The sequence below is a fragment of the Felis catus genome, chromosome C1 (genome assembly GCF_018350175.1).
Source record: "Felis catus isolate Fca126 chromosome C1, F.catus_Fca126_mat1.0, whole genome shotgun sequence".
In the NCBI taxonomy this organism is placed as follows: domain Eukaryota; kingdom Metazoa; phylum Chordata; class Mammalia; order Carnivora; family Felidae; genus Felis; species Felis catus.
In genome coordinates, this window is record NC_058375.1 from 190,064,961 (window position 1) to 190,137,049 (window position 72,089).

Consider the following 72,089-nt stretch of genomic DNA (forward strand, 5'->3'; position numbering starts at 1 on the left):
CAAAGAGCAAAGTGGGCTGTGGAGAGCAGAATCAATCCAAAATCGGCTAAGCATTTGGTTCTATCAGCTACAGTGTTAGCTAAACACGGAACATTTGCATGGGTAACAGATGAAGACAGAGCAGTCTTCCGAAACACAATAGAGGATGCTTCTTCAAGAATCACTAACAAAGAAAAATGTGGGGCTAACTGGTCTTAAACTCTGGTATAAAATTGAGTTCAAATTAGAGTAAATTGTGGTATTTCCTCCCACAGAAGTGGGTAGAGAGAGACTGAACACACAATTACCACTGGAGATAAAGTAGCAGCTCTCAAATTAATGGAATAAAACAAGTCCCCCCAGGCTAACAGCATAGTCTTGGGGTTAGTTGCTTAATTAGTGGGCTCTTTGCTCTAATAGATCTTTTAGATAAGATCTTGAAATGGAATCTGAATGGGGGGAGGAGAGTGTTGGAGAGAGCTTGGAGTCTTTGGTGAACCCGGTTACCATATTTTTAAACCAGACTAATGGAAAGATAAGGACCTCGATTCCAAAGAGCCAAATCAACCTTATCTCTTGACTTCATTTTTGTATAATGAGCTATTTATTTTGGCCTGGAAAGTTGCTTCCATGAACCCATTATGATGGCCAAGGACTAACTATGATTAAATTTTCCTCCAAGGACAACCGAAGGATAGTTAATATCCTTATCTTCCTCCAGTTTCCACATCATGAGCAAACATATTTACCAGGCAAAATCTGTATTATTGTGGCTTTAACATGGTATATAGTGCTTACATGCTTCTCTTCAACTCTTCGGTCACATCCGGAAGCAGGAGGAAGTTGTGACCAAGCGGATTTGATTTCCACTGAAACAAAAAGCAACCAGTCTCTGAGCTCCCTGGACTCGGAGCAAAATTCAGACTGACTTGGAGTTGTGTGACCTAGCTTAAACTGTTGTAATGGCCCTGATAGCGATTCATGTCCGCACAAAACAAACAGCTATCTTTCTAACCCTTCACAGCTTAGGAAGGCCCCCACCACAGAGCCGCCTTTAGTCGGCTCTGCTGGCTTTGATGATGAGGCTCTGGCAGCCAGTCTAAGAGAGAAAAGGACATTCGGGGAATTTTAAGTGGTTTGGATCAGCAGTTGTCATGTACAATTGATGTTCATTTATATTTCACTAGCCAAAATCTAATGCTGCCCAAAATTGGGAAAGAAATATTTCAAATACTAATCAGGTCCAATCCTGCTTTCATGTAAAAAATGAGCTGTCCTACCTTTTTTCAATCCTAGTCTCAGGAGGGAGATTTAATGTTTCCTGACAGTGCTTTAAATACTTTGCTGTTCAGACTTCAATGAATCCACAATAATTATATCAGTTAAACCAGCTTGGTTTTTCCAAAGCTGTTTCAAGCTGAGGGTGCTTTTGAACTTCTTATCATGGCATTCATCCTTTGATACCAGGTTTAATAGAGGAAGGGCTAATACTCAGATGGATCACCACTTAACTATTTAACCCATTTATGTATTAGTTGTTTTTGTTTTTGTTATTCTGTTTAATCTAATCTATCAGACTCTGTGATCTACACTTTCCCAGCCTCCTCCTTTCCAGGAAGTTTAATTACACAGAATATAGGAACCATATGCTATTACCAGTGGAGAGTTTCAAGGAAGGCCCAGTGGTTTTTAATTCCCAGAAGATCAAGCAGTAAAGACTTCAGTGGATTATCATTAAGAACTGACTTAACATTTAGCGTCTAACTAAGCCTTTTATAAGAGCTTTTATGTTGTCATTTCTAAGAAGGAGGTTAAAAAACTATCGTTTCAAAGATAAAGTGTGAATTATCAATGTACCATTGTTTTGGGGGGGGGGGAAGTACCAATATATCTAGGTGGAAATTAATTCTACTCATCCCTCATCACTCCCTCAAGACATCCAACAATTTCATCATAATTTTGGCTTCAATCAGTGTTCGTTCTTACTGAACCACACTCTCCCGTAAAACGAGATCTTCTCGATCTGTTGTATTGGCAATCTCCAGTCTTCACTTCTACAACAATTGAGTAAACAAAAGAGCACAGTTGAGAACAGTTTTCCTTCAGAAGAGCAGCCAAAGAACAGTAAACACATTTACATAAAGCCAGAAAGCAAGTGTAGGAATCAGAAGGCTTCTTCTCTGTGTGAGTGGAACAGTGAGCCTAGACTTCTGAAGTAGCCCAGGAATCCTAAGTGTAGATGCTCTTTAGTTCTTCAGATGACCACTGAATTTCCATAGCAGAATCTGTCTTAGCTTCTTTGAAAATATAAGAAAGACCACTACAAACCAGAGATCACACGTGCAAAATCTTTGTTTTTCCATAAATAATTTTCCTGTATAAAAATAGATTCAAAATCGTGAAGTGGATGCTTACTAACAGCAAAAGAAATGATCAAAAAGATGAACATAAAGGCTTATAAAATCAGAGTAAGCCATGCAAAATACAAACATTGCAGGGTCAAAATCGAAGCGAGATTTTAGCAAACGAGGTTTGCTTTGAAGTTCTCATTCAACATTTATCATGTCTTCTCTTAATTTTCTAATAACGAGCTATTTGTTATTTTACATTTGACTCTTCATTATAAATCCAAACTTTCATAATTTTATGCTCTGTTTCGTAATCCTGCCATACCCATTTACATGTTGTTCCAGGATTAATATCAGCAACTAAATTTGTTATTTTCACTTTAAGTGGGGAATCTTTTGATATTAATTGGTTGATTTAGAGATTACCTCTTTTTTAATGTTTATTAATTTTGAGAGAGAGAGAGAGAGAGAGAGAGAGAGAGAGAGAGAGAGAATGAGTGGGGGAGGGGCAAAGAGACAGGGAAAGAGAGAGTCCCAAGCAGGCTCCACACTCAGCGCAGAGCCTGACACAGGGCTTGATCTCAGGACCGTGAGATCATGATCTGAGCTGAAATCAAGAGCCAGACACTTAACTGACTGAGCCACCCAAGTATCCCTGAGGTTACCTCTTAAGGCAACAAGTTTGGACTGTTGGTAGGATTATTGCCATGTTGAGATACTATAGTGATAAAACTTTCAAGTTTGGGGGTCAGAGGACACAAGATCTAGTTCTAATTTTGCTATTTATTAACTATATGGGCTACTTAATAGGGGGTCTATAATTTAAACTCCCTACTATACTTTATAGGAAGTATATGTATATGTCAATTAGATTAAGCTACATTGTAAGGGTGGACATTTGCCCTAACCAAAAATTCACTCCCTAGGAGTCATCAACTAGTCTTCTAATCAACTAGTCTTCTAACTAGCCTCCAGAGGTGTTTTCTAGAAAAAATTTGTCTAGCCATTGACTCAGTCCTCAGTCCACCAGTGGTCTGATATCTACTATAGCAAGCTACCAGCTTATATGTTACATAAGTGTTTTGTGCCTGCTTCTTAATAAATGTTTAAGGGGGCACTTGGGTGGCTCAGTCGGTTAAGCGGCCGACTTCGGCTCAGGTCATGATCTCGCGGTCCGTGAGTTTGAGCCCCGCGTTGGGCTCTGTGTTGACAGCTGAGAGCCTGGAGCCTGTTTCAGATTCTGTGTCTCCCTCTCTCTGACCCTCCCCCATTCATGCTCTGTCTCTCTCTGTCTCAAAAATAAATAAACGTTAAAAAAAAAATTTAATAAATGTTTAATATGCATCTTTATGTGTGGCCAAATTTGGTCAGAGATTACTTTCAACATAAACTGGTGAAGAGGTTGTGTGGAAGGTAGTTACTCCTCATTCATCTCTAATTATCGGTGGTTACCATTATCCACAAAATAACTTTTGCAATATTACCCTTCACCTAACATTGGTTCCTCTTTACCTCCATCCCAGATATTTGTAATGTCACCCAGGAGTCTGTAGGCAATTAGTGGGTAATAAACTCATAGATCTCCAGACTATAGACTCAGATTCAGTGGGATTCAGTGCATGCACAGAGCTTTCCTGGGTTAGCAGTCTCCTCAGGATTCTATAGGTTGATCTGACAATTGTCTGGTCCTTGCCCCAAGTCCCAGAAGCAGTTAGGATTTCTCCAGTTCTGGCAGCCTCTGAGTAGCATTCAGCTGTGGCCCTGGGGCTCCAGGCGGGTAGTGGGAGGTCACGGTGGCCGGTGCGGGGATGTCTAGGAGCCCGAAGGTGGTGCTAGGCCTATCGGTGGTGCTGATGGCGGCCACCATGGCCCGGGTGCATCTGAAGCAGCGTCAGGACCTGCAGAGGCTTCATGGTGGAGTGATCAGAAACATTGAGAGGCAAAATTGGAAAAAAAGAAAACATAAGTCTCTTGAGAAAACAGATTATTTTGACTGAGCAACTTGAAGCAGAAACAGAGAAGATGATAGTGGCAAAAGGATCTCAAAAAACATGACTTGAAATGGATGTCAAATACTGATGGGACATTGTCAAGTGTGAGTGTGTGAGTGTGGATGGAGAATAGCTTTGTGAGGTATTCAACCTTTTCGTGGTTACTGCCCTTTCAAACTTGACCAAAGACAATGACACTGGATCATATATTCTAAACAATTGCTTTAGAAGTCCCTTCTATCTCAGTAAAGAAGTGGTCACTCTTCTGAAGAGTGTCTGTCTGTGTGATCTTGGTAGAAGCCCCTTTAAGCCTGGTATCCAGAGTTTAGGATTGTTCGTGAAAAGCACTTGAGAGCCTAAGAGAGGAAAGTATGGATAGTAATATCCACCTAAGTAGTTTGATAAGCCGTCACGATGATAAAGCCACGAGAACATCTACCTCAGAAGGGCTGGAGGAGGGAGAGGTGGAGGGGGATACTGCCCTGATAGTTGAATCAGAAGACAAGGTATCAGTGGACTTATCTCATGATCAGAGTGGGGATTCCCTCAACAGTGATGAAGGAGATATGTCTTGGATGGAGGAGCAGCTGTCCTACTTCTGTGACAAGTGCCAAAAATGGATACCGGCCAGTAAGGAGCTTCTTAATTCCCTTGATTTGTCAGTTCCTATGCGAAGGTTTGTTCTTCTAACCTGTGAACAAAACATGAATGTAAAATGGACCTAAATAAAAAGATAATTATTATTTTTATGGTTAGGTTAGTTGGTTAATGAGAGATTTATATAAAGCATAGACACATTTGTGCTAATAAAAACTATTGTCAACCTCTCAAAAAAAAAAAAAAAAAGAAAAAAAGAAAAGAAAAGAATTTCTCCAGTTCCCTCCAAGGTCTTCAGTTCCCTGGAGTCTTGATCAATGCTTCCTGTAGACTAAGTTTCTTCCCTAGGACCATCAAACCCTTTGCTCTGCTCGTAAAAATAGAACACAGATTAGATATCCTGGGGTCCTGTCATTGATAGAGATGATGATGATGGTGGTGGTGGTGGTAATGATTATTAATATGATTTCCACATGGCAAAAAGCTATGTCCCCATTTGATTGTTTGACTGCACATAAAATAAAACCCAAGAAATATTGTCTTACACCACAAAGTTTTTTTTTCTCCTTATATAATACACCTGGAGTTGGGCAATCTAAAGCTGGTACAAGGCCTTAATGATGCAATAAATGACCTTAAGTCTATCTTCCTGCTCTGTCATCCATCATTAGTTTGTAGTCCTGGTCCCCCCATTTTCAATACGGCTGCAGCACCTCCAGGCATGCAATCAATAGGGGAGGAGAGAGCTTTTACAAAATAAGGTTTTGCCTTTTTATTCAAGATATAAAGTTCTCTTCAGGGAAATCCATTTATATTACATGGCCAGAACTTTTTCATCCTCTAGCTGCAAGGGAGTTAGGAAAGGGAATAATTTTAATAGGACATATCACCATCTTAAACAAAGTGAAATCCCAACAGGAAGGAAGAAGGGGAATGGGGAATAGATATTGACAGGGAACTAGTAGTAGTTAGCATTCCTACTATTTAGTAGTTTCACAGGTAATTTTCATACTTACCATCTCTAACATTACCCAGCAACCATTTTCCACATGATGAAACTGAGGATCAAAGGTTTTTAGTAACTTGCGCAAGAAAATGGCAGATTCATGACTTGAATCCAGGACAACTTGATTAATAGCAATAGTAATAATAGTTAACATTGGTCAAATACTTGCCATGGGTCAGATAGTCCACTAGGTCTTTTATGTGTATTGACTTGTTTCCTCTTCATAGAATCCCTCTGAAGAAGGCATTTTTATTATTTTTTTAAATGCTTATTTATTTTTGAGAGAGAGACACACAGAACATGAGCAGGGGAGGGGCAGAGATAGAGAGAGGCACAGAATCTAAAGCAGGCTCCAGGCTCTGAGCTGTCAGCACAGAGCCTGACGTGGGGCTTGAACCCATGAACCGTGATATCATGACCCGATCTAAACCCGGACACTTAATGGACTGAATCACCCAGGGCCTCCTGAATAAGGTGTTTTTATTGTCCTCACTTATCAGATGAGGAAACCAAGGCCTTGAGAAGTTAAGGGACTTACATAAAAGTCCACAGATTATAGGAAGTGAAGCTTGAATTTAACTCAGTTCTGTGAGAATCCTTAGCCCTTGACTGCTCTTCTACACAGATTCTGCAAAATTCAGCTGCTCAAACCATGAACTCTGCCACCATCATACTAGGGTGGTATGGTTAAGTACCAATAAGGCAGCTAATAAGTACTCCACTTGGAAGGATTAAATGGAGAATTCCTGGAAATGGAAGCTGAAGATTCAAGAAATAGCAAGAAAATGAGTAAGGTCGAAGCTGGTGTTCAGCTGTGTGCCAGAATGTGCATTTAATGTTTTTCCCTGATTCAAAATACACACCTACATTGGTGCGTATTCTTGATGAAGTCACAAGGAAATATCGATCACAGAAGATGACCATTGGTAGTTGCCTATCCAATAACCATTCTCCATTCATTACTAACAGAACCCCCTTTTACTAAGGGCAACATTAGGCTTGATTAAAATGACTCAGTGCCACAGACTTCTCTGCGTCCATGCGGTGGCCATATGGAAGCAGGCTGGCCAGCATAAGCACACTGTTTCGGTTAGGGCTTCCTGAAAAGTTATGTTTATCGCCGAGAAGAGACAAGCTTGCGCTTGCTTTGGCAGCCCATACTGGAAATAAAATGATACAGAGGAGATTCGCGTGGCCCTTGCACAAGGATGACATGCATATCTCTGAAGCATTCCATATTTTCCACAGTTCCCAGAGGTCATAGGACACTCCATTGGTTAATCCCAAGGAAACCGTATGAGTCAAAGCACAATATGTGGCATCCAATATTGAAATTGTGATTTTTTTCCACAAAAAGAGAGAAAGAGAGAGAGAGAGAGAGAGACCAGCTCAGCCCCCTCATTATTTGCCCTTTATTCATTCCTCTTCCTTTAGCCTGAAATACAGTTGTGATGTCAAGTGGGGCAGTGGCCATCTTATGAGCATGAAGATAATGGTCTCACACTAAGGATGGCACAGTGGAGAGATAAATAACTGCCTAAATGCTCCATTTAAGTATGTTGACTCCATACCAACCTAAGCTTGCCTATTTCTGGGTTTGTAATGATTTATGAAAAATAAACCATTTAGCTAAGCTGCTGTTGTTCTATGGTTGTTGTTGCATGGAGTTGAAAATAATACCTACTGAGAGAGATTGCCATGCTATTCTCCCTTTCCGTTGGGTTTATTTTTGGTTTACTACCAAAGTCATCTCCAGCATAAAGCATATCGTTGTCATTGCCCCAGAGTTGACTGCATGGGGGATGCTAATTAGTCTGGAAGGAGTGGGTTTATGGCTCTGGTACCTTGCACTAAAGAAGGCCTCAGTAATAAGGTGACATTGTACAAAGAACGGAGGCTTTGGCAGAAGTAATCTTCATGACAATGTTTACTCACTCACTGTGAGCTGCAGTTTCCTTAGTTCTACAATGAAGAGTCTACTTTCTACCCTAAATATTTCCTGAGAGGTGCATGGGATTCCTAATTCAAGCAGCATATACGTGGATAGTTATCTTTATTACGAATTCCCCTCTCTCACTAATACGAATGGACCACATCATCTCACCCTCTCCTCCTCCCTTCTCAATGCATCCCTAGTCTTCTTGATAGAATGTTCTTCGGAAAAAAAACTTCTGCCCCTAGAGTTTGGCCTTGGTTTTCATTTTATCTAGATTTCGTATGGTTAAAAGAAGTGGGTGGAAAAGGGAGTGGGGAGAAGGAGAAGGCCCATAGAGTATGACCCAAGGAGGATTCTGCTGGCAGGCAGAGGAAAACCTACAAGAAGAGAGCATGAAAACATCTCCCCCTTCCTCAGAACTTCCTTTCTTCCCCATGTGAAAATGGAGACCCAAGTCTGTGACCATATATCTTTAGGTTCACAAAGTATATCTACATTTTTAATTAGAGTGTTTCTTAAGAGCTAAGTCTTCTGAAATGTGCTCTCGGAATAAAGTCATAATCATCTATAGTACATATTTATAACACACACACATATATGCCACATACATATTTATATATAACGTTAGAGTCTGTTACCATGGCAACTATTGCAGTACTAACAAATTAAGCATTGTGACTCCACTGTAATAAGAAAAGAGAAATTCAAATGAAACACCAAGCATTTGTTTAAGCACAAATATCTTTAGTAATTAAATACACAGAAACAATACGGAAAACCACAAATTAATGCTTAGAAGCCTTTTCCAGTATGAAACCCAGATTTGCTGTTATTTTCCCTTTTCCATTCCATTCCATTATACATCTTTATAAATTAAGTTTGGCACTGAGTTAACGAGAACAGATCTGCTGCATGGGAGCTCTCACACACCGAAAAGCTCAGCTTTCATTCTAAATAGTTACACCTTCCATAATCAGTGAGAAAGATTTTATGGCTCTTTTTATTCATCAAAAAGAGGACTTTTAAAAAGAAAGCTCAAATGTGAAGTTGGTCTTACATCCCCTGTTTCATTCAGACAACATGTAGAACTACCCCTGGGGTTTTGAATACATTAACATCCTTTCACAATTAACCCTAATAGGACAAGTGTAGCATTTTTCCAAGCAGATATATTCAAAGCCGAAAAATACATAGTGTTTAAATAGGTCTCATTATATCAGCTACACCAAATCTCTCCTCTTTATATACAGAGGATTGTACCTCTTTTCACTGTCATGCAACATTAAAATAGGAAGGCATACACAAGGGTGACATGGATTTGACAAAAAATTAATGATTTGTACATCACTTTAATGCTTAAAATCTGCAATTCATGTATGCTAATTAGTTCATAATGGGCTGTTGAAGAACAGAACTGTCATCCTGCTGCTTCCCGGGTTTCTGGAAGCTCTGATTCAGCACAGCCCTGCCCGGTTGCCTGCTGGATTCTGGGCTGGTACCCGGCAGATCTATGAGAGCATTTTCCCCCACCACACACAATTGTTTCTAGGATGTGGTGCTTTAATCTATCAGAGTTACGATGGCGTATCTCAGATGAGTGGTTCCTGGGTGCCGCAATACATACTGGGAGCAATAGCACGGCCTCGCTATATCCAAATGATTGATTTCTGGGTTTTAGGCTGTCAGGCTCTACCTCAGAGGGCAGCTGTCAGCTTCCTAAATGTATGAAGTTGTATTATGCAGCACATTTTGAAAATGTATGTACAACTTTTTTTTTTATTTACAGATAAAGAAGGCTGTAAAACTTGGAGAGAGGAAACAAAGGGGGTACAAAGATCAGATATCTTCTCTTACTGTGAAATCATGTATATCTCCCCAATGCAAGAAAAGCAGCTACCGTATCCCTTTTTCCTTCGGTCTTTGTGCTGCTGGGGTGGAGACAGACTGTCACAACAGCAGGAGAGTGTGAGGCTGAACTGTTTCACAGACCAAAAGGAAACACCAGAGCTTGCTGGAAGCTGCGAGATTTGAAAACGAGTTGCTCTGTTTTTACTGGAGAGAAAACTTCTTTTCCCTGATCTCATGATAGAGGCTTGACCCAATGTGTTCCTCATATCACATCTGCTGATCTGTAAACTCAGCTGCTGCGCATGTCCAGAGCAGAGACCACACAAAGGAAACAAGCACTAAATTTGTTTCTAGGTTTGAAGTATCAGATGCCTGGTGGCTGAAATTTTGTCTTGGAGACTCCAAAATGAAAATGCATGTAATTAAAATTTTTTTTTAATTTACTAGAAATATGAACTGGAGGTCAAAATGGAAGAACTCAGCCAGGCCAGGGGAAAAAAATATGCCCAATATGGCTGAGCCTTAAGGGATTTTAGATGGTCAGGAATAGATACTTGATAAATATGCAAAATAATGGCACATTAAAAGAGAGTTAAAAGTGATCAAGTTAGGGGCGCCTAAGTGGCTCAGTTGGTTGAGCAGCTGACTCTTGATCTTGGCTCAGGTCGCGATCTCATGGTTTTGTGGGTTTGAGTCCTGCACTGGGGTCTGTGCTGACAGTGCAGAGCCTGCTTGGGATTTTCTCTCTCCCCCTCACTCTGCCCCTTCCCAACTCAAGCTGTCTGTCTCTCAAAATAAATAAACAAACGTTAAAAATAATGAATAAATGGGGCGCCTGGGTGGTGCAGTCGGTTAAGCATCTGACTTCAGCCAGGTCACGATCTCGCGGTCCGTGAGTTCGAGCCCCGCATCAGGCTCTGGGCTGATGGCTCAGAGCCTGGAGCCTGTTTCCGATTCTGTGTCTCCCTCTCTCTCTGCCCCTCCCCCGTTCATGCTCTGTCTCTCTCTGTCCCAAAAATAAATAAACGTTGAAAAAAAATGAATAAATAAATAAATACATAAATAAATAGAAGTGATCAAGTTAATGAGAATTACTTTGTTTACAGGTTTATTTAAGGTCTTTACATAGGCAAGGAGGTAAAAAAATGTACTGATAAGAATAAAAGTAGGTGTTTAATAAATGTTGAATGAGTGAAGGATGCTCTTCAAAAAATATTATGACTTCAGAAAGACATGAAATAATATTCCAACCTCGAGACTGCACATGGCTGTCTAGAGAGCAACAGGAAAACTCACATAGAGGTAGATAGTAATGATACCATTTTGTCTTCATTAGACATGTGAATAACACTTTCTTGGGGAGGAAACCAAACCACAAACTTGACATTCCCTCCACTGGTTGGGTTATTCAGATCTACAGATTTTAAGTTGTATTTGGTCAATATTTATGAGTAGGATGGTTGGGTCATTTAGTAGATGTGCGTTTAGATTTTTGAGTAAATCTCAAGCTGTTTTCCAAAGTGGTTGTACCATATTACATCCCTACCAACAGTGTATGACTTGACTACCTGTCCCCCCACACATCCTCACCAATACTTGAAATATTTTTAACTTTGGATAGTCTAAAAGGCATGTAATTTGGGGCACCTGGGTGGCTCAGTCAGTTAAGTGTCCAGCTCTTGATTTCAGCTCAGGTCATGATCTCACGGTTTGTGGGTTTGAGTCCCATATCATGGTCCGTGCTGACAGCACAAAGCCTACTTGGTATTCTCTCTCTCCCCCCCCCACCCCTCTTCCCCCTCTCAAAGTAAATAAACTTAAAAATAGAAATAAATAAGAGGCATATAATTAGGTCTTGCTATGGTTTTGATCTGCATCTTTCTCATGAGTACTAATGTTCAGCATCTTTTCATGTTCTTATTTGCCATCCATATATTTTCTTTGGTAAAGAAACTGTTCAAGTTTTTCCTGTGTTTTACCTTTTTTTAAAAATTATTGTTATCATAGGGGCACCTGGGTGGCTCAGTCGGTTAAGCGGCCTACTTCGGCTCAGGTCATGATCTCGCGGTCCGTGAGTTTGAGCCCTGCATTGGGCTCTGTGCTGACAGCTCAGAGCCTGGAGCCTGTTTCAGATTCTGTGTCTCCCTCTCTCTCTGACCCTCCCCCGTTCATGCTCTGTCTCTCTCTCGGTCTCAAAAAAAGGTAAATAAACGTGAAAAAAAAATTAAAAAAAACATTATTGTTATCATCAAGTTTTGAGATTTCTTTAGACATTCTGGATACAGTCTTTTATCTGATATATAATTTGCAAATATTTTCTCCTAGTCTCCTGAGTCTTCTCTTTTCATTCCCTTTGTCTAGTTTTTGAAGAGTAGACATTCTTCATTTTGATGAAATTATATGTCATATATATGTAATAGTATATATATATATGTATATACATGTATGTATATATATAATAGTGTATATACATATACACATATGTATGTGTGTGTGTATGTATGTGTGTAAATATACATGATCTTTCAGTATCTCCTTTCCCTGATCAGTCTGCCGGAAGTTTATCTATTTGATTATCTTCTCTAATAATGGATTTTGTTTTCATTAATTTTTATCCATTGTTTTTCTGTTTTCTATTTCCTTGATTTCTACCCTGATCTTTAATCTTTATTATTTCTTTCTATTTGCTTATTATCCACTTCATTTGCTCTTCTTTTTCTACATCATAAGGTGGATGCTGAAGTTCTTGATTTTAGACAAAAGAAAAATGAAATCATATATATATGCAAAGATTATTACACAAATATTTATTAAAGTTTAATTTTTTTTTAAGTTTATTTATTTTGAGAGAGACAGAGATAGTGTGAATGGGGGAGAGGCAGAGAAAGAGAGGGAGACAGGTTTCGCACAGCATGGAGCCCAACACAGGGCTCAAACTCATGAAACCGTGAGATCATCACCTGAGCAGAAACCAAGAGTCAGATGCTCAACTCACTGAGCCATCCAGGTGCCCCAAGGCTTTATTTTTAATAGCCAACACCTGGAAACTACTCAAATGCTCATCATCATGTGGATAAATACATAACTTGTGCATACTTATATAATGGACTAGTACTCAGCAATAAAAAGAGAAGTGTTACATAAACTGTGTGGCTATATCTGAAAATAAGTACACTATTGAACGAAGCCAGGGAAAAAAAGGAAATACTATATGATGTCATGTATAAAAAATTATAGAAAATGCAAAGTAATTGATACTGACACAATAATAAGTAGAGAAATAACCCAGTGAAATAATAAGCAAAATATTTTAAGAGATATTATATAAATAAATACATATGTATGGCCAAGAAGCCTATGAAAAGATGGTCAATAATATTAGGCATCAGGAAAATTACAAACTAAAACCACAATGAGATACCACTACAAAGCCAACAATATGGCTAAGATTAAGAAGAGTGCCTTGATTTTAAGGTGCCTGGGTGGTTCAGTCAGTTAAGGATCTGACTCTTGGTTTCGGCTCAGGTCATGATCTCACGGTTCATGGATTTGAGCCCCATGTCAGGCTATGTGTTAACAGCGTAAAGCCTTCTTGGGATTCTCTCTCTACCCCTCCCATGCTCTCTCTCTCTCAAAATAAATAAATAAACTTTAAATAAAAAGAGTGATAACACAAAACATTGGCGAGGATGTGAAGAAGGTAGAATTTTAATACATTGCTGGAATAATTGCTGGAAAGTAAAAAGGGAAAACCATTTGAAAATTTGTTCGACACTTTCTTTAAAAAGTTAAAGATATATGATCCCTAGGACCCAGCAATTTCTCTCCTGAGTCTGTACCCCTAAAAAAGTATATGTCCACATAGTACATGAATATTCATAGCAGCTTTATTCAAAATAGATTAGAATTAGAAATAATCCCTCCCTTGCTCTGGAGACTCCAATTACATGTATATTTGATGTTTAAAGTTGTCTCACTGATGCTCTGCTCATTTTAGTTTTCAAATTTTTGAAAATTCTTTGCAAATTTCACTTTACATGGCTTCTATTCCTATGTCTTCAATTTCATTAATCTTTTTTTCTCCAATGTTTAAGCTGATGTATTTTTTATCTCAAATATTATAGTTTTCATCTTTAGAAGCTCAGTTTGGATCTTTTTTATGTCTTCTATTTCTCTAGTCTTCATGTGCAATCTTTCCTCCAGCTTCTTGAACTTATGGAATACTGTTATAATAACTCTTTTAATGTCTTGTCTACTAATTTTAACATCTGTATAATTCTTACATTGGTTTCAACTGATTGATTTTGCCCTCATTATGGGTCATACTTTCCTGCTTCCAAATGCTAATTGGGAATATTAATTCTGTTCATTTCTGAACGGATGTCTGATGTTGTAAATTTTACCTTTTGGATGCTGGGTATTTTTGTATTCCTGTAAGCATTCTTGAACCTCTGGGATGCAGTTGAATTACTTGCAAAACACTTCATCCCTTTCAGAACTTGCTTTTAAGCTTTGTTATGTACAACTAGAGCAATCTTTATTCAGGGGTTACCTTTGTCTCAATATTAAAGTGACATTTTCTTAGGACTTGAGGACTCTACCCAATGTCCCATGAATTATGAGGTTTTCCACTCTGCTTGGGAGGAACAGGAATTATTCTTGGCTTTGTGTGAATTCTTGGTACCATCTCTCTAATCTTTTCAGAGAGTTCTTTCCATGGACCTAGACAGTGTCCTTACGAACATGGACTGATCAGTACTCAGTTGAAGACTCCAGCAGGACTCTCTATGGATCTCTGATTCTCTGTCCTGCAGACTCTAACCACACAGACTCCTTTTTCTCTCTTATCCCATGGGACCACTGTACTCTGCCTAGGATCCCCCTCTCTGCACATTGACCAGAAACTCTCCCTGCAGCAAACTAGGGCAAGTGTAGGTCTCACTGCATTTGTTTTCTGTCCCTTAGGGCTCAGTGTCTTTCATTGCTTAATGACCAGAGTCTTGATAACCTTTGCACCAAGGTGGTATTTTGTTTAGTTTTTCAGGAAGGAAGGTAAATCTGGTCCCTGCTATTTAGACCTGCCTGGAAGCAGAAATCCCATCTAAGTCTAATTTTGCACCACTACTCAATGAGGTCTTTTGATGGGCAGTTTTTAATTTTGAATAAGTCCATTTTATTGACTTTTTTCTTTCCTTATTAGTTCTTTTTGTGTCATAATACAAAATTTTGCTTCTCTCGAGGCTATGAAAATTTTCTCCTGCATTTTCTCTAAAAATGTTATAGTCTTTAAGTTAATTTTTGTGTATGGTATGAGGTAAAGTTCAAGGATTATATTTTCCTGTGAATATCCAGTTGTTCCACCACACCCGTTGAAAAGCCTGTCCTTTCCCACATTGAATTACCCTGGAACCCAATCTCTCTGCCATGTTCGAAGTGAAATTATGTTTTCAGTCTCACCAGTCTCTCCTCCACACTGAGCTTCAAAATCTAGTTCTCTATAGCAAATATCTTCTCCTTTTAAAAAAAAATTACAAAATGTTCTGAGCACATGTTTTATACAAGACACTGCTAAGGTCTGTGAAGAATACAATAAAGTAAAATACAGTATCTCCTCTTCCAAGAAGTTCTCAATCTTATAAATAAGTAGGAAGTTACAATTGCACTTTGGTGTAAAAAAAAAAAAAAAAAAAGGTCAGGTGGTTGGTTGAGATGAGTCAAGAAAGAATTAAGTATAAAAATGGCCAAAAGCTTCTGGTTGGAAAATGGAAAAGAACATTGTGTTGGACATAATAATGGCTTCTGGAAATGTCCAAGTCTTAATCATTGCAACTGTGAATGTATTACCTTATGTGGCAAAAGGGGACTCTGTAAATTTGACTAAGTTAAGGATCTTGAGAAGGAGTGATGACGCTGGGTTCCCTGGGTGGGTACAGTATAATCACCAGGGTCCTTATAATATAAGAGAAAGCAGAAGACTGGAGACTCAGAGAAGGAAATATGACAATGGAAGCAGTAGTCAGAGTGATGGGATTTCTGGAAGGAGCCATGAGTCAAGGCTTAAAGGCAACTTCTAGAAGTTGAAAAAGGTAAGAGAACAGAAATTCCCTTAGAGTCTCCAGAAAGAATAGAACTCTACCAAAACCTTAATTTTAGTCCAGTGAGACCCAGTTTGGACTTCTGAATTTCAGACTATAAGATGATACATTTGTGTTTTTTTTAAACTACTAAGTTTGTAGTAATTATCACAGCAGTGCTAGGAAAGTAAAACAGGTATAGAATAGAAGGGTTGCTTTTTGTCCTAGTCTCAAGAGTGAGGTTGTTGGGGAGAACTTCCCACATGGAGGCTTCCTCATACAGTGGTGATCATCACCACTGTGCATAAAGGAGGTGCACAAAGGGCTAAATCCAAAGTGCCCATTACTTTGTCAGCCTCCATTGCTACAATAAATATTTTGGCTCAAAATGGTGGGTGGATTTTACGCAAACTTTTTGTATTTGTATTTTGTATCACTAGCTTCCTATGAATCAAAAAAGTTCACCATCCTCCATCCCCACCCACAGAGGGGACCCAAACTACACAAAGACTGAAGACAGGCAATGGCTTTACAAGACCTGGAGTCAGAAATGCTATAATATGTGTAACACCCGTAACGGAAAATCCTCTTTCCCTTTGTAAAATTTGTCTATTCTTCAAACTTCCTACTTATGTTCAGAAACATGAGCCTGAATATGCCCCAATAGAAGACTGGTTGTATAGGCCATATTTCTCTTTTGGCCATATTTCTCTTTTCTCGAAGAGATTTTTTTTCAGTCAAGTTCTTGTCATAATGCCTGGATACTTTTGTGTGTCCACATGAGGTTAAGTCAAAATCCTTCTGTATTAATGAAAATTCCTTAATAACCAGTATAAGTTATCTGTATATAGACCAAGAAAACACAAGTCCTTTGCCATATCACTTCATCACTCTCAGCAGTGGAGAACATAAAATGCAGAGAGCTGAGCAGTGGCCTTCCTATGGCCTTCCCTGGTGGGAACAGAGCCGCAGGACACATGGTTGTCACTCTGGGTTGTAAAAGTCCTCTCTGCATGTGGGGATCTGCACAGACAAGCAATGAGCTGAACGTGCACAAGCATTGTGTTGGATGAGAACCTTGCTCCTGGCTAAATAGCAAATAGCAGTACTCATTGTTGAGGCTAATCCCCACTCACTTGGCCTCTCTGTGAGAAATGAATAATGCTCCATAGCCTCATATGTCCAGGCATCATGCTGTATATCCAGGCAAGCCTAGGTGGAGACAATGGGCTTAACGATTGGATTGCTCCACTGTATTTATGGGGGGAGGGGACTTTCATAAGGTCCCTGTGAAGCAAGCCAAGACAAGAGTTTAAAATACCAGGTGAGACAAGATGTTCATGAGCAGAATTAAGTTTGCAGTGTCCTAAATCTCTTTGCTGAATTATTTTATTTATCAGATGGGTAATGCTTTCACATTCAGACTGTGTCTACATAGGATTAAAACAGTGGTAAAAATTTAAAGATTCAGATAACCAATTTTTCCTTTCTTGACCACATGATATCAAGGAATTGGTTTGGCTGACTTAATTTTCTTTATATTTATTTTAGTAGATTAGAGGAAGTCACTTCTTTCACTTTATCTAAGAAGGTTTCTATTTTGAAATGTTTTAATGTGCATTTATAGTATGTTCCCACTTTAAACACACACACACACACACACACACACACACACACACCCTTGTGCCATCTCTTCTTTTCATCTCCTGAGCTGGGAGATTCTCAAAAAGATAGGGGCTAAAACAATACTAGTATAATTGAGCTGTAATTATTCTACATTTTTTTATGGTATCATTTGGTTCTCGGAATACTGATATCAGATTTTCCACTTGTGAAGTTGCCAGTGAAATGGGGTATGGAGATTGGGAACAGAGTTTGAAGAAATCTGGCTTGGAGAAATACTGCAGGAGCATAAATCTCTTAGAAGCCTGTCGAGCTGGAGGATGCATGCTGATTCATGTGAATTGTGTTCATAAGGTAGGTGAGAACCCTTTTAGAGTAGGAGGAGTTCAAGGGAGTTTGGTCCTGTTAGATGGTTAGGCGAAAAGAATTTAATGCAGGAAAATTCTATGAACAAAAATAGTGAGTAATGGAGTCAAAGTTCAGGTGTTTTATTTTTTTTTTAAGTTTATTTATTTATTTTGAGAGAGAAGGAGAGGGAAGGGCAGAAAGAGAGGGAGATAGAGAATCCCAAGCAGGCTTCATGCTGGCAGCTCAGAGCCCTATGTGGAGTTTGATCTCATTGAACCGTGAGATCATGACCTGCACCGAAATCAAGAATTGGACATTTAACTGGCTGAGCCACCCGGGTGCCCCCCAGGTGGTTTTTTAGAACCATTTTGGCTTGAAATTAGGAAATCCAAGTGCAATGGGGCCTCTTTCCTGAGTGGCTAGAGAGTAACAAAAGATGTTCCAGTCTTAAACTGGGAAATGAAATTGATAAATAAATATTATAAAATCTAAGCCATTTACATTCAAGTGGCTCCAATATGCTTACTCTACACAAAAATGAATTATTTAGCACCTGAAATGTGCGAGACTTCAGGTAGACAATCCGAGTTCAGTAGTGGACAAGAAAGACATGGTTCTTATCATTAGTGAAGCTTAAAATTTAGAGACAAGACAAATGTGATAAGCTGAGGAATACCTTCCCCCACTCCCAAAAATGTCCACATCCTAATCCCTGGAATTTATAAATATGTTACCTTGCACAGTAAAAGGCACTTTGCAGATGTGATTAAGGTAAGGTTTTTTGTGATAGAAAGATTAGTCTGGATAATCTAGATAAGCCCAGTGTAATCTCCAGGGTCCTTATAAGAGGGAAGCAAGAGGACCAGAATCAGAGAGATGTGATAGCCAACCAGAGGCGGAAGCAGAGAGAAGATGCTACACCACTAGCAGATAGAAGGAGGGTCCATAAGCCAAGAAATGTAGTTGACCTTCAGCAGCTGTAAAAGGCAAGAAAACAGATTCTGCCCTGAAGCCTCCAGAGAGGCATGACTCTGCTGACACCTTGATTTGGGGCCAGTGGAACCCAGGTCAGATTTCCAATCTCCAGAACTGTAAGATAAGAAATTTGTTTTGTTTTAAACCATTACACTTGCGGTGATGTGTACACTAGCAATAGGAAAATAATACAAAAGGAAAAAAAAAAGAGCAAATAACCATTCTAAATGCCGCTTCATGATCATTGTTGAGGATGCCATGAAGGGAAAGCACAGAGAGTCAGCAGAAAGCTAACAGAGTCCTAATCTAAAGCAGGCTGAGAGTGGACCTACCTCAATTTCGTGTCTTCTGGAGGAGACAGGAGGAGTACATTGATCAGGAGAAGATGGGGAGTGAGAGGAAGCACCCAGAACCACCTCGGCCAGGCCCCAGTGCCTCAAGGAGTTTGACACACTGGAGGCAAGGCCGGGAGGGAGGGGGGATGGGAAGATGGCTGTAGCACAGTGAATAAGGGGACAGTCCCTGAAGGAGCATCAAGACGGGGGCAGATTCTGAAGGGCTTGGTAGACTACAGTGAGTTTAGATTTTATCCCAAAGGGAGAAGGTGGCCCCTGAAGGGTCATAATAAATGGATGCTAAGATCAGATTCAGGTTTTTGGGAGTTCACTCTGGCTCTGTGGGGGGAATGGTTTTGAGGAAGAAAGAGGGCAAGGGGAGAAGCCAGGTGAAGACTGTTGCAATCGTCAGAGGGAGGAATGATTGTAGCAGCTTAGACCAGCATGGTGATAATGGGAGAAAGGAAGCAGATACATTTTGGAAGTAGAATCTACGGGACTTGGGTATTGATTGATTTAACCAGTAATTTTTTTTAAAGTTGTGATTAGTATTTCTTTACATGATTATATCACAATTCCATTCTCTTATCAATGAACACTTGGGATTTGTCCAGTTTGGGGCTATTCTGAGTAACACTGCTATCAATATTCCTGTATAACTCTTATTATGAACATATCATTTTATTTCTCTAAGAGGGAAACCACTGGATTACAGGGGAAGCATATATTTAACCTTTTAAGAAATTACTACACTGTTTTCCAAAGTGGAAAATCCCTTTGGTGATTTGTTGGACTGTGTCAGGCACATTCCCTCCAAATAAAGAACAATATGCTGAGTTCTTTAAACATGTCCCTATGTTTTGAGTGTTGAGAAATATAAAGAGGTGGAGATAAGCCCATAGTTCTGTTTGCACATCTCCTGAATGATAGAATCCCTTGGTTCCTTGGGTAGAAGAGAGGTGTGTGTGGAGAAAGTTTCTTAAATTGCTACCAAATCATTCTGGGGAGTGTTTTGCTTACAAACTTGTGGAGACCATGTTTCACCAAAGCAAATAACACGATTGGATCAGAGACTGAAACTTCAGAAGCTAATTGCTCTTAGACTATTTCAGATAGGGAAACGGAGGCCCTTAGTCAGTGGAACAGAAGTCTGGTCATAATCTATGCCGTGGCCTCCTGTATGTGCCAGCTCTCTTCTTCAGAACCTCCCCACTCCTGTTTTAGCCTCCAAAGTTGCAGGTTGAGGCAAAGACCTCTCCCTTCTCACCACTCATCACTCACTAAACAGAATCCTTTATGTCAATTGTTTCTCAAGTCCTCCCTCCAAAAAGGAAAGTGTTCCAGCTGGAGGTATGATCAAAACCAGGATCTTGAGCATCAGAGAAGGTACCAACCAGAAAGGACACAGGGATGGATGAGCAGGCTTAATCCTGGACTGTCTCAGGCAAAGAGCATGTACCACCATTGGTTTGGAGATCCAAACCAACCTGCATAGTAAAACAAATAAAAGAAAAACTACAGAAAGAATAAATAGAGCTGAATAGATAGAACCCTAAAGCCAAACAGACTATGAGATTTGAGAAGAAATCTATAAGAGAATGATGATCTTAGACAGTTTGGGCTCATAAGAAAATTGAAGAGGCAAGGAATGCCTTGCTGGTATATAAATGGATTCTTTTTTGATTGATTCATCTCTTACCTAGGGAGTAAGAAATCCTTGGATTTAGGGAAAAGGGTGCAGTGGTGCCTTCTGCACCTACCAAAGGATGTATCCACCCAAAACATCTGGGTGGGACTTTGCTTCAAAAAGGGTCCTTGAAGATGTAATTAAGTCAAGGATCTCAAGATAAGATCATCCTGGATTATCCAGATGGGCCCAAATCCTTTGACAAGCATCCCTGCAAGAGAAAGGCAGAGGGGGAAGAAAAGGCTATGTGAGAACAGAGACAAAGATTGGAGTTCTGCAGCTACAAGTCAGGGAATACCTGGAGACACCAGAAGCCAGAAGAAGCAAGAGAAGATTCTCCCTTAGACTCTTTAGAGGCAGTTTGATCCTGCCGACATACTGATTTCAGACTTCTGGCCCCCAGAATAGCGAGCGAATCCATTTCTGTTGTTTTTAAGCCACCTGGCTTGGGGTTGTTACACAGCCACAGGAAGTTCATATAGGGTGGAAGGGAGATTCTTGTTCAGCAGGCCTGAGGGTGGAGTGGAGGAGACACTGTGTATGTTAGTGTGGAAAGATGGAACTGGGTGTGAATGGCCGTGAATTTCCTGTTAAGTCCAGGCAGAATAGAATCTAAGGGGAAGTGATCTATGTAGCTAGCTCCTCATAGAGGGCCACAGCTGGGGCACCTCCAGGACAGATTTCTCATGCTGCTTTTATATTATCCACCCAGTTTGAAAACATAATCCAGTAAGAGATCGGGAGAAAGTTACTTCCTCCCTCTCTCCTGCAGGTTCCATAAATACATGCAACTTCTTCATTTAGTTCAGCCTCATTACCAGTAGAGCAAGCCACACAATTCCGTTCTTTTAATCATTTTTCTCATTATTTTTTGTTCTCTGTTCTAGTTGTCTCATATTTCTTCACTTCTGTCAACCAGTCCCTTGGTTATACATTTTTCTTGTCATTCGCCTTAGAAAAACAAAACTAAACAGCATAATTAGTAGTGCTTGTATGAAAGATGTGACTTTTTAGGGGGGGAAAAGGTGCTATTAATTGCTGATTCACGTTGTAAACATCTTCAACTCCTTTGAGTGTACTGAATTTCTGGTTCCCACGGGGCCTTTCACGAGGTCCTCAGAGCTCTGGCTGTCAAGAAGCGGTGACTCAGGCATGACTGTACAGAGCGGTCTGGATGCAGGGATGCGTGGCTAAGACTAGGGTCACATCACACGAGACTTTGTGTTGAGGAGAGAAGCCCATGCTCGTCATCTAAAGCTCTACCAAAGTGGGTGCCTTGGTTTAAAATTTTAAACCCAGGATTTTAAAAAGGAGAGTATCTAATCCTGAAAAAAAATAGCAACTCTATTTGAAATATAATTTCTTTAATCAAGCAGCACTTAATGTTTGTGTATGATTTTCCTCCATGAAGCCTAAGGAGGAAAACCTTCCTAAACCTTGTTCTTGAACATCACCCTGCAGCATCAGGAAATTAGACTGTTAAATTTGATGCAACTTTAATTGAATTGGGAGAAGTAGTATGAGGGGGTGGCTAAGAGCCTGAACTTTCGGTTGAGATAGATCTCTGTTTTCAAGTGCAAGCATCAGAGCATCAAATGATTTGAAATTCATGCAGGTACCAGGAACACCATAACTGCTCATAAAATGTATTCATTTTAACCATATTGGGTGGGTTTTTTTCCACCACATGATGCGGAAGTGAGAGCCACCCCTTTTTCCTCCTTTTGGAGTCATTCTCAAATTCTCTGGTTTCGACACTTCAGAAAAATTGGGGTGGGGTCTCAGCAGTGCTTCCCGGGCTCTCCGCCACAGCCCTCACCAATCCACCCAGAGGCACGTGCCCTGCCTCCTCTGTGCCAGCGTTGGGACGTCAGGCTCTTGGCCGAGATTCCCAAGTGTGGCCATGTATCCAGCCTCTCCACAAACACATGCAGCCAACCCTATTCAAGAGCCTCCTACCCTGGTGCAAGCCCCTCACCCCCTTGGGGCCTGGAACAGCCCAGCCTCCTGCCTTTGGATTCAGTCCCCTCAACTTTGGGAAATCCAGCCCTGGGGCATCAGGGGCCTGCACGTGGAGGGATGAAAGCTTCTCAATTCTCTCCCGGATTGAGGGAAGTGTAAGCCACTGGGTACAAATCCCACCCGGGCCACCTTTCTAAGAGGAATAAAGAGAAAAGGTCCTTTACTCTTTCTCAGATGGCCTACAATGAGAAAACATGGCTTGATTAGTGTCTTGTCTTGGCACATTAGCACTCCAGTCTTCATTGGAGAGCCTACTTTGTCAGGTACTTGCCAGCCTGGACTAGCAAGCCACACACCTTCTGGGTTCAAGTCCTAGTCCACTACTTACTACCACTGCTTGCTACTCACTATTCTTGGAGTTCAGATTGCCAGGTAAAATACAGGATGCCAAATCGAATGCGAATGTCTAATAGGTAATTTTTGTAGTGCGAGCATGTCCCATATATCATATGCAAGATTTGGTTTTTTAGCAAAAAATATGAGAGCGTAATATATGGGACAGACTTACACGACAAGATTATCCTTTGTTATTCTGAAGTTCAAAATTAACTGGGTGTCCTGTATCTTTATTTGCTGAGTCTGGCAACTCTATCCTGGATAAGGCCCTTAAACCCTCTGAGCCTCAGTTTCCTCATCTGCAAAATGGAAATAAAAATAGTATTGTATTCTGAGTATCTCTGTCACAGAACTGTTACAAGAATTCAGTGAGTTAATATTTGGAAAGTGCTTAGAACAGGAGTTGGCAGATAACAGGCACTAATAAAGACTTGCTAAGTAAATAAATCTAACCAACCTCTTGTCAAGCTGTCTATACATGCTTTACATAAACAACTATCCCTTGTTCTACAAAAACACAATAATCATAGGTTCTGAGCAAGGCTATAGGGGAAGGGACTGGGTTCTTTCTCAGGGTACAGTAATTTCAATGATCTTCCCAGACTCCTTTTTCCCTCCCTGCAGTAGCCTCCACAGCTGATTTAGACGATTGTTTACATTACCTCACCCCATTCCTCCTGTTACCCCAGCGTCAGTAGAGAATGGGGTTTATTTTATGCCGGCAGGTGGTAGATGAAAGTACCAGGAGGAGGGCAGAGGATTTCTGGCTGCATTCTCCCTCTCCCTTGTCACCAGGACTATTCCTGTCACTCATGCCTCATAACTCTCAGGCCCCTATTCACCCTCACTCATCTCACCCCCTCCCCAAGCAAGCACTAGCACAAGAAGCTCATGCTGGACCAAATGCCCACAGGTCAACGTCTCTGTCTTCTTGTACAAGGCCTTAGAAAGAGGGCAGGGAGAAGGCGTGAGACAGGAAGAATTATGAAACGGGAAGGGTGCCTTCTCCACTCTGAAGGCCCTCCTGAGCCACGTTTCTTCAAGCCCCATGATTACTCTGATTCTCCTTCTTGTGACTACTGCATGTTCCTATTGCAAATCCAGACCACAGACCTTTTGCAAAGCCTCCAAGCTCAGACACAGGAGTCTCACAGAAACAACTCTCTAGGCAGTTGAGGTCACTTGGCTTCAGGGATCAAATCCATTTTATTCTGTATTTCTTGGTTTTGCTCACGATGGAGAACTAAAACCTGAAAGGAAAAAAAAAAAGGCTTGGATCAAGGAGATGAAGTCAACAAAGAAGCCAAAAGGCTATAAAACAAGAAACAAAACCATCTACCCAGAAAGAGAAGGTGACATCAATAGAAAAGGGGAAAAGAAAGCATATATCAGTCACTAAGTCCTCAAAGGAAAAAGACAGAGGACATTGAGACTCAGGTCCTGAGGAGTTCAAACGAACATGAGGTTCCAGCAATCCCTCCTCCAACAATTCACATCCCCAAACTCTGAGGGCTACATCCAGCCTTTATTTTGTAGTCTTTGACCTGAAGGAGACTGCTCCAACCTGCAGGAGACTCACTCAATGGTCTGTAGGTAGAGTCTCAGAGTCTCTGCCTCCTTGACCCAGAATCTATGATCCCACCGACAGTTCTTCAACAGGAAGAAGAGAGAGCATGGTGTCTCTGTGCTGCAGAAATTGACTCTCCTGTATTTCAATTATATATTGATATATAGCAAACCATCTCAAAGCCTAGATGCTCAAAAACAATTCATTCTCCCACAATTCTGCATGTTGTTTGGGCAATTCCTTGTGGTGGCACCAAGTGAACTGTGATGGTTGCTGTCACTTGGAGACTCTATTGAAACTCAACCAAGGCTGTTGGTAAATGACTTAGCCTTCTTCCAGTTAGGCCTCTCCACATGGCTGCCTCACAGATTGGTAGTTGGTTTCCAAAAAGAACATAGCAAGAGGGAGAGCTCTAAGCAGAAGAAAGTAGAAAATTCCAGGCCAAGCAAGAGCTGGTCCCAGAACTGGCACAGTATCACTTCCATAATATTCAGTTGGTTAAGGTAGTTATAGACTCCATCCAGAGTCAACTGAGAGGGGACTACACAGAGGCATGAATCTTGGAAGACACAGTTCATGGGAGTCATCAAAGGAACAGTCTACCACATCTGTTCTGTAAGTTCCATAGTACCTCCAAATAATACTCTGCCTCATGTCTACCATTCAGGTGAACACATATTTATTGAATACTTTCAGTATTCAAGTCACTATATTAAGTTCTTTTTTTTTTAACTGGGTGGCGGTTCTTGTTTCTACCTTTATTTAAGGATCTCACAGTTGAAACGGAACAAACACACAGGTACACAAATTCCAGTGGAAGGTACACTATGAATCCTTGCTACATAAATAAATCTAAAAAGAAGAGGATTTAGTGGAGGAGAAAATTATTCTGAGCTACAGGATTATGAGAAAGTTTCATGGAAAACTGCTGGGAATGTGCTTTAGAAATTGTAAACCACAATTTTAACATTCTAAGATATTACCATTATTGTTACAAAGCTTTTGCCTCATCAAAAACTATAAGATCTTCTGCCTACCCTAAGTCTAGCAGGCCACCTGTTTACATCTTAAGTGTTTGCTGGTGAAGTCAGTGACTTTGGATAGGTTACCTAACCTCTCTGTGCCTCAATGGCATGACCTTAAAGGTTTTGATGATTTAGTATATTTGAGGTTTTTCTTTTTTTAATGTTTATTTATTTATTTTGAGAGAGAGAGTACAAATGGGGGAGGGGCAGAGCGAGAGAGGGAAAGAGAGAATCTCAAGCAGGTTCCACACTGTCAGCACAGAGCCCAACACAGGGCTCGATCTCACAAACTGTGAGATCATTAGCTGAGCCAAAATCAAGAGTCAGACACTTAATCAACCAAGCCACCCTGGCGCCCCTATTTGAGGTTTTTAAAACAGTTCTTGGCATACACAAAAAATGTTCAATAAGTGTTAATCATTGGTAATTATGATGGACTGAATAATGCCTCTTCCTGAAAGATGTCCTCCTTCACAGGAATCTGCAATGATATTACCTTACATGGCAAACAAGACTGTACTGAGATGATTAAGGAACTTGAGATGGGGGAAGGCATCCAGGACTATCCAGGTGAGCCAGTGTAATCACAAGGACCCATATAAAGGGGAGGCAGGAGGATCAGAGTCAGAGAAGGTGATGTGATGATGGAAGTAGAGGTCAAAGACATGCAGGGTCATTGACCAAGGAATGCTAACAGCCTGTAGAAGCTAGAAAAGGCAAGGACAGATTCTTTCCTAGAACCTCCAGGAGAAACACAGCCTTGCTGACTCATTTTGGACTTCTAACCTCCATAACTATAAAATAATTATGCTGTGTTGTTTTTACCCAGTAAGTTTTTGGCAATTTGGTAATTTGGTACAGCAGCAAATAGAAAGTTAATGCCATGATGACGATGATGATGATGACAATAATCTGAAAGCCAGGACCTCCTACACACAGTCAAGAAGCCGAACCTAACCGACAAAAGCAACGTGTGCTGTCCAGTCCTAGAGAAAGATATTGGAGCTTGGTAAAAATGAAGTAATTCTCTGTGCATCTTATTCAATCAAGCTGTCACCGTTTTTTGCTTTCTAGATTTCAAACATCAAAACAATGCTAACTACTTTGCATTTATATTTCATGACTTGTTTTTGAGCATTTTCATTAATATTTTATTATGAAGTCATGAGTTTTACTTTAATTATATATTTTGTGAAGGTTTTCAGCATAAATATGATTTTCTCATGTATTGGGGCTCTTTGGGGGTTCTTCTCCCTTTTGGGCAACACATCCCTAAGCATCTTATAGCAGGCAAAGATGAGAGGTGCTCAACATTCTGAAATTACTAACAACTCACTTCTGCATGGCACTTTATAGTTTACATAGTTCTTGTGTCAGCCTCATCTCATTTTACCCTTGCAACATTCCTGTGAGAGGAAAACTAGCCTTGGGAAGGTTGAGAATGAATTATGGAAGTGGCATAGATAGTAAGTAGTAGAGCCAGGTTTTTATGCAAGCTTCTTGACTCTCTGATCACTACCCTGAGAGATATTTTCAAAGGTTTTTAGGAGAAATTTCAGAGGTTTGTCTATTTTGAAAATGAGGCTTCCTATCTTTCCCTGCTTCTCCCCCACTACGGATTTACATTGCAAGGGTCTAAAATGTTCCAGATGTGAAGATACATTCATGACATGCAATGCAGCTGTCATGGCAAGTCCAAGTTTAAACACTGGCCCTTTAACACATGTGTATTCCCGTGATCAAAAGCGAGGCATTGGAGGTTGAGTGCTAAATATTTTTGAACACTATCAATAGAAGACACATTGCTTCAGAAGTTGGAGATATGAGTGAGGGCTGTGGAGTGAGAGAAGATCTTTTTTGCTGACAGCCATTCTTTCCAAAACTATTGTAAGTTTGGTTTTAATCTAGTAAGCCAAAAACCTAAAATGTTGAATAAGAAACTTGGTTGTGGCCTTTCAATATATTTCCTAGTAAAGGGAATCTGAATTCAGGTATCAGATCCTTGGATTTAGGAATGAAAGGGGATCTCGACTACCATTAAGAATACTGTGAGCAATGCTGGAGATGCTTTCGGATTTTGTGTTGCAGTCCTCACTCAGCCTATCATATCATATCACCTTTGAAGACAATTGTGCAGATAAGGATTAAACAATAAAGAAATATAGAGGAGCCTGCAGGAATCCTAAATAGCCTGTCACAAAATATGAACAGACTTGGAGACATTCCCCCCAGAGGAATTAGACACCTTTAAATAATGGAGAAAATGAAATCTCACTCCTTCCATGAAGGTCTTTCATTGACCTGGACCAGATACAACTTCTTCCAATTAAGAAGTTCCACCTAACACCTAAATTCCAGCACGTTTAGAGCTGAAATGGGATCTAGAAGTTACCTATGGGGAATAATTTACCAGCTGGCTGAATGCAAAATCAAGATTAATTTAAAAACCCAATAACTTTATTATAAATTGGCAAAAACCAATTTGAAAATACAGAGGAGAAAATCCCATTCACAACAGGAACCAAAGGTATAAAACCTAGCAATAAATCGAATGAGAATGTGCAAGACCTATGTAAGTAAAACTAAAGCTCTACTGAAGGATATAAGAAAGAGCCGAATAAATAGAGAATTATGCTTTGTTCCTAGATGGAAATGCTGAAAATTTTAAAGATTTCATTATTCCCAAATGAATCCATAAATTCCATGTGATTTCAATCAAAATTCCACTGAGCTTTCACAAAACTTGATAAGTTTGTTTTATTTTTTCATTATTTAAACTTATTTGAGAAGCTTATTTTAAAATACATGTAAATATGGACAAAATTAACTATGACCTTTTTTAAAAAAACAACAACGAAGAAAAGAGGCATTACTTTAACAGATTGCAAAACATACTATAAGTCTATAACTATTTAGAGTGTGGTTTTTAGCATAGAAATGAATTTTTTAAATCAGTGAGATAGCGTAAGAGTATAGAAAGAGGGGTGCCTGGGTGGCTCAGTCAGTTAGGTGTTGGACTTGGCTGGATTCGTGGGTTTGGCCCTGCATCAGGGTCTGTGCTGACAGCTCAGAGTCCGGAGCTTGCTTCAGATTCCGTGTTTCCCTCTCCCTCTGTGCCCCTCCTGCACTGTGCATGTGTTCTCTCTCTCTCTATCTCTCTCTCTCTCTCTCTCTCTCTCTCTCTCTCTCAAAAATAAGTAAATAAACAAATAAACAAACATTTTTAAAACAGAGTATAGAAAAAGAATCATGTATCTGTAGGAATTTAGTACATGATAAATGTGGTATTTAAAATTAATGGGTATAAGTTATTATTGCATGTTGCAGCAAGTAACAGACACCTGAAAAATAGTGGCTTAATCAGAGATTTATTTCCTCACATAGCAAGTAGAGCCTTGGGAGATCTACGTTCCCTTCAGCTTTCCATTCCAGCCTCCTTATCACGTACTGTTACCACTGTGCTGGTTGCCTCATGGGCAACTGGCTGCCCATCCTCTAATCTCATGTTCCTATTTTCAGCAAGAACAAAAAGAAGAAACAAGGGATAATGGATGTGTCTTGAGATAAGGACTTTTCCATAAGTCGAAGTAGGCTTCTACTTCTGTCTCAGTGTCAGAACTCTGTCACCATCGCTCTAGCTTCAAGGGAGGCCATGATATACAGGTCCTTAGCTGAGCACAATGACACCAAAAGTGAAGCAAAACAAAACAAAACAACAAACCCCCAAACCCAAAAAACCTATTTTTTTTTCCATAAAGAAGAAAGGAAGGCTAGCTAGGTAGGTATTTAGAGGTGTCTCCTCTACAGGGCCAGCCCAGTGGGTATGAGGCTGATGTAGTCACACAGGACCCCATGCTTGGTTTTATGTTCTGTTATAGCCATCTTGAAATCCTTAATAACTTTATCCTCAAATTTGTGCTTTGTAAGTGAAGTCCAATGGGACAATGGGGCATGTGATGAGTCCAGGAGGTATGTGCAATATGCATGTTCATAGTCTTATTGTCCCTTTTTGCACACAACATTCATGGCACCCCACAAGGAAAGAATTTTGGTGGATTCATGATGCATGGAAGCTCAGTGAGACTCAAAGCATATACAAAGTAAGTATGTTACATCCCTGAGTAAATGGGGGCACTGACTGCCCTGAGAGGCTGTGCTGCTTTCCATTTAAGTCAGAACTTGCTTCAAATACAGAAAGAAAGTAATGGCATTCTAAGAAAAATCAGTAACTTAGGAGCTCTATCATGCCCTTTCTTAGGTTACTGCCCTGCCTTAACCAACCACCTAAGCTGAAAATGATGATGTACAGCAAAGGAAAACAGGGCAACCTGTAATTCCTTTTCCTTACAGTCATTCCTTACTCATCAGTAAATTAAAGGTAGAGAGTACTTATAGAATGTGTGTGTATCAAAAACTGACATAAAAACAGCTGAATTAGTTTTGTACAATGTTCTCACTTTTCTAGTAAGAATAAAATAGATATGCATATATAAACCACAATATACAAATTGTTTAATTTCAGTGATTATGTATACAAGTTATGCACAGGACTATCAGTATGTCAGAACTATTCACATGATCAGAAAAGACCTGAAGCCCTAAACTCTCACTTTTGGATAATGAAATCTCTGTTTAATTACTTGTGACTACAAAGCTATCCAAGCAGAGACTTCAGTGACCACACATGACAAAGAATACAGACCCTACATAATTAGTTCATAAATGTCACTAAACAAACAACAAATACAACAGCAAAGAATAATAATAACAAATCTGGGGAGTGAGGTAAGAGAATCAGATTTTCAGAATTGGCATATTATATTATGTAAGCTGTCTAGTTTTCAACAAAAAATATGAAACATACAAAGAAACAAAAAAATTGTAACCCATACATGGAAAGGGAAAAACAATAGAATCTGTCCTTCAGTAAGCATAGACTTTAGAATTACCAAAGACTTTGCATCATCTCTTTTAAATATATCCAAAAAACCTAAACGAAGCCATGTTTAAAGACCTAAAGGGAATTGTGAGAATGATATCTCACCAAATAGAAAATATAAGTATAGAAATAAAAAAATATATGAAAAAGGAACCAAAAAGGAATTCTGGAATTGAAAACGACAATAACTGAAATAAAAGATTCATGAGAGGGGTTCAACAGCAGACCTGGGTAGGCAGAAAAAAAATCAGTGACCTTGATAATACATTAATTGAGATTATCTAGTCCAAGGAAAAAAGCAGTAGAAAGATGAAATAATTTTTTAAAGAACAGAGTCTCAGACACATGTGGGAAATCACCAAACATACTACCACATGCATGATAGGAGTCCCAAAGGGAGAATAGAGAAAGTAGCAGAAAGATATTTGAATAATAATGCCTGAAAACTGCTTACATTTAATAAGAAACATTAACTACATATTTAAGAATTTATGATAAACTCCAAGTTGTATAAACTCAAAGAGATTCACATCATACTCAAACTCTCTAATGCCAAAGGCAAAGAAAAAATCATGAGAGCAACAAGAGAGTAGGAATTCATCACATACAAGAAATCCTCCATAAGATCAATAGCCAATTTTCATCCGATACCGTGGAAGCTAGAAAGTAATGCGATGATATATTTGAAGTTCCAAAAGAAAAATGGTGTCAATCAAGAAATCTACATCCTGCAAAACTATCCTTTGAAGAAGTAATTAAAACATTCCCAAATAAACAAAAACTGAGACAGTATTAATGTATTTTCTAATTTGTAACACTTTTTTTCCCTCCTGCCTAATTTAATTGACAACTGCATAAAGCAATACTTATAAATCTGTGCTGATAGATACACAGTGTATAAAGATGTCATTTTTATAACAATAACAGCACAAAGTAGTTATATAACAACAATGTTTTTGTACACTACTAAAATTAAGTTGGTATTAATCTGAACTAGATTTTTAAAAATTAAGATATTAATTACAATCCCCAGGGCAACCATCAAGAAAACAATCCAAAAATATATACTAAAAGAAATGACAGGAGAATTAAAATAATACACTTAAAAATATCATTTAATACAAAAGAAGTCAGAAATGTAGTAAGAGAGGAACAAAAAAATATACATATAGATATACAGAAAACAAATAGCAAAATGGTAGGTATAAATCCTACCTATATTAATTTTCTCAGGTCACCATAAGAAAATACTATTGTATACATGGTTTAAACAACAGACATTTATTTTCTCTGAGTTCTGGAAACTAAAAGTTCAAGATCAGATTGCCAGCAGAGTTGGATTCTGGTGAGGCCTTTTTTCCCGGCTTGTAGATGGCCACCTTCTTGCTGTGTCTTCACATGGCCCTTTCTCTGTGAAAGACTGAGAGATCTCTGATGTCTTTTTCTCTTCTTATAAGGACACCAGTACTACTGGATAAGGGCCCCACCCTTATGACATCATTTAACCTTAATTATCTCCTTTAAGGTTCTTTATCCAAGCATAGTCATATGGGGGATCTAGGCTTCAACATATGAATTTTGGAGGGACATGATTCAGTCAATAAAACCATCTTAGTAATTACAGTAAATGTAAATGGAATAAGTATTCCAATCAAAAGGAAATTATTGGCAGAATACATTAAAGAAAACATGTTTCAACTATATACTATCTACAAAAGACATACTTTAGATTCAAAGACACAAATAGATTGAAAGTAAAATAATGGAAAAAGATATTTATTCCACATCAAAATGGAGCTGGAATGGCTGTACCAACATCAGATAAAATATACTTGAAGACAAAAGTTATTGCTAAAGAAAAAGAAAGGTATTTTATAATGATAAAAGTGTAAACCCATCAAGAAAAAGAGCATTTATGTAATAATATATATATATGATAAAAAAATATATATATGATAGATATGTGAATAAATATATAATACCATATATATGTGCACCTTGTATAAGTATTACATATTATAAACATTATACATATATTGTATAATATATAAATATTACCTATATTATACACATATATAATATAAAAAATATATACATGGTGAAAAACAGAGCGCCCAAAATACATGAAGAAAAGACTGGCAAAATTAAAGGGAGAAATAGACAATTCGATAATAATAATAATGGGAAACTTCAATATATCACTTCCAATAATAAATAGAACAACTAGCCAAAGGTTAATAAGGAAATAGACTTGAATAGCTCTATAAAAAAAATAGCTCTAGATTTAACAGACACTTATAGGAAATTCCACTCAACAATGGCAGAATACATATTCTTTTCAAGTGTAGATGGAACATTCTCTTGGACAAGCTGTATGTTAGGTCATAGGAGTGTCAATAAATTTAAAAGTATTGAAATATTTCAAAGTATGTATTTCCCAATCACAACAGAAGGAGATTAAAACTCAATAACAGAAAAAACTTTGGGAATTCACAAATATGTGGAAATGAAACAAAACATTCCCAGTAACAAATGTGTCAAAGAAAAAAACACACACACAAGTGAGATCATAAAATACTTTGAGATGAATAACAATGAAAACAAACATAACAAAATTTATGGGATGCAGATACAGCAGTGGAGAACTGTTGCTCTATCTGCATTGTTTGAAATTTGTAAGAATGCTTTCAAGTGCAATAATATAATTTTTTAAAATCTCTAATTGTGAAAACCTTGATGAATCTTTATTTAACAGTTAGAGACACAGTTGCCCAGAAATGTTGAACAACTTTTCCAGTCACATTGTTAGTCAGTGGAAACTCAATAAAACCAGGGACTCCAAGTTCCTGCAATATTTGTGGACCCGTCCTTCATCCCTTCTCCATCCCTTCTCCATCACAGTTCTAATATTCAAATAATTTTTTTCATAACTGCCATAGTTGATGATGCATTGACTTTATCTAATCCACTAGAGTATTAGTTCGTAAAATGTGAAGACCTCTTTATTTCTCTGGATGCATTAACATGGCATTTTAAATAGTAATTGGGTACTCATTATATTGCAGGCACAAGGCTAGTCAGTAGAGATAAAGGTGAACAAGGCACAGTCCCCTCCATGGAGGGGGTCAGTCATAATCTAGTAGCTGCTAAATAAATTCCTAGTTGATTAAGTAAATGGATGGTGAAAACTACAAGTGGATAGTCCTGCCTGCCTACTTAAGAGCACTTGCTAGATTTACTGGAATACTTTTATTTATTTTTTAATGTTTTTTATTTTTACTTTTGAGAGAGAGAGAGAGAGAAAGAGCATGAGTGGGGGAGGGGCAGGGAGAGCGAGGGACAGAGGATCTGAAGCAGGCTCCATGCTAACAGCACAGAGCCTGATGCGGGGCTGGAACCCACAAACCACAAGATCGTGACCTTCACCAAAGTAGGATGTTCAACTGTCTGAGCCATCCAGGCACCCCCTGAAATACTGGATTGCAAGTAACTTGTTCTGCGAGTGTTCCACAAGACGAGTAAACATTTCTAATAAATTTTAACTTGATAAATGAGAATCGTCTTGTGATATGAGTAGTTCGCGATGCCAGGTGTCACATGATCACAACTGAGCCAATGGTTCTTAAATTTGCTTTGATATACAAGTGCTTTGGATTACAAGCATGCTTCTGGAACAAATCATGCTCACAAACCAAGGTTTTACTGTACTTTCAAATGTATGAGAAAGTTCAGAATAAAGAATTAATTAGACACTAATTTTTCCAACAATATATTGAAACCACTAGCGACCATTCCAAACATGCCTTGTTTTAGACCAAAAAAAAAAAAAAAAAAACTCTAAAATAGGATTGATGAAAACCTTTACTATCCAGATAGGTAATTTCTACTGACAAATGAAATCATATGCTTCCAAGTGGGTAGATACTATGGGATATTTCCTGTGTTTTGAAAAATAAACCTAAAAGAGACTGATTTTTTAAATGCTGACAGTAGCAACAGAAAATGCATCCCTAGTTTAGAAGATAAATTCAATTACAGATGCAATGTTAAACACACACACACACACACACACACACACACAGAAAGAACCCCATAAGAAATGGATTATACTTCAGACTGGAGTGGTCAGGTTCAAGTCTCTCTAAAGAGCAGTTGGATCTGGACCTTTCCTAGCTCGGCCACCACCAGACACACACGTCCTGATGGTAGGGATTGTGCCAAGGTTCTGTGGTGCTGTGAGACCATGATTATTATCCTCTGTGGGCCGTGAATGTCAGCCTTCTGCAAAATGTAGCTCTGGAAAGATTCTGCACAGTTGCTTTCAGAGGTCCCTCTGTCTCTTGATGCTTGGTGGAAATCTTTCCCTAAGCAAGAAGAAGAAACACTCTGTTACTGACAAGCTCAGTGACAAAAGATAAGGCTAAGGAGGTGGGAGAAGTGTTCATGGGTGACAAGAGGCTTCAGAAAAGGGATCTAGAGTCAGTGAGTCTGGAGACAAATGGTCTAAAGAAGCATTTCCAGGGCTTCAGAATTGATGCTCCAAGTCACCGAATTCACACTTTTAGAACTTGCTAATAAACATTTAGTGACAGGACAGGATACGTTATGCTGCAGTAGAAAGCAACCCCAAAAGTCTAACTGGGTTATAATAACAAAGTTCTATTTCTTGTTCATGCAACATGTTTATCACAGCTTGGCAGAAACCTCCACCGGCTGTAGAGTCCCAGGCTAATGGAGCTGCCACCATCTCAAGCACTGGTCACCGTGTCAGAGGAAAGATTGCTCTAGAGGATCTTGTTCTGATAATTACATGATCTGGCCCAGAGCAACACATATCACCTCCACTCACAACTCATTCCACAGAACTAGTCACATGATCCCACCCAATGTCAAGTGGGCAGGCAGTGCAATCCTACCATGTGCCCAAAGTAAGAGAGCCAGAAATATTTGGTGAACGGCATCTGTGACATTCACAGAAGTAACAGAAATGATCATCGAGACAGAACAGGAATTCCAGCCACTTTAGTAAACCTCTGCCTATATACCATCAAACCTTCATCAATAAGTTTCTAAATACCTACGATGTACCAGGGTCTGCATTACTAAACCCCCGACATTTATCCCGATATTTTGTGATTTTTTTTTTTCCTGTCCTGGCATTTTCAGCTCATCATTTACCTACCAGCAGGCAATTTAGAACATAACTTCTATGTCTCCGTTGATTGCAGAACCCACCATGTACATAAGCTGTGACTAAATAATCAGTTCGACTGAAAATTGAAGGTAAAGTAATTTCAGAACAGGTTCTGCTACAATGGAATATAGGACTTAACATGATTTGGAGTTTAATATCTGTAAAGACAGAGTTATGAACTCAAATGCCCGCAGGGACAGACAGGTAACATAAATGCATGAAGAGGTTAAACATAGGAGGACAGGAGTGACGGGGGCTAAGCTGAACTGGAGAGAATACGGCCTATCTAAAAGAAGCAGAGGCTCTCATCTGGATTCTTACATGAAATCTTGGTTTTGGATTTTGGCTAAAAAAAAATCTACAGCATACCTTTTAAATTACACTCTATGAACCAAAGAAAGCATGTCATAAGCAAGATTTCACCTGCGGGCTACCAATTTGCACTCTCTGCTGAAAAGGTATGGGTTATTAACATACGTCCCACAAGGCTGATTATTTCCTGTTTAGGTGCCACTTCCTATTAGGAGCTGGGGCTCCAGTTGTAGATGCCTGCCGTTGGGTTAATGATGGAAGGGACATCTGCAGTCACAGGTATGCAGTGTTTGGTTTGGATTATTGAATGAAAGTGTTGAGAGTACATGAGACTTAACCTTGATGAACTAATAGTCCTTCTATAGAAATACCACTCTGACAAATTTGAAGGATGTGTGTTAGCAATCCCTACTATTTCCTTTTAAACACAGGGAGTATTGACATATATTTTATTTGTTTTTTTTAATGTTTTTTTAATTTATTTTTGAGACAGAGAGAGACAGAGCATGAACGGGGGAGGGTCAGAGAGAGAGGGAGACACAGAATCCAAAGCAGGCTCCAGGCTCCGAGCTGTCAGCACAGAGCCCGACGTGGGGCTTGAACTCACGGACTGCGAGATCATGACCTGAGCCAAAGTCGGACGCTCAACCGACTGAGCCACCCAGGCGCCCTTTGAAATATATTTTAAAATAGATGACCGCATCCCATTCCAGGTAGTACGTAGCCTATCACTAAATTGTATTCTGATGAATTTATATCCCATCGAATGAACTTCCTTAAATATCAGCCACAGCACCAAGTTCCTCAGTATGTATGTGGAGTATTGTTCAGTGGTTTCAGGACATAGAATATGGAGCCAAATCCACTTTCGTTGGTGGTGGGATCTTAGGCAAGTGGCTCAGCTTCTCTGTGCCTCAATTTCCTTACCAGAAAAACAAGGATAATAATGGCACCTTCTTACCAGAGTTGCTATGAAGATTACATTAAGTCAATTATACGTGTAAATTGCTTAGAATCCAGACAGGCACAAAGTAAGCATTCAGGGAAAGTATTTTAGCCTAGTGTCTTAACTCTTCCTCATTAACTCACACACTCCTATGTTGTCATTCTTTGCTAGAGACAAAACACTTGATTTTCTTCCCCCAACAGACTCTGTCCTGGACAGCTATTCTTTGAGTGCTACGTGCAGTCTTCCCCAAACAGAGGACTATCTGTACGGCTACCATAAAATCTCACCACGATGCTCTCTCTGGTTGAGGTTGTCATTACCATCTCACAACATGGTCCTTGTCAGTACTTCTGAGAGAACCCAAAGCTTGCTCGCTTTTCTCAGCAGGAGACCCCCACACCCTGCTCCTCTGTAGACGCTTTAAAATGCACTCGAACACCGTAGACCAATCAGTTAGCAGAGTAAACAATAATTTCTTCACAGGGGACTCCTAAGGGATCTGTGGTGTTTTGATGATCTGCAGCCATGGAAACAGCAGATGAAGTGTTTGGGTCATTGGAATGCTTTTAACTCGTGCTTCCTGTGGCAGAGACTACTAATTGCTTCTCAGTATCCTTTATCCCCCCCTTTTTAGACATTTTTAGCTAAGCACATTGTTGCCCTACTAAAACATTTTCTCTTGAACTTAATGTTGCTATGTGAAAGTTTTGGCCAAAGAGCTATGGGCAGGAATGCTGTGAGCCTTCCAGGGATTCCTCTTAAAGGGAGAGTACTAATCCTTCCTTCAACCTTTTCTCTATCATGATATCTTGAATGTGGATATGATGGCTGGAACTTCAGCAGTTATTTTTAGGCTATGAGGTTTAAGGCAGCAGTTCTTAAAATGTGGAATGAGGACACACAGCATCCCCCAAACCCTTATTCAAGAAATTCCCAGGTTTCAGTTTCCTTTGCCAATCACATATTTATGTAAAACCTAGAATGTTCTCCTGAAACTTCAACCAAAACAATACATTGCAATAGATTCCATACAGTAGCAGATATTTGCTTCAAGGGAGCCAGATAGGGATTTTGTGTGTGTGTGTTTTATAAAGTTATTTTATTTTATTTTTTTATTTTTATTTTTATTTTTTTTCAATATATGAAATTTATTGACAAATTGGTTTCCATACAACACCCAGTGCTCATCCCAAAAGGTGCCCTTCTCAATACCCATCACCCACGCCCCCTCCCTCCCACCCCCCATCAGCCCTCAGTTTGTTCTCAGTTTCTAAGAGTCTCTTATGCTTTGGCTCTCTTCCACTCTAACCTCTTTCAGATAGGGATTTATAAATATGTAAACATGTTACTCTTCTCGCCAAATTTGTTTTAGAAAATATAATTATTTTTCATAAATCTGTGTTATTAGTGTTTACATGCAATGGGTTTATTGTCATTTAAAATGGATTAAATAAGTGTGCACAATAATTCTGTTTTAATTTATTGTTTTTTAATTTTTTCAATTTTATTTATTTTATTTTGAGAGAGAGACAGAGTGAGCAGGGGAGAGGCAGAGAGGGAGGGAGAGAGAGGGAGAAACCCAAGCAGGCTCCTTGTGGTCAGCACAGAGCCTGATGTGGGCTCAAAGTCACAACCATGAGATCACAACCTGAGCTGAAACCAAGAGTCGGATGTTCAACCGAATGAGCCACCAGGCACCCCTCAGTTTTAATTTCTAATAAACTAACCCACATAAGGAAAAGTTCCTTGGGGGCCTTAATAATTTTTAAGGGTATAAGGTGCCTGGGTGGCTCAGTCAGTTAAGTGTCTGACTTTGGGTCAGGTCACGATCTTGTGGTTTGTGGGTTTGAGCGCCGCGTCAGGCTCTGTGCTGACAGCTCAGAGCCTGGAGCTTGCTTCGGATTCTGTGTTTCCCTCTCTTTCTGCCCCTGTCCACTCGTGCTCTCTCTCTCTCACAAAAATAAATAAACATCAAAAAAAATTTTTAAGTAATAATTTATAAGGGCATAAAGGGGTCCTGAAAATAAAAAGCTTAAAAACTGGTCTAGTCGCACATTCTAGGCAGAAAGATGAGCTACAAAAAAGCCTGACTTAAAGTCAACTTCTTTTTATTTGAGCAAAGATTAAACTTTTATTATGCGTAAGTCATTATCATTAGAAGAATTTGTTACATCCAGCCAAACGGATATTTAACAGATACATTTACACTTTGTTATTTCATTTGAGACCCTGGCTAGGAATACAACAGAGCAATTAAAAGCTGAAGATGTTTTGAAAAACTCCCTTGGTTGAGAACACTAGTTTAAACAAGCCGGTGTGAAGCAGGCAGTCCTGGCCTATTTTGTACCTGAGATGTCACAAGTGTCTATTTGCAGATGCCACAGAAGCTCTGTATCCAGCTAGCCCTTCCTGACTGCTCAGCTCGTTTTCAGGGGACAGAGCTGGCTCCAGCGCCGGGTTCTGGTGTAGGCAGGTGGGGGCAGGCAGATGCTTCTGTCTGGAGGACGGGTTTGGTCACGTGGCTGCCCCAGTGCCCTTGGCCTAGGGCCAGGTGGGGTGGAGCAGAGGCTGTGCCCTGGGAAAGCTGCCCTCCGTCTCCAAGGCTTCTCGGCCGTGTTTCCTGCCTTCACAAAAGGCTCTCGGGAAACCCAGCAGCCGGTTGCTGCCAGGAAGTAAAGGACACACAGATTCTAGGGCCGTGGGAAAGGGGGTGAGCGAGGACAGGGAGGCCCTTCCATCTGAGCACACGCCTAAGGAGATCTGGGGAAAAAGAATAGCAGAAGCTTCCTGTGAAGTGAAACCCGCTTCCTGCACCGAAAGGAAGAGATTCTGGGCTGCCATATAAAGTATATATGTATATATCTTTTATAACAGAAGACCCCGCAAATGGGCTGGACTGGTTACAATCCACAGGGCTGAAACCCATCATTTCTAAAATTCAATTTGCCGCTAGAATTTTAACTTGAGTTTGTTGAACACTTAATAGAGGCCAAGCAGAATTTCTTCCATATATTTGCAAGCCTGTTTTAAGTAGTACATTTTAAATCATAACTCTCTTGAGAATAATATGGCGAATTTGCTTTCTTTTTTTTTTTTTTCAACGTTTTTTTATTTATTTTTGGGACAGAGAGAGACAGAACATGAACGGGGGAGGGGCAGAGAGACACAGACACAGTGTCTCCCTAGACACAGAATCGGAAACAGGCTCCAGGCTCTGAGCCATCAGCCCAGAGCCTGACGCGGGGCTCGAACTCACGGACCGCGAGATCGTGACCTGGCTGAAGTCGGACACAACCGACTGCGCCACCCAGGCACCCCTGAATTTGCTTTCTTATAGAGCCCATCTGAGAATACATCAGATTGCTGCATTTTTGTCCAGTCTAGACTTTCTTTCCTTTTGTTACTTTGCTGTGAATCCCTATAATAACATTGTGCTGGGACAGGGCTAGAAATGTTGTCCTATGGCCAGTTTGCTATTTTCAAAAGGAGTCCTCATGCTTCTGCAAGAGCTGTTTTGTGAGGTCCTTCAGAAAGTCTAATGGCAGGGTGCCTGGGTGGCTCAGGAGGTTAAGGGTCTGACTTCGGCTCAGGTCACGATCTCATGGTTTGTGAGTTCGAGCCCCACATCAGGCTCTGTGTTGACAGCTCGGAGCCTGGAACGTGCTTCAGATTCTGTGTCTTCCTCTCTCTCTACCCCTCCCCAGCTCTTTCTCCCTCTCTTTCAAAAATAAACATTAAAATCTTTTTTAAAATAAAAGAAGAAATTCTAATGGCTATAAGCAAATTATTTGAAAGAGATTATTTAAATTTTACATGGACAGGAATTAAATATCCAAGCATAATAAATGTCACTGATTAAGATTTTTATTCATATGGTGTAGTAGTGAAAAAAAGCATATAATGAGAATGCACTTTTAAAAATATTTTTTGTTTAATGTTTATCTATTTTTTTTTTTAATTTTTTTTTTCAACGTTTATTTATTTTTGGGACAGAGAGAGACAGAGCATGAACAGGCGAGGGGCAGAGAGAGAGGGAGACACAGAATCGGAAACAGGCTCCAGGCTCTGAGCCATCAGCCCAGAGCCTGACGCGGGGCTCGAACTCACGGACCGTGAGATCGTGACCTGGCTGAAGTCGGACGCTCAACCGACTGCGCCACCCAGGCGCCCCATTGTTTATCTATTTTTGAGAAAGAGAGAGAGACACACAGAGTGCGAGTGGGGAAGGGCAGAGAGAGACGGAGACACAGAATCTGAAGCAGGCTCTAGGATCTGAGGTATCAGCACAGAGCCTGACGTGGGGGCTCAATCTCACAAGCTATGAGATCATGACCTGAGCCAAAGCCGGACACTCATATGACTGAGCCACCCAGGCGCCCCTAAAAATATATTTAAATCATCAGTTCCCTCTATGGCTCCCCCAGAAAGGAGCTGCTTTGTTCCCATTGAAATGCAGCCATCACTCAATGGTAATGGAATGCATCACGGAGGGGTCAGTAAAGAACTCAGCCAGAGGGACACGTCCTTGTCTGAGTTAGATGCATCCCTCCAGGGTGTGCAGAGACCCCAAACTGGAGGGTCCCTCACTTGTCTCCAGCGTCTGAGCCAACTGTCAGATGATGATGTCTGCTCTGTTGGGTTGTATTGGTCACTAACCACGCATTCCCCCAACAGGCCCCAGGCCCCTGGACCCTGGAGTGCCTAAGACTTACAATGACACAGCAGTGACAGTGTGTGTGTGTGTGTGTGTGTGTGTGTGGTCCTGTGTCGTGCAGTAGATTGCAGAAACGCGGCTCCTAGGTTAAATGGGGGTGAGTCATGCCTCAGTCATGCCCTTTGGAAAGAACTTAAAGTTCCGGTGGCCTCTCACAATTGTTAAAGGAGGGATTGGAAAGGTCGTGGTAAGAACGTTTGTGATTAGAAAGAAACCTCCCGTATTACCTCTTACAAATGAGGGACGGAGGCCTGGAGAGGTGTGATGACCCACCTGTGTCCCACAATCAGTGGGAACAGAGCCAGCCTAGGGCCTGGTTCTCATGACTCTTACTGCTGTTCATTCCCTGTGCCCCACCACCAAAGTTAACCAGTAAACAATGAAGCACATTGGGATACATTGTGGATACTTTCTGTGTCCTTACAGCATTCGTTATCATTTATTAAAATCATCTAGTGCTCTATTTCCTCCACTAAACTGTGAGCTCCTTAATATAGGAATTTGGTTGTTTGTGTGTTTGTTTCCCCTGTGCCTAGCCCCACTTCCTTAACACACGGTGGGCACTTAATAACTTGGAGAAAAAAAAATCGTATTTATTTTGAATTTGTCCTGACCATTTTTACTTCAGCTCTTAAGGGGCTATACTGGGAAGATATACAGCTGACCCTTGAACAATGTGGGGATTAGGGGTGCCAGCCCCGTGAAGTCAACAATCTGTGTATAACTCTTGACTCCTCAAAAACGTAACTAATAACAGCCCACTGTTGTCAGGAAGACTTGCCAATAATATAATTAGTCGATTGACAAACATTTTATATGTTACATGTATTATTTACTTATTCTTACAATAAAGGAAGCTAGGGAAAAAATGTTATTAAGAAAATCAGAGGCACCTGAGTGGCTCAGTCAGTTACGTGTCTGACTTCGGCTCATTCGTGATCTCGCAGTTTGTGGGTTCAAGCCCTGCGTCAGGCTCTGTGCTGACAGCTCGGAGCCTGGAGCCTGCTCCAGATTCCGGGTCTCCCTCTCTCTCTGCCCCTTCCCTACTTGCGCTCTGTCTCTCTCCCTCTCTCTCTCTCAGATACACACTAAAAAATTTAAAAAATTAAAAGAATAAGAAAAAGAAAAGAAAATCATAGGGCAGAGAAAATACACTCACAGTACTGTATTTATCCAAAAAGATCCATATGTCAGTGTGCCCATGCCATTCAAACCCATGTTGTTCAAGAGTCTGCTCTTTTGGTTAATGTCCAGAGAAGGAAGCAGAAATTACTCTGTATCTTTACACAGATGTATAAAATAAGAAATAGCTACATTATGTGGAAGACAAACAGAGGGTGAGGAGGTTATTAGTGGCAGAAAGTTGGAGGGAAATTGGGAGGAGATTTTGTTAACAGGACTGTTTAAAGGGAACAGGCACCGCTGGTACCATGGAGGGAACGGCCTTCCAGGAGGCGGGGTCTTTGTCAGATAGACCCAAAGCTGGAGGCCCCACAGGAAGCAGAAAGAGGGGGAGAAATACCCTGGCTTTTCTCTCCTGCTGCTGCCCTTGACAGCAAAGGGAGAAGGGAAAAGGAAATGACCTGTGGGAAACTTACCTACCCTCCTGGTGTGATCAGCTCATCATGGCCTCCAACATAATGGAGGTTCTTCAAGCTCATCCACTACCCTTTGTACTCATTCAATATTCAGCAAGTAACCCTCCTACCTCAAACCTCATTCTGTTGCCATATTGTTATTTCAACCCAAGGGCAAAGAACTTTTTCTCCTTTCTTTCTTTTCTTTTTCTTCTTTTTTTTAAATAGCTGATCAACAGGTAAAGGAAAAAAAATCAAAACAACTGAATTTTGTTAGTTCAGGGGTTTCACTTGCTTCTTTTTGTAAATTAAGAATGAGGGACCTAAAACTTTTTGACTGCTGCAACAAATAAAGCACATATTTCAGCACGACCATGAAGGATGCAGGTGTCAACGAGTGAGGGTCAGCCTCCCAGCAAAGGTCCTAGAGTTGCTTGGATTATTTTACAAGTTCCACGTGAGGGTCATCTTTCACAACTAGATGCTTCTTTCCCCTTTCTTTTAGAAAAAGATAGAAGTAAATTCTAGCCCAAAGAAAGAAAGATATCCCTGGCTTAGAGTTAGGGGAAAAAAAATGAAATGAAAGAAGAGACATCTAAAGCGTCTTCTTGCTGAGAACCTACCTCCTGCTGTCTCTGGCAGTCCTGACCTCATCCCTGAGAATAAGCTTCCGGAGAAGCCCAGAAAGAACTCTCTTCACTGCTCCACTTTCAGATATGCGCACAGTTCAATTTGTTGATCTCAACGGCTGCAGCAGAAGCTGACAGATATCGACATTTATAAAAATGCTGCAAGCCAGATAAGACTGAGATTAAACCAGAGCAGCTCCCAGAGCCGAAGTTTCCCTTGCCCCCCGAGTACGGCTGGCAAGCACACTGCACGGATGCATATTAGATGCTATCAGGGTGTTATTGCTAGTGTGGTACTGGGAGTGCGGTTAGGAGATTAGGCACAGTTTTCGAAGACGCATGCAGAAGTATGTAGGGGTGAAGTGTGAGTGACGTTTGTAACTTATTTTCAACGTTTATTTATTTTGGGGACAGAGAGAGACAGAGCATGAACGGGGGAGGGGCAGAGAGAGAGGGAGACACAGAATCGGAAACAGGCTCCAGGCTCTGAGCCATCCGCCCAGAGCCTGACGCGGGGCTCGAACTCACGGACCGCGAGATCGTGACCTGGTTGAAGTTGGACGCTTAACCGACTGCGCCACCCAGGCGCCCCTGTAACTTATTTTCAAATGATTCAGCAAAGATGATTAAACATACAAATATGAAAAAAGTTAATAATTATTAAATTTAGGTGGTGAGTATCCGGATGTTCTGTTTTTTCAAAGATTTTATGTTTGAAATTTTTCATAAGAAAACGGAGGGAAAATTAACTGCTCTCCTTTTGTCAATTAGAGTTTTTATCATCAACTACTAGTATGGAATTGGTTTAGTATAAAACGTCATATCCCTCCAGTTGGCAAATCTGAACCAATTAACCAGAATCTAAGTGAGATAACAAATTGACTTTCTTTTTTCTGAATGTTTATTTATTTTGGGGAGAGAGAGAGAGAGAGAGAGAGAGAGAGAGAATGCAGTTGGGGGAGGGGCAGAGGATCCAAAGCAGGTTCCACACTACAGCAGAGAATCCAATTCATGGCTCAAACTCGCAAACCATGAGATCACGACCTGAGCCGAAGTCGAATGTTTAACCAACTGAGCCACCTAGGCACCCCAAGAATTGATTTTCTAAACCTGGCAAACATGAGTCATCAAATCCTTGACTAGAGGTCACATGATGAGCAAAATACTGTGACATTCTAAGGACTCTAATAGGAATGTCTGTTACACTGACTTAGGTTGAGGGCAGTATTCTCAGCTGTTCATTCAGCCTGTAAGCACCTGCTATGGGCCCTACCATTGGGGAACAGGCACAGTCTACTCTCCAGAAGTTTCCAGACCACCGGGGAGATGAACTTGGAAACAAATGTGGGCAGTGAAGTGTGACTGGTGCAGTGATTGAGCAGAACAGGCCACAAGTATAAGAAAGAAACAAAGGCATTCCTTCCTTAATGAAGGAATAATTTACAACAGTGTGGAAGGGTTATGGAAAACCAACAAGGTTGGTGAGGCTACCAATAGTGGGGACCCATTAACACCGTCAGTCTAAACGGGACAAGAGGAGGGAGCACTACCAGAACTTAGAGAAGGCCATTGTAGCTTTTGGTTAAAGGATTCAGTCAACCTGCAGGGACCCAACTGAGAGGGAACCAGGGGAGGGAATATTCTGACCCTGTCTTTGCACCCACCTCTCATCTCCTATAGAGGCTCCCACCTCCTGAAACCAGCTGGAAGCCAGGAGATCAGAAAGCTTGGTTGGTGCAGTCCCTAAAGTTCAGTCTCAACGAGTTGGCTCCATAGCTCAGTGGTTAGAGCACTGGTCTTGTAAAGTTCAGTCTCCAGAGAGAGAGGACAAGGTAGAACAGGCCAGGGCCAATGACACTGTTTTGCAAAAATGCATGATGCCGGAGAAGACCTTGAAATAGAAGCAGGAGAAAAAGAGGCAGAGAGGTGTCCACTAGAGGAGAGTAAAGGACATGCTATGTGGCAGAAAACAGCCTTGCCTGCTCAGGAATGGAGGGCTTCTCAAAATAAGCTTTGAATAAGCTTTGAATTGTTTTACCAGTGGAAGAAAGGACTTAGTCATAAACATCTCCCTCTCTCATGTATTGTCCCTTAGGATCAGACTTTTACCATTTTGGCATTCTTAAATATGCAAAAGAAATGAGTTTTAAATTCATCAAGAAACGTGGCTGGAAACATTCCCTTCAAAGTTATTTTGACGCGGTATTATTGGTCTGCTTATCATGTGTATATGCCTTGTCCTCCCCCTGGATTTTAAGCTTTTGGTTTTTTTTAAAGTGTATTTGAGAGACAGAGAGAGAAAGAGAGCAAGATGTGCAGGGACAGAGAGAGAGAGAGGGAGGGAGAATCCCAAGCAGGCCCCGTGCTGTCAGCATAAAGCCCAACTCAGGCCCCCACGCGGGGCCCGATCCCACGCACTGTGAGATCATGACCTGAGCTGAAGCCAAGAGTCAGACACTTAACTGACTGAGCCACCCAGGTACCTCAGACTTGAAGCTTCTTGGGGCAGTGATGAGACTGGACTCACCTTAGCACCTCATATTTAAATAATGATACACGTTTACTGATTGATTTATAGACAATGTATGGCCTGCATCCGTGTTCTGAGAGCAGAGAAACTTGGGCAACACTTACAAGAACTAGCTGCGAGTAACTATAATACTAACAGATCACAAGTGAATTCAAAATAAAGGCATCTTATATCAATGATTCCCAATAAGTTTAAATATGAAGATCTTCTCTGAGGGTAGAATATGTTTACAGAGTCTACATATACTAATAAGATCAGTGTATACTAATTAACTAATGACAGAAAGTTGTTCTGGGTTCATATATTTATAATTTATTGACCAAAGCATCCATAATCATTCAAAAATAGTTGTATGTATTATTCAGTACACATTTAATGCTTGGGGTCTGTACGGGTCTTAGAAATCTTTGTAATAATTCTATAGTTAAGAGTCTTCCTATTATAAGGGACAGAAACTCAGCTTAAGTTAGCATAAGCTAAAAGGGAATTAATTAATAACTGAGATGTTCCTGAGGTGGCACTAGTTTTAAATAAGGCCCTATCTAGGCATCGAAATGATGTCACCATGCCTTTCTCTCCCTCTTTCATCTGTTAACTTTGTTTTCGCTCTGTTGGCCTCTCCAGCTGATTTTCTCTAGTTGGGAGCAAAGATGGCCACAGGAAATTGTAAGGATGTGCTGTCCTTATAGCTGGTGAGCCAGTAAAAAGAGAACAGCCTCATTCAACATTCCTTTCCATCCCTTGTTGTGGATCTGTATCAGCCCTGATTGCATTAAATGCCCATCTCATCCCAACACAGCCTCTAAGAAGAAAAACACTCAGTTTGTCAACAGAGATCATGTGGCCCTCATGTGAGGGAGAATAGGAGAGGGAGGTAAAATTGGACCTAGGTGATTTATAAACGGCAAAAATGCTGAATAGACTAGAAAGTACAGATGGGTATTACTGTAATCCACAGGCTGTGAATAATACCCTTTCCATTCCTCTTTCTTTTTCTCACTTATTCATAAAAACACTCTTAATTTTTACTTTAGGTCAGGTACTGTAACAGTAACGCATCAGTGAACGTTAAAACTCAGTAGTATCTTATAATCCCTTATCTTGTTTTTTTTTTATTTTTTTTTTCAACGTTTATTTATTTTGGGGGCAGAGAGAGACAGAGCATGAACGGGGGAGGGGCAGAGAGAGAGGGAGACACAGAATCGGAAACAGGCTCCAGGCTCTGAGCCATCATCAGCCCAGAGCCCGACGCGGGGCTCGAACTCACAGACCGCGAGATCGTGACCTGGCTGAAGTCGGACGCTTAACCGACTGCGCCACCCAGGCGCCCCTCCTTATCTTGTTTTTATTTTGTTGTTTGCAGTGATTCGTGTAACCCTTCAAAAATAATATGAACTCTATTTTAATTCTATAGTTTGTTTTAGCTTTCCTGCATGTATGTTCAGTCAGCAAATATTTATTGGACAAGTACAATGTGCTATTTAAAATAGTGAATAGAGGGGCGCCTAGGTGGCTCAGTCGGTTGGGTGGCCAACGTCAGCTCAGGTCATGATCTCATGGTCTGTGAGTTCGAGCCTCGCATTGGGCTCTTTGCTGACAGCTTGGAGCCTGGAGCCTGCTTCTGATTCTGTGTCCCCCCCCCCCCCCACTCACACTCTGTCTCTCTCAAAAATAAAAAGACATTAAAAAAATTTTTTTTAATAGTGAATAGAAATCTACAATCTAAAATGTTTTTTGGCTTTTATTTGCCAAAATCCAAATCAAGAATTCTTTAAACAGTGAATAACATTACAACCACTCCAAATAAATTTCCAGGTCTGCAGTTATCTGTTGATATTAGTGCTATTGCTGAAGAAATAATACAACTTTGTACCATAAGGAAAGTGAAGAAAGTGTTCTTTATGTCCATTTTCAGTAACTTTGTGATTCTTAACCAATATTCCTTATTTATTATAATATAAAATACTTGGGAGATTATTTTTAGTCTTCAGACGTTATGTTGTACTTTTATCACGGTAATGAGAATGTTTTAAAACAGGGTTGTTTTTCACAAATATGAATTACATATTGTGTTCATAAGTATGAGTGATAGTATTTGAGTTGTAATGTCCTAATAAATTTTTTTGAATTTACAGAAAAGACTATACTCTGTTGACCTTTTTAATATTCTGCTCTCTCATTGGCTACCTATCTTAAACCTTTCTTCCATATTAGTAGGAATTGTTACAAGAAGAGGAGGAGTGGAAATGCCAGCCAGTCAGAAACCAGAATATTAAAAAGGTCAACGTTGTACAGTTTTCTGCTGTAATTCATAACAAAAATATTAAACATCCAATATTTCACCTCAGGACCAAGATTGTAATGAGAACAGAAAATGGCACAACACTAATTCATCTTCATGACAAATATTGTAATGAGAAAAGCAGGATATCAGCTATAAATATTTGGTCACCGTTTTAAAAATATCTTATATCCTTTATAACATAATGAGAGTAAATTTATACTTCCAAAAGTTGAGTCCTCTCACTAAATACTTACTGCCTTTTAAATTAATAGGACTCCTTTGGGACTACACTGAAATTAGGCTTTACCCCAAAGAAAGCTGCTACTACCTGAGGTTGCAATAAAGAGATATAAAAGACGTTCGTTATAATGAAACGAACGGCTAGACATTTTATTTTGGCTAATTTCTACTTTCGCTATTATGAAAGCCTTTAAGTGTGACTAATTATAATTTTCTCACTACTTTACATGGTTACTTCATTACCACCTTCGTATCGATATATCTCCAAATAAGTAGTATTCCTTCATGATTAATTCTACCATATGATAGAAGTTGCATTATATGGCTAATAGTAACAGAAAGGGGGGTTGTATATTCAGAGTCTGAGGGGACTCAGGCAGTAAATCAGTCCAAACCAAGTAGTAAGGCCCATATGCATTCAACAGAGTTTTGTATCTTTCTCTTTCCTTGTGTCTGTACGTGAGGTGGGAGGGAGGACAACCAGAGTCCTACACGAGCTCGAGATCTAGTTTCAATCAGCCGTATTTCAGAGTTGTGAACAGGAGTGAGACAGCTATCAAGGTGGAGGCAGCCAGAGACCAGAAACAGCAGAAATTTATTATTGCCTTTAGGCAGAGGGCAAAGAGAGGAAATACTGTCACCAGAGTCCTGGATGACAGGACTCAGGCAACAGGAGCTGTAGTCACAGAGGGATGAAGCCGCTGCCAAACCAGTGATGCCAAGTAGGGAGAGAGGAGAGGAGAAATACTGCCACCTCTCTCTTCTCATGTCCCATTGGCCAAACCCTCCTTAACACCAGCTATCAAGGAAGCCTGGGCAAGGGTTGCATCAGGGGTAGGCTCTGTGGATCAGAGCAGGGAAAATGATGGGGAGGGGCACCACCTATGGACAATAAGCAACAGACATGTTAAAGGGGATTCTGAGCAAGCTTTGCTGAAGGCAGGTTTTGGGGTCTCTTGGAGCACAGTGGAAAGAGATGAGAATGGATGGAAGAGAGAATGGAGAGGGGAAAAGAGGGAATGAAGGAAAAGGGAATCGAGTATAGCTCTCTGAGTCTGACTAGAATCTAGTGAAGCTATTTTAGGATATTACTTGGAAAGCTGCCTTAAATGAATTTAAGTACAAATAAAACTGCCAAACAACTGTATAGAATATCTCCTGGCACATCCGTTTTGAAATGGGAAATGATGCTGAGAGATTGTGAACTTCCATACTTGGTATTTATTTTTTTCTTTTGGGAGATCTTCGGACATTAACAAAAAAATCCCCTATGAAATCCGCCAGTTCAAGTTCTTTGATATTCAACCAGTTCTTGGTATAGTGAATGCAACTAGAGTGTTGAGTGAGTCATTAACAAGAGCATAATCGCCGCCTGCCTTTTTACCATAGCTTATTTACTACTAACAAATATCATCTTGCAGTGCTAAAGAGTGTCTTTCGCCCACTGGATCCTGGAGTGCTTTATGAACTAGGAACGCCAGAGTAGCTGAAATAGAGCTCTCTCTGGGGTGGAATAAGACAGCTGTTAGCCTTGCAGAAATGTTGCACAACAGCCCGAGTGGAAACCAGGGAGGGTTCTCAATCTAATTGAAACTGCACAAAGAATTTCAGTTGATGGACTAATTGCTGAGACTGGCATTTACTCAAAAACCCAGGACTTTTCTTCTCTGATAGTGAGAGGCACAGCAACGTAGTTCCATTTAATAGCCCCTGTTGTTTCCATTTAAGAGATGAGGAAACTGAAGTTCATGGCACAAACTCCGCTTGAGAGAATTGGATTGTAACCCATGCCCTTTGAGTTTCTCAGTGTTATTTATCTTTTGAATCACATGGCCGACTTCAGAGCATCCGCTGCGAAGTAATGACTTAGCACCAACATGAGAGAAAGGGTACACCCATAGTGTGCACATTTTTGCAGAAACTGGGCTACTCTGGGAGGGTCGCCATGTGATCCTGACTCAACTTGACCCTACATAGTTTCTGAATTCAGTCAAGTTCCAAGAGCCAGAGGTGGTATGAATGCAAAACACTTGTACGCCTTCAAGAAACAGCAGATTGTGAGTCAATGAAATTCAAACTGATTAGTTTGCAGTGGGTTCCTCTTGCCTAACACTTCTTTCATGCTGGAATGTCACATTAATTGGTTCTTAATTGAACAATGTGCTTCCAATTTTCAAAACCCAGCAGAGTATAAAACAGAAGAAGTCAGACTCTTGCTCTCTGGAATCCAAAGTCATATGGGTAAAGCTACATTCATAAGGATTAAACTCTCATGAAGGTTGAAAGCTGTCACACAAACACTTCTGAGCACTGTAAGGCAAAGCTCTTTAGGTTGTCAGTTGTAACATAGAAAGCAGTTTAATGCTACTTGTTTGGACGAGAGATGATCCTGAGGTCTAAGATGATGACTAAAACTTCCTCAGCTACTTGCTTTCTGGAAAACCAAGATCTCTAAATGGAGCCGTGTATCGTATGTGGTTAATTATCAATTTCCTCTATGAATAAATGTCTTGTTTTGAATTTGTGTTTTTAAAATAAGCCATCGTTTGGTGGTAGCTAGTTGAGCCCTTGACATGACAGTTTCTTATCTGCAAATAAATTTGGGCCAAAAAGGTCTACTTCCCACCTGAAATTAAAAACCTGTTTGTTCATGTTCTCTCTTTGAAAGTGTTCCATGTAGAGGCAAGTTTGTTTTTTCTGTTTTGAAGAAATATTATTTTTAAACAGGGGCTGTGTTCTGAATTCCTATGGTGTGAAAAGAGATAGAGGGAAGGTTGATTTCTTGCAACAAATAAACCTTTTAAAAAACTTGTCAAGTTTCTGAGTTATTTTTTCCGAATACTGCTGTGGTTGAAGGGGGGGGAAATCAAGCAGAGTTCTTTAGATCATGATACTTAAGAGTTAGGTATTCATTTTCTTTCTGTCATATCTGTATCACACTTGCTTATCTTACAAGTGAGAGAAGGTTTTCTAATTGCATGCTCACACATGGATCATTCATCAAAGTTGGGCTATTTCTGCCTTTTGCATCAGAAGCAGAAATGACATTCTTTCTCCCCCTTGCATCATGACATATGGTCTCATATAGCACTTATCAGTTGATAATGCAATTGGTAGAGACTTTGCTTCTTTTCAGGGATGCGCTGGCCCCACAGTTACTGTGAAAGTAGGTAGGAAAAGGAGGAAACAGTCCATGAGATGAGGCCATTTTGACCACAGTCTCTCTGATTATATTGGGTGCGTTACGATGATACTATATTTCGAATTGGGAAGCAGCGACACTGTGATTTAAAAACAAAACAAAACTGTATATCACCAATAAATCAAATGCACCCATTGCTTCTCATTAACAAAGAATCTTTGTGGGATGGCCTCATTTAAAAACAGAGTCTGGAATAAAGGTCAACCAAAGGTGTGTCTAAGAAATGCATAGTGATCTCAAGTGAGTTTCTCTGAGCATCTCCAGCTGTGGAAGGCCTCCGACTCTCAATCCTTGTGGCAATTTACTATGCTGACACCAGGATCACACATCTTCAAGTTAATTACTCTCATTCCCTCAACACCATCCTTTCTGCTCTAACAAGACCTCCTTCAACTTCACTAGGACCAAATCTGGCATCAGAAAAGCAAGCATGGCAGCAACACTGCCACAGGAGATAAATGTTTCCCTGGGTACAAACTCAATAATAAGTGCAACATTTGACAAAGAAGAATGCCTCTGGCGGCCCGGCTCAATCTCTCTAAGAAATTGACACTGCGGAGTACCGGAGCAAAGCCCAGATAATGACAGCTACAAAAAGCTTTTGTAAGCAAAGTAATCAGGCTCTTGTCAGCCGGTCTCTCCTTTCATGATCTCTTGCCTGAACAGTTGGTAAAATCTGATCAATGGGATATTTTTCAGTATCTATGACAAATCATCAATCAGTACAAGGTGACGCTCAACAGCAATGACCTGAACAACAACAACAACGAGTGAGAAAATGGATCCTGGTTTGAGGAGACAGTTGCATTTGGTGGATTACAACTTTCAGGACCCTTTTTCCACCAACCGCAGAATCCAGGCACTATTTTATGCAAGCAGCTAAGCTCAGCTACTTTCTGTGCTACGTGGGTGCTTATGGCATCTGAATTTCTAGGCTGCTTCTTGGCACAAAGACCCACAGAGTCTTCTTTGGGCGACTTCTTCCTTCTCCGGTTTCTTCACCTGTGAAACAGAGGTAAATGGTTGCAGGTAGAACTTACTGCTACCCAATCCAATGATCCACTCAGTCCATGCATCAATTTAGAAATCTTGTGTTTTTCAATTCATACAACGACCAGGCTCCATGCTGGCCATTGTGATGGACTGACACTGTGAGGGTCCCTGGAGAACACGAGGAGTTTGCTGCTGGGGGCTGGAGGGACAAGTCACACACATGTCACTGCTACGGAGTGTGATGAGGTCCGTAACATTAGGATAAAGTACGAAGGCGTTCCAAGGAGGGATAAAGCACTCGTGACAGAAATTAATGGGAATTAAGAGGGAGGGCTCCTCGGTGGTGGTGGCATTTGAGCTAGGCCTCAAAGGAGGTGTAGACTTTAAACCTGTACAGATGGAAAGTGAATAACGCAAATGGAAAAAATCACAACAGAGAGGCTCCCTGCTGAGATGCTTATGATGTTTCAGCCGGCGGGAGAGAAGTCTGGGCGTGCGCGGGGATTTCTTGCTCTAACGTTTACAAAGTCCTCCTATATGCTCAATCTTAGAGAAACTGTGGTATGTGGGGAGAGAGGGAGATTCAAAAGCCACAGTGCCTGGATTCATACTCTAACTCTGCCACTTTCCAGTTTATGACCGTGGGCAAGTGACATCAGTTCCCTCTGCTGCAAAAGGCGGATAAATTACAACAGTGACCCCACAGGTTGTTAGGGAGATTCATACATAATAATGTGTATAATGGACACTTGCTGCACGACAGAGGAGGAATTAGTATTGCTCGGAAAATGCACAAGGGCCCAGTAGAGGTAGCAGTCACAGAAAGTCCCCTGTCTCTCAAACATGTGCTCACTACCCCCCAGGGAGCCCGAAGTGAGAGATCCTTGGACACACCTTGTGGCCACTCCAGTGCAGTGCAGTGATTCTCAACCAGGAGTGGTTTTGCACGCACACATGCACACATGCACACGCATACACACACACACACGGGACTCTTGGCAATGTCTGGAAACACTTTTGGTTGTTATAACTGGGGGATCGCTGCTAGCATCTAGTGGGGAGAAGCCAGTAATGCTGCCGAACATCTTACAATGCACAGGGTGGCACCCACAGCAAAGAATGATCTAGTCTCAAATTTCAGTCGTGCTGAAGTTGAGAAATCCTGAATAGAGCTAACCCTTGAGGAGATATTTCAATATTTCAGCAGGACTCCCCTTTGCACAAAATACTTGGCTGAAAACTATCAAAGCAAAAGTCAAGTCGTGGCACCAGTGAAAAAAATCTAAGTGTTGATGGAATTGTTGGGGGGGGGGGTGCTGTTCCTCTTGAAAAGAAAATGCCTATGTTCATGAAAAATAAAAGGAGAGAGTCACCCGAAACCCTGATCTACTAAAAAGAATCCTAAAAAGCAATCTAATTGCTAGAAGAGGCAAAAAGTGCAGGTCTGCTGCTGCAGTATGTAAAGCACCTAGCTTTACACACACACATACACACACACGCACACACACGCACACGCACACAGGTATTTATTGCCAACTGCAGCTCAAGGCTACTTCCATGGTCAAAAGTGCTGGTGAAAAGTCTGTCTCCTCCGTCCTAAAGTTAATTATCATTCAACGTGTAAATATTGCTCATTCCATTGATTGTGCTGTGATTATACTTTTTCTCTTTAAAAGGCCATTAAATCAGGTATAAAAGATCTATTAATTTTCTACTATAAATAGTCTCAGAGACATTAACTACTTCATTGTTTGACTCAGGTGCTGTAGTTTACGTACAGGAAAGTGTCCACAAAGCTGTGGTTTTATGCCTTCTGCCGGCCACTCTCATCTTCCCCCAGTCCTGGGAACAATAATTCAGATTCCAGATACATTAAATGTGTTGTAAATAGTACATGCCTCCATAGCGCCACCTCGATGGACTGATCGACCTTGTTGTGGTGTCATAAATTTGAAGGCATCCAATAAAGCTGCCACCTGCAGCCAGACATTGTTGTTCTGAGACTTACCAGGCAGTTCAGCAAAGTACCTCACCTTGCTCATTCCTCCCCTACCATCCCTCCCATCTTTGCTCCCGGAGACCCATCATTACTGGATCGTAACAACAAGAAGAGTTATAAAAACAGCATTTGTATACACTTTCCAACATACAAAGCCCATTTATGAACATTATGTTATTTGATCCTCATAATAATGTCTTGAGCTTGCTGTGGAAGTTCTTATGAAATGATCCCAATTTTGTAGATAAGAGAACGCAGTACTACCTTCTCAAGTTCTATAGAAACTTTTTTCAAGACCTGAGGTCAGCTAAGACAAGGAAGATTTACAGATGTTCTCATGATAGTGTAGTCTTAGCTTGAGTTCCTGTAGAAGCAGAACCTGAGACATGGATTCCATTTGTAAGAGGTGCGGGAGATGGTCCTAGAAAGTACCAGGAAGGGAGTGTGGAAACAAGACGTGAAAGGAGACAGCGAAGGCTGTTTCACGGAGCAGGTGCCACTGTGGAGGCTCAGGACTTAATCCTGCAGGGGAGCACTGTAGACAGTGTGGAGTGATCCTCCCTGGAAGTGGGAAAGCTGGAGTATGAATGTTCCAACTCCCATCCATTATTGCCTGAAGCCTGTTCTTTGCGGGGGCAGAGGGGATTATCTCTCTGGAACTCTGTCCAGGCTGAGAGAAATCCCCCGAGTTTCAGACGCTGGCTATAGGGCATCAAGACAACCCAGTCAAAGAGAGCAGGCGTGCACATAGGGTGGTGCTTCTGTCCTCAAAATCATCGGTGTCAGTTGTGGTGTTACAGTGCCAACCTATGCAATGAGAACATAAAGATGGATCTCAGCTGCCTTTTCTGTGCAGCTGCGTCCCCGACCTCCCTATGGTTTGCATCTTTTAATGTAATAGACGCTCTCATCTGACCTTTGAATCTAAACACCTTCTGACACACTCCTCCCCCATTTACTGGTGCAACATCTCCCAGCCTCCTCCAAGTTTCTTCTCAGATTACGGATTTACTCCAAGGCATGTGTGACTGATAACTTTAAACAGCTCCTTTCTCAGGAGGCAAAACAAAGTCTTAATCAACATGGTGAGCAAAGCTGGCTCTGGGTCTATATATTGCTTGGTTCGGCTTTTAAAATCTTAATTAGCTGTCGCAATTTTAAAATATTAAAAGAGTTCACCTAAAAATTGGAATTCCCTTCTTCTCCCGAAGCATCAGATGATCTGGCAACCCCGACCCACATGAAGACCACACAAGGATCTGCTTGAGTGGGGTGAAGACTATCTCTCTGGACAGGGCACCTATTCTCCAGTTAAGTGCATCCCCATCACCCATAGGCTCATTCCAGCCACCTGCCTGCTTCTCCAGGCATTGGAGATGAGAGACATCAGAGAGCCTGACATTAGAGATGAGAGAGAAGATTCTTAGAAGTTGTTGTTTTGATTAGTTATCCTCTGCCAGTGTCCTTGAAATCACACTGTCTCGCGCATAATTATTCTTAGCACTTACCTAACCTTCTAGCTCTGTAAGCTACTAAGATCTTCGTAGAGGGGATGATACAGACCATTATATAAACCGACATTTAATTTTCATTAGAATCGTCCTAGGTAGTGCTTGAACTTTAAATCCTATAAAGTAGAAGCAAATCTGGGTTTGAAATAGAAATTGCCAGAAGAAGGGATGAGGAAGGCATTTAGCCACAGCGAGATTCATCCTTCCATTAGCTGTATGCTGGAGCCACCTGTTCTTCATGACTTGGAAAAAGAAGCTCTGAGTTATTAAGTTGTACGTGTGGGAGGCATACGCTCTACAGCAGCAGCTAGATTATTAATGGACTCCTATATTGAAGTGTTCACATCTTTGAAAGGCTAATTACAATATAATTTTAGTTTTAAAATATTGCTTTGCCAAGGGTGGGAGTTGTATCATGTATTAGTAAGTGTTAAGTGGTACCTTTTTTTTTTGCAATCTTGGGGCAACTATCGGTTTGGTTGTGATAATCTTTTAATATTCGGTTATTTTTCATGCTTTCTTCCTCAATGCATCTCACTCTTGAAACAGAAAAAGATGCTGCGTGTCTGTCAAATGCCAACAGCTACACTGGAGTTTTCTTGTGAAGAAAGCCGAACTGTTCATAGACTGACTAAGCTAAATTTCCTGTTTTTCTTTGCTGCCTGAGACCCATGATCTTATCAGCTGTACAATTTTAACATTTCGGGAGGGCAGATTGAAGTAGCTGCCTAATGAGCTAATTCTGGAATCCATACTACCATTCCCTGGTTATAGATGCACAAGTAGGGCTCCAGTTGATTGTAATGGGAATCACATGATTTTCAGATTCAAAGACCTAATTTAGAGTCCTTGTGTTGAAAGTTCTGCTCACTGCATATTCCAAACCCAAATGAACACACACACCTTCTACCCGCATATCCTCCCAATGAAAATCACGGTCACTTCCATGACATTTTACTTTTACCAAATCGGAAAGAAGGAACCTGTAGAAAAGAACATGAATAGTGAGTAATTAGTGTTTTTATATGCACTGGGAAGAGCCTCAGGGAGAAAAGGTGTTTTTCAAGCGGCACCTATTCAAAGCAGAACTCTGCTGGACTAGGTCAGTCTGGTAGCTGTGGTCAGCAAGGGCTGTCCCTGGCATTGACATTGCCCATGACCCAGCATCAATCTGTGACTGTCCAGACAAGCATTGTAGTGGCTAAGTACCTTGAATGATAAAAGGCTCAATTTTCTCCCATTACATTTTGCTGTATTTGATTTTTTAAAAGTCATTTTGCCTGAAGCGCTGGAATGAAGGAGAGAGGCAAGATGACCAATCTTAGACCATTCCCTTAGGCCAATCATGTCATTCTCTTGCCTAGAGTCATACATTCTTCTGCACCATGGATGGGAAAATTGACATGACTAAGCCCTAGCAATGAGCTGGGACTCCGCCACCCAATCCTCTGTGTAGGCAGTTGTTCCAAGTCCGATTATTGTGGGAACGGAAAGGTGCCCATAGAAACCAAAACAACATGACGTATCCTGTTGTCTAAGTATCCCAAGGCCAAGGATGTTCCCATATCTTTTTGAGCCTATGGCAGAAGTCCAATTCTGCGCTCTTTCCTCACCCCAGCATGTTCTGACTGATACAGCTACCAAAGCTTAGTGCTACACCATCGGTGGCAAATCTACCCTACCACCTTACCCTAGCCAAGCTCCCCCTCAATAATTGCTTACATATTTTCAGCTCCAACTTGTCACTCTGAGTCAGTATCTCACCCCAATTTGCTGTTATGTTTTATATTTAATCAAGAGTAAATCCAATTCTCTGCTACCCCAGCTTTAGCTGTTTAATTGCTGGGAGAGAAAAGAAAAAAAAAAAACTTTCCCCACTTGTGTAAATTGTATTAGTAATATTGAAAGGGTCAGAAAGGATGGGGGGTGGTGAGGGAAATGCCAAGACTATGGGCTTATAAGAATTCCCAAGACTGTAAGGTTATGATCATGAAGGAAGGAAAACAGTCCTTGCTGAGAATTGACTATGAACTACACTCTCCAATCTGGTTCTGCTTGGGCTTAAAGCTGTCTAGCATTAGCCACAGTTAAAGATGAGTCTGTAACCTTGAAAGAGAAGAATGTCAGATGGTCCAGGAAGAGATTGAACTCTGAACCTTATATACTAGAGGATATAGCTTGCACCTCAGAGGGAAAGTGAATAAGGTCACTTACACAAGTTGAAGACATAGGCAAGTCAGTGAAGTGACCAATAAAGCAAGCAATGTCTTTGTATTAAGGTCTCTTTGGGATCTTATCATAGTTGCAGAGTTTGGGGGTACAAGAAGAAGGAGAGGTAAATTTTTAAATAGCGTCCCAGTTTCTATTCTGTCTCAGTCAGAAATTATTAGCTGTAAGGGCTGCCCAATTTGTGGGTAACTGAGCCCTCAAGCTCTCCAAAATACAAGTCTCCCAAGGCAAGGACTCTGATGCTTGAGGCTCCTTAAATAACCTTCTTCAGTGCCTCAGGCTCTTAGGATATGTGTACAAAAGACCCAGAACATTCCACACTGATCTCCACAGGCCCCTGAAGCTTTTCCAATGTATGGACGGATTCACTACTACAGTAAACGAGCGATGGGGCTCTTTCTGGTTTCTTCCTCTTTCTGGTTTTAAAATTGGGAAAGAATTGTCTGAGATAATTTCTTCGTCCCTTTCATCATTCCTACTTCCACTTGCACCCCATTTGCCATCTATATCACCAATGGCAACTCAACCCAGGGAACTAAGGTGCATTAATTATCGCTGTGCAAGGACCGAGGCCTAAATTCCTGTTGTGCAAAGGCCGGGATGGTTATGAGGGGCTTTGTGTAACTGTTGGCATGTGGGAGCAATGATGTGTTCAACTTGTGCTACAATTTGTTAGTATAATCCCTGCCTTATGTGGCTAGCATGGAATCTCTTTTCCCTCGGGCTTCACTACGTTAACGCCTAGAAAAAAAGTGGAGTTGCGAGGTAATGTCCTCCAACCCACAGAAACCAAGAGGGATCCATGGCTGGCCTCCACTTGGCACCCTTCTGAAATTGTAGTGAGCCAGAGAATCCAGGTCAAAAGATAAGAGACTTAGCTCCAGGTGCAAAGGTGTGGATGTTTAGCCAGGCGAGGAAGAAATGAGGTCAAAGAAGGTAAGAGATATAGATCAGTTACATATCACTGTGCCCTCTGGAACACCTGCCTGCTCAGGAAACACCTTGGTATTCTCAAACTAGTCTCTCAGTGCTTCTGTGACCACTTTGTCCCCCAAAGACAGTGTGGCCCCTGCAGTCCCCTCAGGGAGAGGCTCACATGCCACTCAGTGGGTCTTTCCTCCCTCCCCCAACCCCAGCACTGTGGCTTTTAACCACTTCTCTTCCCTCCTTTAAAAACTGCAGTACAGGGCCGCCTGGGTGGCTCAGTCGGTTAAGGGTCCAACTTCAGCTCAGGTCATGCTCTCACGGTTTGTGGGTTCAAGCCCCGTGTTGGGGTCTGTGCTGACAGCTCAGAGTCTGGAGCCTGCTTCAGATTCTGTTGTTTCTCTCTCCCTCTCCCTCTCTCTCAAAAATAAATTAATAAATAAATAAAATAAAAAACCACGTATTTTTAGTTATCCATATTCCCCTATCCTGGTCTTCACTCTCCAGTTTATCCAGGTAAATCCCAAGGTCCCCTGTTGAATCATTCTCTTGCAAACAGCAACTTCTGCCTTGGGTGGCCTTGGCCTTACTAGAATGATATCACCTCAACCACCTCTCTCCCTAGCACATACACCTGGCCAGCTCTGTGTGACTGGAAAATATTAAATGCACAGCCTCACATTTAGAGACACTAGGCGTCTTTTAATTTGTGGCCCCCCAATTTTACCCAGAAATTACATTGTTGCCCCTAGGGAGTACAGATCAACCCTTGAGACCAGTAACTTTCCCCCACCTCCTTCATTTCTCCGTACAGTTAGCTGATTCCCTTTTTCCATTTGCAAAATAAATACCATCTGAGCCAAAAACCTTCATCCTCTCGCTATCAAACATACAGACCTGAATGTTTCCTTCCGTTGTAAAGGAAACAGTGTCTTTGCTTACAGCCAAGTGACATTCCTTCACTGGGACTCTGCTACCCATCTCCTCTTGCTTCTGCCAGATGTCACTCCTTAGTTATTATTTCTCTTTCCTGCACCATCAATTTCTCTTTCTCTGCTTGATCACTCAAACGTGCGTTAGCGGAGGATCGTTATCTAATTTTTGGAAAGGTGAAGCAATATTGTGATTTGTAAGAAATACATATTTGGTCTTCAGATAACCAAAATATATTTCTCATATGTGTTTGGTCTCCCTCCACCATTCCTGGTTCGCAGTTCCTAAAACCATTGGAGTTTCTTCTGATAAGGACAATAAAGATGTCTCTTGTTATGTTAATGAGGCAACATTTTGGACCCTACTCAAGGGCAGGAACTGGTTGCCAGGAGGACCAACCACTTGATTAGAAGGTTGGAGCTTTCAATCCTACCCCCTCCCCCCCAACTCCCCACCCATCTCCTCTGGAAGAAGGAAGATGGGCTACAGGCTGAATCAGCCAATGGCCAATGGTTAGGCCAATCATGACTACACAATGAAGCCTCCATCAAAACCCAGAAAGGTCGGGTTCCGAGAACTTCTGAGTTGGTGGACATGGGCAGAGCCAGGAGAGTGAGTGGCATGTCTGGAGAGGACACGGAAGCTCCATGCTTTTCTGCATATCTCCCTCTCTGCATCTCTTTTATCTGGCTGTGAATCTGTACCCCTTTTCCTATCTTTTGATAAACTGGTCAACATACGTTAAGTGTTTAGCTGAGTTTTGTGAGCCACTCTATCAAGTTTAGAGAACGTAAGGAGGCTGTGGGGGCCTCTGTAGCTGGTGTATCAGCAGACAGCCTGGAGCTAAGATTTGTGTCTGAAGGGGGAAGTTGCAGTAGTACCCTTAACCTGTGGAATCTGATGCCATACTGTTATCTCCAGGTAAATAGTGTCAGAATATGGTTGAGTTCTTAGACACCAGCAGAGAACTGCTTGATGTTGGGACAGGAGAGTGGGGGGGAGACCCAATGTTGGAGTTGGGTCTGGGAACCCTAAAAGAGTTGGTGTCAGTGAAGTGATGCATTTACATCATTTAAATTTTGGAAGATATAAAATGGCGTACAGAGTAGAGTCTCCCTTTCTCAGTGCACTCGAATATCTTCCTTCTCCTCCCTATTAACAGCATTTGCACCTGCTGTATATCCTACTTGAAATATTTCATGCACATGTCTAGCTACATACAAATATGTATATTCTTTGCCCCCTTTTAAAAACAAAGCATATTTTTCTGCATTTACCTTTTTCACCTCGCAGTACATGTTGGAGATCATTCTACCTTTGTTCATATAGGGCTTCCTCATTCTGTTTTACAGCTGTATCATTCCATTGTATGGATGTGTCATAACTTATTTAACCCGTTCAGTATTGAATCTCTTCTTAAAAATAAAGAAAAACTACAGCCTTCTGTAATCTCATTCCCCTTTCCCACATTCCCTTTTCCTTTTTGCATTCAGACTCCTCAAATATGCTGCTACACATGCTACACTGTCTCTTGATCTCTCCTGCATTCTTCACCTAACTTCATTCTCTACTGAAATTGTTCTTCTTCAGGTTACTGGATTCAGTGACTATTTCTTTGACTTCATCTAACTTGAATTCTCAGGAGCAATGTTGATCACTTGTTTCCCACTCCTGTTTCCAAACACCATATACACCTCTGTTTTTTTTCTATCTTCCCGGTTATACCCTTTCTGGAGCTTTCTCTACCTACCTTTATTTTTTGGAGTACTTTAGGTCTTCTTATCCATCTACCTACCATCCCTAGGTGAACTCATCCTGAATTTTGGCTTTAAAATCACATACTGATGGCCTCCATATCTATATTTCAAACATAGACTTCTCTGAACTCCATATACACTTGCCTATTTAGCCTTTTTACTTAGATATTACATAGGAGTCTTAAGCTAGTCTCAGAAACATAGTTCTTAATCCCCTTCTCTCTCTTCCTCCTCCTACCTAAGCCTATTCCTGAATCAAACTTTCTACCCAAGTAGACAACCCCACTATCCATCATCACTAAAGCCAAAAACCTATAAGCCCTCCATAATTCTCTGCTAGCTGTTCGGTCTATATCCTAGTCCCATTCATTTTACCTGGAAACCTACCCTAGCATTTCTACTTCTGTTCCTATTACCTACCACATCAAGTCACTATCCTCTCTCCCGTGGACTGCCCCAATAACCCCCTGGGGTCTCTCTGTTGCAGCTTCTGCCGGCTCCAATCCGTTTTGCTCAAGGAGCCAAAGTAATTCTCAAAAATGGTCATGGGATCAAGTAGATCAAATCATATCCCTTTCTTGTTCAAAACCTTACAATGACTTTCTTTTGTATTTAGAATAAAATTGAAATTACTTATGATGGCGAAAAAGATCCCACAAGAACAGTCCAGGGTCTCCCTAACCTCCCTTATTCTCCTAATTCCAGCCCCACAACATTGGCTTCTTTTATTCCCCCAGCTTCTTTGCCTGGAATGCTCTCCCTTTCCTCTGAGTGTTACCAGCTCGTTTGCATCCTTCAAACCACAGCCCCAATGCCACCACCTCAGAGAGGTCCTCCCTGATTTCTTCTTCTTCCTCCCCTGAGTGCCCTGGTGACACCCTGATTATCACCTCCACATGGAGTATCACATGCTAGCATTACCTCAGGTATTTGGTCACTATTTATTTCCGTCTCCCCACTAGGACAAAAGCTCTGAGGGGGCAGGGCCTAGTTGTCTTTCGCGTCTAGCCCCTGGCACAGTGCCTGGAATTTCCTGGAATCTCAATAATTCTTTGAAGACAGAATTGTTTCCTATACTATGAAATTGCTAAAAGAATTTGGTCAAGTATTCTGATTTTACCAAAAAATCTCATAAATATTATAGATTTTCAACCTCTGTGAAATTTTTGTTTTTTGTTTTTTTAACGGCCCCAAAATAAGCTTAGGACAATAAAATACATTCAGAAGTTGTTAACAAGGGATGGATTTTGCTTTATTTAAAGGCTTCGTTTTTGGAAAATCCTTAATTTTACCTGTCCTACCACTTCATACAGCCATTTTAACTTTTAAAGCTCTTGGCTTTTTATTTTTCTACTTCAAGTATCTTTGTACGCTTTGATGAGAGAAAACATTAAATAAATTTTGTTAGGTGAGAGGCATATTACTTCTCTGAAAAAGCTCAGAATTTACAGAGAAAAAAATCATTTCGAGGAGTTGGACAGCCAGCAGGGTCAAAGGCAAAATTACTAGAAGTGTCACATGGGAGGCTGTATCTTGTCGTCAGATGTGCGTCTACTCTGGGCATGCGCTAAGATTTTAACTTATTTTAAGGGAACTCTTGGTCTTCCGGGATTATCAATGTCCAAATCACAACTTCCCACCACTTTTCCGCCCCTCCTTGTCTGTTCCCACAAAACGTGGTGCTCCCCAGAGCTTTCTTAATGCAAAGTCATGCGTGCATAGTGGACTTCAAATAAATAAATCCCGGCCCGTTCACTGTTGTTTGTATCACAAAGCTCCCGCTGACCAGCTGGCACAGACGTAGCCTCTAAGGCTTCTGTGGCTTGATTTATTTTGCAGTCTGTTAATTCATACGTATGATGCCACTGCTTTATATTACAGGGGCAGGGCCATCTCTTCTATAAATTATGAAATCAGTTGGAAAGCCCGATTGCCTGTTAGTGAATGTGCGCTCCGTGAACATTAATCTCACACTGGGCTGCAGTCAACAAAGTCCTGGCATCGGGCCAACCCACCAGCACCGGAGCACTTTTGACTGCAAGTCAGGTTCACTGAGCTGAGCAAGTGTGGAAGATGGATCGCAGAGCAGCCCACAAGGCTGTGGTAGGATGCAAAGGACAGTAATGACTTCAGACTGAAGAAACTTGAGAAGGACTTGGCAGAATGTGTGCATGTAGACCATGGCAATGGAGAAGCAGCAGCAAAGGCCAGATCTTTCTGACGTAGAGGAATCCGAGAGAGTGGCGGAGACATCACAAAAGGGGGGCCAAGTGGCAAACCAGAGCCAGCCTCCAAAGAATATGGATCTGGGAGACAGAAACTAGCTGCCTAAGGACATCCAGGCTGCACACATCAGACCCAGAGAGGGGTGTGCGCGTCTGTGTGTGCACGCGCACACAGGTACACCTACTAGAAATGAGGCCAGCTTCCTTCCACAGTCACCCCACTTGTCAGTGCAGTCATTATTTTTAAAGTCCTCTATAAATCTGAGGATTGCATTTTAAATTTGTCTATAAAAATAATACGTAAGGGCACCTGGGTGGCTCAGTTGGTTAAGAGTCCGACTCTTGATTTCTGCTCAGGTCGTGATCTCACAGTCCCGGGATGGAGACCCACATCGGGCTCTGAGCTGGGCTTCGAGCCTGCTTGGGATTCCTTCTCTCCTTCTCTCTCCTCTCTCTCTTCCCCACCCCCACTTGCATGCATGTATGCATGCTCTCTCTCAAAAGAAATAAACATTAAAAATAAAACATACGATAAATAAATAAATAAATAAATAAAACATACATAGCCTTTGCCCCTCCCCCAAATCACACATGCGAGCTCACAGGCACACATCGTCCTCAAGTGTATAGAGTAAAACATGGAATGTCACGTCCCCCATTTATACCTACCGACCTTATTCCCTACATACAACCAACATGAACTAAAGGTTTCATCAAGATTTCCTCAGACTTTGGCTTTGTTCTCTTTCTCCAAGAAGGGCGTGCTTGGAACTCAGTGAGTGAGGGAGGGGAGTAGCTCTCCAGCCTCCGTCTCTGCACTCGCTCACCCCCCAGCCAACATTGGACTCTTCTTGCTGGAGCCTTGTTTGCTGCTAGGAAAACCCCAGTGGCTCTCCCCGGTGCCTACCACATGGCATCCACACCAGTCATCCGTCCTCAGCCCACCTTATCCAACCACATCCCCTCTCCGAGTCTTCCGTCCAGCTACACCTGTCCACCTCATTCACCTTATCTGGTCTTCCCTGGGTTTCTGCCCATGCTGTCCTCTGCCTGGTGCACTGTCACTGTCTCCTCCCACCCACCAATCTCTCCTCCCTTCTTTGATCATTCTTTTGTTCCTTATTCTTCAATGTCCACCTCATGCTCTCCATCCTCGGCAAAGCACACCTGTTCCTCCAGCCCAACAGCTCTCTCTTTTCCCTAAATACCTATTGAGTCACATGGCATTTATTGTTTTCTAATTATTTGTGGAGTGTTAATTCTCTCTGTTCCAATTAAAAAGAAATCTCTTGAGGTTAAGAAACTCGCCTTAACAATTCTGTTGGCCCCACAGAACCTTGGTATTCACGTTGAACGATTGGGAAAAGTCAGTGTCCAGGAAATGCACAGGAGACCAAGAAAAGTTTGCTTTCCACTCAGATACTTGTCTCCCCACTATTTTGTACACAGGGCTGGCTTTCACATTTCTGCTTTTGGTTTATGACCCTATAATCATTCCTTTTTATGTGGTCATTAAAATGCAGGTGAAATTACCTTCAGGGCAAGGCCACTAATAGGCTTGGTGGATTCACTGAGCCTCTCCTTTAGGGGATAAGAACATGTGTGTGTGTGTGTGTGTGTGTGTGTGTGTGCGTGTGTCCTAGAAATTTGGAAAGATACTTTCACTCTCAAAAATAAAACCAGCCCTTGGAAGTACAGCAGGTAGTTAAGGCTTACCTAAGGATTGAGACCCACTTGCTTTTAACTTTAAACAATTTCTTCCTTATGCCATTTTAACCACCTACGAAATGCTTTCTTTCTTCTCATTTTAGCGTAGAAGAAAACTTAAAAGGGTAAATCTACTGGTGTATGACATATGGAGGTCAAGATCTTACATAGATTTTTCAGCATTAAGGCAGAACGAATGGACTGCAAGATTACAAAGAAAACAAATTCAGAGCAGTAACCTTTCGAGAACTGCCAAATTGCTGGCAAGATGAAAATGGGGTTGCATTTGAGAAATTATGCCATGTTGTGCTTCTTGGAGAAATATACAGCACAGAGGACTATATGTGTTTTTGTTTGAAACTATTTTTAATATTCATCATGATACCAACTGAAGCAAATGTGACTATATGTAGAACATCCAGTAAACGGTAAGTAGTCGTCATGAGGAAGGGGGAAGCTATGTGGAAACAGAGGCTCTGGTGAAATGAGTATATTTTTGAAATATCAGACACATTCAGCCTGGGTGCTGAAGATCACTGTGCAGGGTGAGAAAGAAGTCAAAAATTTGCCCAGAAAAACTCAGAAATCACAGCAAACAGAGGGCTTGATTCTCAGAAGTATGAAGGAAGGGAATATATAGAAGAAAATGTCTCTCTGCATATCATAAAAATAGCAAAATTTCCAGCATATGCTGCTATTTAACTTTTTTATTCTGGCAGACCGTTTGTGACTAGTGATGGGTGGGGCTGTTCTTGCATGTATGTTTCAGCCAAGTATGATGAATGCTCAGAATATTTTTCCTGACCTTACATGAATTTACTTTTGGTTTTTTTCTCTCTCATGCGCCTTCTCCTGGTGTTTTCTATCAGATGGGGTTCCCAGGCAGCTCCATACAGGATCATATCAGAGATATATGGAGTAATTCCATTTAGATATAAAATTGACCCATTTCTGAAACTTGCTCCCTTATTTCCTTCATTTATTTTGGCACACGCGAGACAGCAAGCAAATAAGAACGTAAGTAACGTAAGATTAATAAAGAAGCAAACACATACTAACAAAGATTTAACTCCTACATTCATTACTTTTTTCCAGGCTTTAAACAAATGTTACGTATAGGCTTTTTCATAGTTCAATCAGTGTATCATATCTTTGGGTCTATTTTATTTTCAGATTTATTTGCCCACTCGCATATTTCTACATAGTGATAAAGCTCACACATTTCCAATTTATAACACCCATTTGATATTCTGGTTCTTAACATACCACAGCGTGTTTAGCTGTTTTCTTTTGGTAGTGCATCTGAGTTATGGTCAAATTTTTACTATTATATACACCAGTGTTTCAGATGTCTGGGTAAGATATCACATATTAATTTCTTCTTTAGATTATTTTTTAAGGAATTTTCAAAACTGGAGTTCCTGCAAAAAGGAAATGAACTATGCTTCAAAAACTCCCATGACCTACATCCAAACTGTCTTCCAGAAAGTTTACAACGTGTTGTGCCAATAGCCATTGTAAGTGTGTTTGTTTTCCCGTATCCCTTATAAAATTGAACTTTCTCATATTTACTTATCTTTGCTAACTTGAGGAATTCATTGAATGACTTTTTATTCATATTTCTGTAATTTCAAAAAAGGCTGTGATTTTTAATGTAACTATTTATAGAATTTATTGCTTTGTATACTGTTCATCTCCTTTGAACGTTTACTAACTTCTATGTTTATATGACTTTTTATGTTTTTGTAATAGAGACAGTAGAAAACAGGGGTTGCGAGCATGGCTCTGAGGCCAAACTCCTGGATTTGAATTCAATCTCTATCACTTATTAGGAAGTAAACTTCAGCAAGTTAATCAATCATTCTGTGTCTCAGTTTTCTCCTTTGTAGAATGGTGATGATAATAGCATCTACTCACAAAGTTGCTTTGAAGATTAAATAGGTCATTACATGTAAAGTGGTTAGAACAGTGGCAAGCAGATAGTAAGTCTATGTAAATGTTTGTTTACTATTATAAATAAGCCTTTGAGTTAAAGTTATTTTTCCATTTTGTTTCTTTCTGGTGTTTATTCTATGACACTTAATTGAATATAAAAGAGATATCCAAGTATGCCCTTTTATTGCCAGGAAAAGTATTTTATCACCACTCTTTGATGATTTGCACTTGGTGGACTACTTGGATTAGAATCCAAACGAAGGTAATATTCAGAATACTTGTAATTAAAGAATAACTGTTTTAGAAAACAATCAAGATATTTAACAACTGACAACATTTAACAATGATTAACGATTGTTTCAAGAGTCAATCAAACTATTTAGCAATGATAGAAATTAATCAACCAGAACAAGGCACCCTCCAATCAGAACAGTCAGAAGCTGGCATCAGCCTGTAAAAATATACTTGATAAATACTATCCCTGCATTCCAGGTAACCCTTTTTTTAACTTTTTAAGTGAAGCTTCTTTCTATTTACTTATGTTTTGAGAGAGAGGGAGAAGGAGAGAGCACGTGCATGCGTGAGAGTGGGGGGAGGAGCAGAGAGAGAGAGAGAGGGAGAGAGAGAGAGAGAGAGAGAGAGAGAGAGAATCCAAAGCAGGCTCCGTACTGTCAGCGCAGAGCCTGATGCAGGGCTCGATCTCACAAACCATGAGATCACAACCTGAGCTGAGTTCAAGAGTTGGACACTTGACCGAGTGAGCCACCCAGACATCCCTCCAGGTTAACTCTTCAGTAGTGTTAGGCAATTATTCGATTAACATGTATTTAATAGCAAATTCTTTCCAAAGCATGGTATTACTTCTGATTTGCAATGCAGTCACTTCTCCTTTTAAGAGGGATATTTAGGTGATTTAACTGTGTTCAAAATACCTGTCCTTTACTTTTTACTTCTAGTTAAGACATCTAGCTATAGCTACTCTCATTAGTACCATACTAATTGGAAATAATGCCAGGGATAAGCAACGTACAGCTTGCTATGGAGTCTTCAAATGGAATATTTAATGTATAAAAACCATTTACCCCACACAATATTGATTAAGAGATTGTCACAAGGCTAACACTTTCTGATAAAACATGAAGAAGACATTAAGAAATCATATTTTTCACAAATTATAATAAATATTGAGATGTTTGGAAGCCATCGGCTGTTTGGAATGAGCTTTTTACTTGTCATTGTATAGACAGCTATGGCCTCTGGTTATCAAAAAGGACATTGAAAGCAAATGGAATACTGTCTGCCAATTGGTGTTACAGAGTTCTATCATCGCAAGCGCCTACTCCATTGATATTTGCCATTTTTTTTCTCAGAGAAGTGAAAAAATAATTACAAGCTGTCTCTTTGGCTTATATATGGTTTGTACCCCCATTTCTTTTTCCATCTCTTAGTTCTGAAATTTCAATAACTGCTTCTTACTAGTTGTATGCTGCTGGGCATGGTGCTCTGAAAAAGTTAAATAAAAAGAGAGCTGCATTTTCCAATCATATTAGCAAAGATTCCAGGACCACATATTATGAGGAATATTATGACTTTGCTCATCACACTTTCTGCATTCTGTCTCGTCCCTTTCAAACTTAATTGATGTATTCCATTGTGTGCACATTTTCCTAACACTTTTGAATTTATCTGTCGGAAATACAATGTGGACCATCCTGTTAGAGAGGCACCCCCCTCAGTACTCTGAGAAGCAGACGAATAAAGACGGGACATGATACATGAGATCTGATAAATGCAAAAGTTACCGTAAGACATATGGCCCAGCGAGATCACGCCTTGACAATGGCTGATCAACGGGGTTAAGATATTCAAAGAAAGCATGTGTCACCGTTGTGCAATCGGCAACCTAGAAACCCAGAAAATGAGTGTGAGCAGCGATATGTCAGGGTTCATGTTAGTCATCTGGGAAGAGGGGCTCACTGAGCAGATTGAAAGTGTATTAGATGCATCCCCAAGGAGCAGAGGAGTGTATTAGTTAAAAACCAACCGTAAGCCTGTGTTCAAATCCCAATTCTACCACCTATCAGTGACTTCAGGTAAATTATTTAACACCTCTGGGCTGGTTTTCTCATCTGTAAAATGGAGATGATAATACTACCACTTACTTCCTGGGTACCGAAATAAGTTCACATATGAAAGCATTTAGAATGCTGCCAGACGCACACGGAGCGTAGAAGCTGGTAATGAGTGGGGGCTTTAGAATGTACCTAATATGTAGTAAGCACTCAGTAGCTGTTAGCTGTTATTTATATTAATAATAAATATCATTGTGCTTTAATGACCTAATCACATAAAGGGACCCTTTGATTCTCAAGCGTCTTCCCGTGCAGACTCGCCTAATGGAAAGGATATGCTGACCTATGAAAGTGACTCTCCAGTTAATGACATGACCTGAACTGTCTTGGAAATTCATCTTCTGCTGTATATACATCATTTTGTTCTGAGTTTGATTCGTGTGACTCCTTCTGGCGAAACAACAAGATCTGCTTTTTGGAAGCGCCACGCTAAAAGCCAGACTTCAGATAGAGATGAGTCCGTTAAGGCACCATCCCTTTGCTGCCTTCTTCCTGAGTGACAAGAAGCCTACAGCAAGTCACAATCATATCCTCTAGGAAACTACTCAGGACATGACACCTGTTGAGCTCGCATGAGAAAGCTCTGACAGAGACGAAAAGGTTAGTTGATCCGTGAATGCACAACCCCACTCCCTCAGGTCAGCAGTTGTGGACCATGAGAGTTTTAGGCTGCACGATCACTTTGAACCCGAAAATCAGACAGACCTACAGAATGACGTGTAGCCAAAGTGCTTTTCGGTTAGCATTAGGTAGTTGCTACCCGAAGAACTGCTTATTCCAGAGAAGATGTGGCATCCACAAAAACGTACAGTGCTTTCTGTTCTATTCATAGTGGTTAAATAATTTATTTTGTTGTATTGGTTACATTCCCCGAGTGGCAATAAGTTGACATGCATGGCAGTTAAATATCTGCCAAGCACCCCACGGGTTGCGGGGAGTCTGACAAAAGGTCACCGAGTCCGCTGGAGGGTTGCGGGAATAGTGAGGCAGGGCCTCTGCTGAAACTTTTGCTGGAAACCCCCACTGGGCTGATATGTGTTCTATGGCCTTATTAGTTTAAAATTTAATAATTTTTCAGCACTTATTGCATCTACTACAAGCTCCCAATGAAAAAGAAAAAAAAAAGCGAAGACCTTTTCTCTTGCTTTAAAGTATAATACTTTTACAAAATGCTATCGTTTGAAACCAAATGCCAGGACAATGATGCTGGGGCTGGGTGACAGCTGCTGGCGGAACTCCAGGGAAAGGGCGGAATGGCAACGTGGCTTCCCCTTCCCAGAGCCCAGGCCCATTTATGAGTAATGAGAATAGGCTCCGGGGGCCGAGGATGCTGTCATGATCCAGAGAGCCAGGGTGCTGTGCTCATCACATGTACGGCAAGACCCGACATTCTTTCGAACCCTTGAAGATAAACAATGGGTCCTCGGTTGAACGTTTTGTCTTCTCTGGCTAAATATCCATAATTCATTCATCATTC

General features: G+C 40.8%; 1 long non-coding RNA gene, 1 other non-coding gene and 1 pseudogene across 2 annotated transcripts; 2 read left to right on the forward strand and 1 right to left on the reverse strand.

Moving 5' to 3' along the window:
• The first annotated feature begins 4,135 nt into the window (after positions 1-4,135).
• On the forward strand, positions 4,136-4,382 carry LOC101099234 (annotated as a pseudogene).
• Positions 4,383-7,061: 2,679 nt separating this feature from the next.
• Positions 7,062-7,164, forward strand: LOC111562076. The gene has a single exon (XR_002745133.1). It is a non-coding gene; the product is annotated as a U6 spliceosomal RNA (small nuclear RNA).
• Positions 7,165-24,277: 17,113 nt separating this feature from the next.
• LOC123379408 lies at positions 24,278-37,602 on the reverse strand. Its single transcript, XR_006583788.1, has 3 exons — positions 37,379-37,602; positions 34,747-35,000; positions 24,278-24,355 (listed from the first exon to the last, which is right to left on the reverse strand). It is a non-coding gene; the product is annotated as an uncharacterized LOC123379408 (long non-coding RNA).
• Between the last annotated feature and the right edge of the window lie 34,487 nt (positions 37,603-72,089).